At 32.8% G+C, this 55,743-nt stretch overlaps 3 protein-coding genes and 1 non-coding gene across 6 annotated transcripts; 2 read left to right on the top strand and 2 right to left on the bottom strand.

Annotated features, from left to right (window-relative positions):
- The first annotated feature begins 11,055 nt into the window (after window positions 1-11,055).
- On the top strand, window positions 11,056-13,011 carry LOC133673589 (cytochrome P450 78A7-like). The gene is made up of 2 exons (XM_062094464.1): window positions 11,056-12,079; window positions 12,165-13,011. The coding sequence occupies exons 1-2, from the start codon at window positions 11,090-11,092 to the stop codon at window positions 12,777-12,779; spliced, it is 1,605 nt and encodes a 534-aa protein (XP_061950448.1). The 5' UTR covers window positions 11,056-11,089; the 3' UTR covers window positions 12,780-13,011.
- A 13,963-nt stretch (window positions 13,012-26,974) lies between these two features.
- On the bottom strand, window positions 26,975-38,892 carry LOC133672672 (probable RNA-dependent RNA polymerase 5). Of its 3 annotated transcripts, none has more exons than XM_062093157.1 (19): window positions 38,680-38,892; window positions 37,198-37,360; window positions 36,977-37,112; window positions 36,711-36,785; window positions 36,099-36,291; window positions 35,207-35,402; window positions 35,023-35,110; window positions 34,740-34,883; window positions 33,883-33,942; window positions 33,713-33,784; window positions 32,626-32,732; window positions 32,137-32,285; window positions 31,530-31,752; window positions 31,083-31,308; window positions 29,834-29,979; window positions 29,129-29,294; window positions 27,763-27,907; window positions 27,447-27,607; window positions 26,975-27,350 (listed from the first exon to the last, which is right to left on the bottom strand). In XM_062093157.1, exons 2-19 carry the CDS (start codon window positions 37,305-37,307, stop codon window positions 27,114-27,116), a joined length of 2,634 nt encoding a protein of 877 aa, XP_061949141.1. In that variant the 5' UTR covers window positions 37,308-37,360; window positions 38,680-38,892; the 3' UTR covers window positions 26,975-27,113. The 3 variants fall into 3 exon arrangements, with proteins under 3 accessions (XP_061949141.1, XP_061949138.1, XP_061949140.1); XM_062093154.1 differs by lacking the exon at window positions 38,680-38,892 and adding an exon at window positions 37,502-37,972; XM_062093156.1 differs by lacking the exons at window positions 36,711-36,785; window positions 38,680-38,892 and adding an exon at window positions 37,502-37,973.
- Window positions 38,893-44,927: 6,035 nt separating this feature from the next.
- On the top strand, window positions 44,928-45,008 carry TRNAL-AAG (transfer RNA leucine (anticodon AAG)). Its single transcript has one exon. It is a non-coding gene; the product is annotated as a tRNA-Leu (tRNA).
- Window positions 45,009-46,461: 1,453 nt separating this feature from the next.
- LOC133673528 (4-alpha-glucanotransferase, chloroplastic/amyloplastic) lies at window positions 46,462-53,209 on the bottom strand. The gene is made up of 16 exons (XM_062094385.1): window positions 52,766-53,209; window positions 52,619-52,681; window positions 52,308-52,396; window positions 52,150-52,210; window positions 51,483-51,561; window positions 50,196-50,332; window positions 49,949-50,107; window positions 49,772-49,848; window positions 48,896-49,035; window positions 48,793-48,824; window positions 48,633-48,707; window positions 47,812-47,884; window positions 47,605-47,693; window positions 47,290-47,334; window positions 47,044-47,196; window positions 46,462-46,784 (listed from the first exon to the last, which is right to left on the bottom strand). The coding sequence occupies exons 1-16, from the start codon at window positions 53,111-53,113 to the stop codon at window positions 46,680-46,682; spliced, it is 1,725 nt and encodes a 574-aa protein (XP_061950369.1). The 5' UTR covers window positions 53,114-53,209; the 3' UTR covers window positions 46,462-46,679.
- Window positions 53,210-55,743: the final 2,534 nt, after the last annotated feature.

Below are 55,743 nucleotides of genomic sequence, written 5' to 3'. Positions count from 1 at the left end.
CATCAATATCATTACCATCTAGAGGATTATTAGTGTCACTACTAATAACAACACCAATATTGTAAACATTAGTGCTACTACTAGTACCAATACTAATATTGTCAATGTTTTTTAACTTAAAACTCTTTGAATTCTCTGGATTGACATCAATTTGAATTTCGAAATCATCTCTAGCACCATGACTCTCTATATAAGTGTCATAACCCATTTTTAGGTCACTCCCAAATTTTTTTTTCCTTTTTCTTAAAAAAAAAACTGCACGGTGCCGTTTTGAATGGCACAGTATAGCTTCTTCTTCCCTGCGCATGCAGAGGCAGGGAAGAAGAAGATTTTAAATATTTGTTTCCCGCTATTCTTCTCCTCTCTCTCTCTCCACCCCACTTGCCCAAAAATCCCGCATGACCCATACCCACACCTACACAACCATACCCTGCAACTCCCACGCCACCATGCCCTGCACTTGGACAGGGTATGGTGAACCTCTCCCCCGGCTGCCTATAAATACAGGGGAGAGAACAGAACACAGGAGGGGGGATGATTTTTTTGAGAAAGAGAGGAATGAAGGAGGGGGCTAAAAAGAAGAAACCGAAAGATAGCAGAACAGAGGAGGGAGGATTTCGAGTGTAGAGAAGAGAGAAACCGAAACAGAAGGGAACGAGAAAAAGAAGAGGAAGATTTGTTTGAGAGACAGAGGAGAGAAAGCCAAAACAGAAGTGGGGAAGAAAAGAACAGAGACTGGTGGTCTCAGCACAGAGAAGAAGAAGGACCGTTCCTCGCCCCCGGGCACCACCGGCGTGTTTCCTTTCCACCACCATAGCAGCACCGCCATCCCGCCAGCACCAGCGCTGCCAACGCCAGTAGAACCAGAGAGGGAGAAGAGAAACAAGACAGAATAGAGAGGGAAGGAAAAAAGCAGAGACCGCGTGCTTTGCACAGAGGAGGGGAAGAAAAGACAGCTGCGCCACCGCCTGGAATCATTGTCATTTCTCCTCCCAGCCGCTTCCCCAACCACCTTCCACCACCACCAGACCGAAAACAGCACAGAACAGAATAAACACAGGAGAGGGGCAGAGAAAGCAGAAGGCAGTAGGAAGAAGAAGAAGCAGCCACTGGCAGCAACCACCGTCTGCCGTTGCTGCCACCACCGTCACCTCTCTACCGCCAGTTCATCTACCTAAAGTCTTCTGTTGTAGGTAACACCCTCCCCTCATCTCTATTTTTTTCGTTTCTTTACTTGCATGCAGAACGTGCACTGTGCATGTTTCTACAAGCAAGCAAAATAATTAACTAGTTATTGTGTTGCTGTGCATGAGCACAGTAACCAGCTAATTATATTTCATGGGTTGGATCATCAGCCCAGTCCACGCGGCTGGGCTGAGTCCAACCCACAATATATGGGTCGGGTCAGGCCCAGCCCAGAATGGTTGGGTCAAGTCCGGCCTGGTTTTTTTTTTAAAAAAAGAAAATTCAAAAATATACATATATTTTTTTTGGAATTTTACAATTTTCCCGAGTATTTTTTATGTCATTTTGATTAATATCAAGCAGTATTTTTATGTTGCTAAAAAATAAAAAATCCGATATTAAAATATCTGGTTTTCGTCAAAACTTCCAAAATACAAAAAACTTTGAAAAAAGAAAAAATGTTTTTGTGCATACGGCCAAGTGTCTTAAAAGCTAAAAGATTATAGTGTTTTTTTATACACCAAAAAACAATGTTTTAGCATGCATTTTGGCTTTAATGACCAGTTTATTAAAGTCAAGAGAACATTGGCCAAAATTTCAAAAACAACAAAAAAATTTATTTTGATTGTCTTTTAGTATTCGGGGTACGATATTACATGTAATACGTATTTTGAATATTAAATTTATTTATTTTTTCCAAAAGTTAAAACGGTTAGGTTTTACCGTATTAAGATAAAAACTTCCTTATTAAGGAGGGCTTTTCTTGAATCTTAGATAGATAGGACCAACAATTAGAAAACATGACCAAACCTTAGATTTTGATCAGACAAATAAAATAATGCAGCTTACCTTAGGTAGGGCGTATTTGGGGTGCTAATACCTTCCCTTTACGCAACAAGTCTTCGTACCCGATCTCTGAGACTAGTTAGGGTTCCTAGTGACCAGAATACTAGGTGGCGACTCCCATTCTATTTTTTTCCATTGATATAAAGACGAGAATTCCTTGTCTCCCCATATTTTCCAGATACACACACCATTTAGTGTGGAGGGTGATCGCCGCGACGCCGCACACGTGCGACAGAATGGCGACTCCACTGGGGACCTTGTGGACTAAGCTTTGTTTTTGTTTGATCATCGTGTTTTATTGTTTGGTTTTGTGTTATTGGTAATTTTCATTCTCATTTGCTCATATGCTTTAATTTTTGTACATATTTGTTCATGCATTGTATAAAATTATTTCATGCATCATTCACATTTGAGGGGAATTATAACTTTAGGTTAAGTGGGGGACTAGCAGCTTACCTTACGACTTTTAGTCAAGGTTTAAGTTTGTGTAAACCCCAACTCTTCGCTGAGAGCTTAGACTGGTAATAATTGGTGCATCTGCCATCTCATTACCTACTGAGCCCCTAAATTGCCTTCACGAGGGTGATCACTGGGATAGCAAGAGACCCTTTTGAGACCAAGTAGAAAGCCACCCATCATGTAATGGCCCAAACCTATCCTTAGAGTATGAACTCCCTAAAATGCATGAACATATATTTGCATTGTACACATACATTCATTCATTGTAAATAACATACATACATGCATCAGGTTGAAATATAGGTCCCCAAAGAGTCTACAACACCCGACTTTGAGCGAGAAATATGAAATATGAAGAACGCGTTCACCGTGATGCCCATTTTCAAGAAGAGTTGGAGTCTCTGAAGACAAGTGTGACTCGCCTTGCTAGCTTACTCAAGCAAACACTGAGAAATGCCTCTGGTGAAGGTCCTTCTAACCGACCAGTCACCTTTAATCAGACTCCAATAACAGCTCAGCCCGAAGAAAGGATGAGTGAACATGGTCAAGAGCCTCAACATAATCCAGCATTTGTGCAGTCAGCGACACCTGCACCAGCCCCGACAGTCATGGATGCATTTGCTAATGAGTCCCACCAGGCCAAGTCATCTGATAGCCTTGATCAAGAAAAGATAGTGGAACTGGAAACCAGAATCAAAGTCATTGAAGGGGTAGACTTATATGATCCCGTACGGGCAGCGGAGATGTGTCTGGTCCCAAATGTGGTTGTCCCAAAGAAGTTTCATGTTCCTGAGTTCATCAAATATAGTGGAACACAATGCCCCATGACCCATCTCAAGTCCTATTGCAATAAAATGGCAGAAGTAGTACATGATGAAAAACTATTGATGCATTTTTTTCAAGATAGCTTAAGTGGGGCAACATTGAGCTGGTACATGAGATTGGACAACACAAAGATCCGGAGATGGAAAGATCTGGTGGATGCTTTTATCAAGCAGTACAAGTACAACATGGACATTGCTCCCTACAGAACCAGCTTGTCCAATTTAGAGAAAATAGACAAAGAAAGCATAAGGGAATATGCTCAAAGATGGCGAGAGGCAGCTGCTCAAGTCCATCCTCCACTTTTGGACAAGGAGATGGTCACTTTATTTGCCAACACACTTAAAGCACCATATTATGAGCATGTGATGGGTAGTTTGGCCCAGCAATTCACTGACGTTGTGGTAGTGTGTGAACGTATAGAGCAAGGCGTCAAGAGTGGTAGAATTTCTACACCCACCAAGAAAAGAGGCTTCGAAAGGAAAGAGGTCAACCATATTGTAGACGACTATAAGGGTAGGAAAACCTCATCCCAAAACTACCATACTCCATCCCAAGTTGCCGACATAAAAAAACCTTAGCCCCAAAACTTTCAAGCCAAAAGCCAAATTGGAAATTATCAAAGGGTCCAAGAACAACTACCTCCATTACCGCTACCCTTGAATGAGATGTACCAGAAGCTAGTAAGCATCGGGCAGGTAGCTCCCGAACCTCTGACGCCTGTGCAGCCACCTTACCCTAACTGGTACAAGCCAGAACTCACTTGCGAATACCATGCTGGTGTTGCTGGACATAGCATCCATACTTGCAACGCCTTCAAGAGAAAGCTTTTGCAATTAATCAAGGCAGGGTAGATAGCATTGGAAGACGCTCCTAATGTGAACACGAACCCTCTACCTAATCATGCTTGAAGTGGTGGATCAGTAAAGGCACTAGAGGCAGAATGCTCAGAAAGCATCGATGGTCAAGGCAAGGTGCAGAAAAAAAAAAGCAGCCTCAATTTTGAAGAGCTTAAATTTTGACCACAGTTTTTGTCCCTGCTGTCAATGGGACCTCTACAAGAGCTGTTGTGGGTGAGGCTAGCCTAAGAGAAGATTTACCAAATTGAAAGAATGAAGCCGACCCTATTATTTCCTTTTGTTTGATCATGTCTTTTGTTTCAGTCTTGTTGGTAATTTGGCTCATAATGCCACAAGACTTTCTCTGTCAAATGAGTCTTTCTTGTTAAATAAGATCATATGTTTTCCTGTATTCATGATGTACCTTTATTTTTGTTGCCATTTCATGCAAATAACACACTAAGCTCAAACTTCACCCACGAAACCACTGATGTGTTTCCCTTTTTCCCTTCAAAATTATGCATCGATCATACATGTTCACAAGGATTTTTTAGGAATTCAAAGTTTAGTACAAAAACAGAAATCATGTCGGTGTTTGTCCAAAACAAACAGTTCTAGAAATTCAAGTGATTCCTTAGAAAGGTAACCATACTCCTAGAAAACCTAAAAAAAAACCCATGAAGTGACTCAAAAGCTGAGTTTTATTTGAATGAATAATGAGAAATCACTTTGCATACTCACATGAAAACGAGGCTTACCGATCCTTAATGCATGCATTTAAGATGAAGAAATGTCATCTTTGATAATTTTTTCACAAGGCTAAAATATATCATTTGCAGTCCCCTTTTGAGTCTAATACTTTTCTTGAGATAAATAACATTGACTAGGATCACACCCCATACTAGGGGGCAAGTGCGAGAGACATAGCAAAAAAAAAAAACCTCAATGATTAAAAGTGCCCAAGCAACACTGGGGGGGCATAAACTCTCAATCATTAAGCGCCCAAAAAAAGCTTGGAGGTATGAAGAAAAATCCAAAGGATCCAAAAAAATTTGAGCAAAAAAAAATAAAAAAAATGAGATGCTCAACCAAAGGAAGAAAATAAAAACAAAAAGAGAGAACCCAAGCCCAACATTGGGGGGCACGATAGACCCTTTTGGAAAGACAATTCAAAAGATAAAAGGTTAGAAAACAAGCATAAGTGATCCTTAGTCTTAAAATCCCTTAAACACCTTTTGAGCCTGCAAAATATCCCATTTTTCATAACCAATAGCCCAAGCCTATATTACGTGCCTAATCAAGCCCTTTCTGATCAGAGGCAAGCAATCTGGATCGGTAGGCAGTTCTTTCTCATTCAAACCAAGTCATTATTCATGCAAATAAAATGAATGCTTTGAACATCGGTTCTCAATAACCCTCAAATTAAAATTTAAACCTTTTTTGACAAACCAGATGTCACTTTGTATTTTTTCACCAAAAGCAAATAAAAAGTTTTCATCATTTCTGAAAACCTCTCCCTAGGAATTACTTGAATTTCTTCAGAATAAATTTGCTTTGAATCGATATCAAAATGATTTTTGTGTCTGGAATAGTTTTGAAATTCCAAAATTTCTGCATGAAAACAACTCCTTGTCAAACCTTTCTTCACATAGCCTCATCCCCAAACCCGAATTGAATACTTGAGGGCATGATCAAGCTGGGGGGCAATCAAACACTCCTGGTAGGGTTGGCTTCATGATTCCCTTTTTAAGAAAATACCGGGCAAAATTGGCAACCATTAAGATAAAGGGTGGAGGACAAAGAAGTATGAGGATATCAAGCCCTTCCCAGAGGTCAAGATCACAAGAGATGACTCGAGTAAGCAAGAGAGAAAAAGTCGTTGAAGTTTACTGCTAACACTCCAACTTTTGAGAAAAGAAAGACACCATGAAGAAATCGGGACCTATATTTCTCAGGTAAGTATACATGCATATTGATCATAATGCATTATTTTCAACATTGTCAGATTGGTGTTTCATCATCACCTTTTGGGTAGTGCATTTTCTAACCCTACCTCATTTCGCGCCTTTGTGCCCTCACCTCATTTCGAGTGCGCCTTTGAGCCCTCACTTCTTAGGTAGTGCGTTTTCTAACCCTACCTCTTTCTGAGTGCGCCTTTGAGCCACCATCTCTTAGGTAGTGCGTTTTCTAACCCTACCTTCTTTCGAGTGCGCCTTTGAGCCCTCACCAACATTTTTCTAGGTAGGTCACCCATTACAACTCGGCCATTCTCAATGTTTTTATCTGGGTAGATCACCCATTACAATAAGGTCATTCTTCCACTTGGATAAGTCACCCATTACAATGAGACCACTCTTTTCTTTTTCCTTGGGTAGGTCACCCATTACAATAAGACCAACATTTTTTTGGGTAGGTCACCCATTACAATGAGACTATTCCTCTACTTGGATAGGTCACCCATTACAACATGACCACTCTCTTTTTTTTTTTTCCATTTTTAGGTAGGTCACCCATTACAACTCGACCATTCTCTATTTTTTTTTATTTGGGTAGGTCACCCATTACAACACGACCACTCTTCTTGTTTTCCATTTTTAGGTAGGTCACCCATTACAACTCGACCATTCTCCATGTTTTTTATCTGGGTAGGTCACCCATTACAATGAGACCATTCCTCAACTTGGGTAGGTCTCCCATTACAACTCGACCACTCTACCTTTTCCCATTTTGGGTACGTCACCCATTACAACTCGACCACTTTCCATGTTTTTTTATTTTATCTGGGTGGGTTACCCATTACAATAAGACCATTCCTCCACCTGGGTAGGTCACCCATTACAACACGACCACTCTTTCTTTTTTCCATTTCTGGGTAGGTCACCCATTACAATTGGACCAATTCTCTATATTTTTATTTGGGTAGGTCACCCATTACAATGAGATCATTCCTTCACCTAGGTAGGACACTCATTACAATGAGACCACTCTTTCTTTTTCTACTTGGGCAGGTCGCTCATGAAAATAGACCAGGGTAAGTGTGAGTGTGTGGGCGGGTCGCTCATGAAAATAGACCACTATGAGTACTTGGGCAGGTCGCCCATGAAAATAGACTAGTGTGAGCGTGTGTGGACAGGTCGCCCGTGAAAATAGACCAGTATGAGTGTGTGGGCTGGTCGCTCTTAAAAATAGACCAATGTGAGCGTGTGTAGGCAGGTTGCCCAAGATAAATCAGATCATTTTTTTTCCTTTTGTTTTCTTTACAAGCTTACTATGCAAAGTCTTTGCTCCGTAAGCATTGTAAAAAGGGGGGCAACTGTCATAACCCATTTTTGGGTCACTCTCAAATTTTTTTTTCCTTTTTCTTAAAAAAAAAAACTGCACGGTGCCGTTTTGAATGGCACAGTGCAGCTTCTTCTTCCCTGCGCATGCAGAGGCAGGGGAGAAGAAGATTTTAAATCTTTGTTTCCCGCTATTCTTCTCCTCTCTCTCTCTCTCCACTCCACTTGCCCAAAAATCCCGCATGACCCATACCCACACCTACACAACCATACCCTGCAACTCCCACGCCACCATGCCCTGCACTTGGACAGGGTATGGTGAACCTCTCCCTCGGCTGCCTATAAATACAGGGGAGAGAACAGAACACAGGAGGGGGGATGATTTTTTGAGAAAGAGAGGAACGAAGGAGGGGGGCAAAAAGAAGAAACCGAAAGAGAGCAGAACAGAGGAGAGAGGATTTCGAGTGTAGAGACGAGAGAAACCGAAACAGAAGGGAACGAGAAAAGGAAGAGGAAGATTTGTTTGAGAGACAGAGGAGAGAAAGCCAAAACAGAAGTGGGGAAGAAAAGAATAGAGACTGGTGGTCTCAGCACAGAGAAGAAGAAGGATTGTTCCTCACCCCCGGGCACCACCGGCGTGTTTCCTTTCCACCGCCACAGCAGCACCGCCATCCTGCCACCATCAGTGCTGCCAACGCCAGCAGAACCAGAGAGGGAGAAGAGAAACAAGACAGAACAGAGAGGGAAGGAAAAAAGCAGAGACCGCGGGCTCTGCACAGAGGAGGAGAAGAAGAGACCGCAAATGATTTTTTTGTTTTGTGTGAACCTAAATAAGAAATTCAAATTTATAACTTATAAAATTCTTATCAAATATTTAAACATTAAAAACAATATGATAAAAAAACGCATAATCTCAAATGCACTCCAGTTACGCTTACATCCACATGAAGTGCAAGTTACGCTTAGAACTCGGATTGCAAACCTTTGAAATTCTAGACATTCATCCCCATAAGAAACCCACCACTGAGCTGGAGTTTTTTTATCCCTTATTGTCTTGGTAACCTCAATGCCTAACAACCCTTTGTTCAAGTTGTAAGTCAATTTTGCACATTTCAATTGCACCAGACACCATCCTTTCTAAGCATTGATATAATTCAATTTTAATGTTGGCATTAACCTTATAATTATAATTATAATGATAATGAGGATTCAAATAATAAGTTGTTGCATATAAAGATTTGTGGAGTTGAGGTTTCTATCTCGCGTCAACGATATTCAATATAGGTATATAACTACAAAAAATTAATAAGAATATCATTACAATGTAGGCAAAGCTCAATTAAAAGTATCTCTCTAAAGACATTCATATTAGTAGACGATAACATGTGAAATAAACAATTAGCAAGATAAATACCTTTTTTTTACAAAACTAAAATTCACTTGTGTCTTCTCTTTTACTTGATCCATTGCTTCATATATAAAACTTATAGTTGATTTCTCATATGAATCAATTAATCAAAGAACTTTAATTAGAGGATATATCGTCTTAATACATATAGTGATAACATGCCAAAACGTGTTATCCAAAACATAGCTTTGGATTCGTTTTCCCCTCTTCTATTCTTGAAAACCTACATGACCTCCACTGTTTAGAAGTAAACATAGTCATCAGCTACATTTTATAATCATTCAAACATCCTAGAGTCAAGTATGCAGTTGTAAATCGAGTGGGTGCGAGTCTAATCAAATCCTTTTCTTTTGTAAAGTACCTTGGTATGGAAATAAAAATAGTTCTTGAATAAATATACGAGGTGATTCTTTTCCCTTATAAATAGTTACTTGATGGACATCTAGCTTCTTCTAAAAATATTCCAACATCAAGTCGTTACAATGGCCAACATATAGTGTCCAAAACATCCTTTTTGTCTTTTCCATCAACAATTGTCTAGTTGCCTTAAAATTTGCATTATTATTGGTGATTATTTGCACAAAATTTCCTCCTTAATCCTCTTCATAATAGCATCCAGCATCTTAAATACTTTATCAACAATCTTGGATATATTAGAGGTATCAATTGATGATAATACATATATGTATATATGTCCCTTCAGGACTATTAACTAAAAAATTACAAATAAAATGTTTTTTCTTATATGTTCATCCATTAGACATCATCAAACAACTTGTTTTTGTCTATTCGAACTTGTATTGCTTAAGAAAATTCATTGTTTTGTCTACTTTTTAATTCAAATATTTTTCTAATATCATGGTAAGATGGAGGCTAACTCAAGTGCCTAAAGAAACTTGGGTTTTTTACACAATTAAATGGAATCACACTAGTGTAGAAAATCCTTGCATATTGTCAATATGTTTATTCTCTAAGATCCTCTTGGGGCTACTTCTTGAGTTTGATTATTGTAGTTTTTTGCAAGTCTTATTAAGCGGGACAAAATTTTAGGTATAATTTTTATATAGGAAAAACTCTGCTTAAATTTTATTAAAATTCATTTTTTTTACTTTTTAAAATCATTAACTAAATTAAATCCTAGATTAACAAACTAAATAATAAATTCCATTAGAACCCTATTTTGTTAGATTTAGATGCAAAACAATTTATTGCTAGATTTTTTGTGGAATAGTTGCAATGACTACTTGGATTTAATTGATATTACAGTTCAGAACCGCGACATTTAACTATTATCGCAGTTGAGAACCACAACTTTTAATTAATATCATGGTTGATAAATGTTATGATAAAATACAATAAAGAACATAAACAAAATATAACTTGAGGCATGTACAAACCCTGTTCTTAAGGATATTTTCTCAACACAAGGCTATCCTTCAGGATTCAATAAGTTCCTCCTCTAAAACAAGAGTTACAGAAATAACCAGATCAAGATTGAAAGGAAATACTAGCAAGCCTTGCAAACACAGAAAAATAATACTATGGTTTTTTCAGTACACTTTGATTATAAGAGTGTATAGTATATACAGGCTGCTAACATGTAACAGCTTTACATAAAATAAATTAGAAAATTAAAGAGCTATTAAAGAATTAAAAAGTTGTAAATGTTAAAAAAAATTAAAATAAAAGAGTTATTAGGATTTTATAACCGTTACAAAATTAATTCTAAGTATTAAAAAAATTATGGTTTCAATAGACAAGGTTTAAAGAGTATAAGTGTTGCCTCGCATGCAGGAAGTTAAAGGAAATCAAAAGTTTTCCTCTTACTTGGCTTAACTTTATGTGCACGAGCCCACTATCATTTTTTTATTGGCTACTATCCTATATTAAATTTTATTATATAAACACTAAATAAAAATGTTATTTTTTAATGTAAAATAATTTTTATTATTTATAACCAGAAATGCAATATTTAATTAATATTGTTATCAATTATATATCATGTTTCTAACTCGTCTATGATACCAATTAAATATTATGATTCTCAACAATAAAAATAAAAAATATGCCATATTACCATAAACTTGTTTATACTGTGTTAATTCGTTATTTTTTTATGTTAATTTCCTAATTTGTCCAAAGGACCACCACATCCTTCTCCAACACTCGTATATATACCCCCTAGCTTCCTGCTTGGTGTCTAAGAAAACTCTTTTCCTCCATCCTTCAGTTCTTGAACTTTTACTTGCAAAATGGAACTGGATTTGGTAACAAAAGACACAAGCTGGTGGGTATTCACTCTTCCAGCATTTCTAGGTTCCAAAAGTCTTCTAGATGGCTTTATTTTGTTCTCTCTCTCTATGGCCTTCGTGTCTCTTGCTTTTTTTACATGGGCTTTTGCTGCGGGTGGTCTTGCATGGAAAAATGGAAGAAACCAAAAAGGTCACCGCTCCATTCCTGGACCTCGAGGCTTACCAATCTTTGGTAGCCTTTTCACTTTGAGCCGTGGCTTGGCTCACCGCACTCTTGCTTCCATGGCTTGGAGACGAGCCAACACTCAGCTCATGGCATTCAGCCTCGGCTCCACTCCTGTTGTTGTGGCTTCTGACCCTCGTATTGCCCGAGAAATCTTGACCTCTCCCTGCTTTGCTGACCGCCCTATTAAACAGTCGGCTAAAAGTCTCATGTTTAGCCGAGCCATAGGCTTTGCGCCTAGTGGCACTTACTGGAGGCTTCTAAGGAGAATAGCTTCCACTCACTTGTTTTCTCCACGGCGCATTTTAGCCCATGAATCTCTTCGCCAGCTAGAATGTACGACCATGCTGCGTAACATTACGAACGAACAAAGACTCAACGGTTTTGTCACTCTAAGAAAACACCTGCAGTTTGCCTCGTTGAACAACATCATGGGAGGTGTTTTTGGAAAGACATACGACATGTCGCAAGATAGGCAAGAGCTTGAGGAGCTTAGAGACATGGTCAGCGAAGGGTTTGAGCTATTAGGTGCTTTCAACTGGTGTGACTATTTGACATGGCCCAGCTACTTTTACGACCCATTTTGTATACAAAAGCGTTGCTCGAAACTCGTTCCTCGAGTTAGGAAGCTCGTCAAGGACATAATCGAAGAGCATAGACTCGGTGAGCCAGGAAAAGTTGGTGATGATGGTGATTTTGTTGATGTTCTTCTGTCTTTGGAAGGTGAAGAGAAACTTCAAGATGATGATATGGTTGCTGTCTTATGGGTGCGTGTCCTTTACTATGCATCAAGAGCCATTACTAACCGATATTTTTTAAAAGTTTTCTGACTCACGGAGTTTGGTCTTGCAGGAAATGATATTTAGAGGGACAGATACAACTGCTCTGTTAACAGAGTGGGTTATGGCCGAGTTGGTCTTGCACACTGAGGTTCAAGAAAAGCTCCGTAGGGAACTTGACATGGCTGTGAAAGACAGGAGCTTGTCTGAGTTGACCGATTCCGAAGTGTCAAAACTACCTTATTTGCAGGCCGTCGTGAAGGAGGCTCTCAGGGTACACCCACCGGGCCCCCTGTTATCCTGGGCCAGGTTGTGCAGCTCGGACGTCCAGCTCAGCAATGGAATGGTCGTCCCCGCCGACACCACTGCCATGGTCAACATGTGGGCCATCACACATGACCCGCATGTGTGGGAAGACCCGCTGGAGTTCAAGCCAGAGAGGTTCATAGAAGCTGACGTGGATGTCAGAGGTGGTGATCTGAGGCTTGCACCGTTCGGTGCTGGGCGTAGGGTGTGTCCTGGCAAGAACTTAGGGCTAGTCACCGTGACCCTGTGGGTGGCCAAGTTAGTGCACCATTTCAAGTGGGTTCACGATGGTGAGCACCCAGTGGATCTCAGTGAGGTCTTGAAGCTGTCTTGTGAGATGAAGTATCCTCTTCATGCTGTGGCTTTGCAGATGAACAACTAGGTATCTAGGGCATTTCCCGTGTAGGGTTTGCGGACTAATATTATTATAATTAGTCGTATACTGACTATTCTCCTCTACTATATGTTAATGATTATTTCTATCATTATCTCGGCTATGTTTTCTGTTCGGTATTCTGTAACTTTTAAAATGGCGCCAATTTTGTGATATTCTACTAGGAGTCTGAAGTTGTCGCCGTAATCAATGAAATTGGAAGATTGATGTTTGTAGTGTCTCTCCTTTATCTTTCTTCATTCAAATTTCTATATTTTCATATCTTTTTTTTAGTTTTATTTTTTTAAAAAAAAATTGAATTGTTTTGAAGTGGATATGGAGAAATGAATTTTTAAAGATAATAAAATTTATTTTGATATATTTTTAAATATATTATACTTTCAAAAGTAATTTTTAAAACTAGCTGATGTGGGCTTGCGGCATGTAGAAATTATTGAGGAAACATTATAGGAATTTATAGTGTTGAATGTATTAAATATATATTTGTAATTTTTAATTGTTAATATTAAAAAAAATTAATAAAAGAAATTTTAAAAAATTATAATTAAAAAAATCATGTGAGAAATAATTATAATAATCTATAATTTAAAAGAAAAAATTTTAAAAAATAATATAAAGTAAAATTCTTAACTAGTTTAATATTAAAAAAATAAAAATAATTTAAAAAAAAATTATATAAAAAAATAAAAAATAGGAAAATATTATATCAATGCTATTATAAGAAAAATTATAATTATAATTCTCAATAAGTTTAAATATTAAAAAAAATTAATAAAAATAATTTTAAAAACAATCATAATAAATAAAAATCATATAGAAAAATAATGTAACAATTTATAATATTTTTTTTTTTTAAATTACAAAGTTAAATTTTGAACCATCTTAATATTAAAAAATAAATTCAATAACAATAATTTAAAAAAAAAACATGTAAAAAAACATTGTAATAAAACAAAAATTATGTGGAAAAATACTATAATAATCGATAATATTTAAAAACAAAACTATAAAATTAAATTCCCAATCAATTGAATAGTCAAAAATAAAATAAAAAAAATAATTTTAAGATAAAAATAAAAGAAAAAAAAGAAAATACATGCGGGAGAACAGAAAAAATTCAAAAACAAATACAAAAAATAAATAAATTATACAAGGAAGGTTACAGTAAATTCCCTACATGTTTTAGAGAATATTAATAAAATAATAGACATTAAGACAAAAATACACAAACTATTTGATTCGAAGTCCCGAAATGTAACGTGCTAAATTGAAACGTTAAGGCATATTAAATAGTTTTGGTTGTTTGGTTTCGGACCAAAAGGCAATCCAAAAGACACCAACTTATATATATATATATATATATATATATATATATATATATATATATATATATATATATATATATATGCGCTTATTAAATAGAATTTTATACCATTTTTGTTTTCTTATTTTAAAGAATTCCAGTACCTTTAATTTTTATTTTTATTTTTTCTGTATATAGTTAATTATTTGATGTTGTCTATTATAAGATTTCTTTTTATAAAGAATTTTAATATCTTTATTTTTATTCTCATATAGTTAATTATTTTAACTTGTATTTTATTCTTTATAATTAGCCTTGCGTGTTTAGCGTGGTTGTGGTTGCTTTTCAAAGTGTTTTTTACTCAGAAAAGTATATCAATAATTTTTTTTATGTTTTTAAAATTATTTTTGAGATCAGTACATCAAAATTATTTGAAAACATCAAAAATATATTAATTTAAAACAAAAAAAATTCAAATTTTTTTAAAAACGCTTTTCAAACTCAGGGCCAGACACCTAATGTTTTCATGATTTTAATGCCCTTCTTGTTTTATTTTTTTCTTTTGGATTTTAATTACTCTTGTTAGACCCTTTTCAATAATTTTATTTCATTTTTGTTTCTTTTTTGCCTAAGGTAATTATTAATAGCTGCCCCCCCCCACCCCTATAATTAGCTAAAATTCAAAGAATACTTTTTTTATATTCCTTAAGAATACTTTTTTTATTCCTTAAGGATTTTAATTATTAATAATTGGTTAGTTTGAATTTGTTCAACTCTTTTTTATTATCATAATTTTTTATTATTTTAAATTATATTTTTTAGTGTTTTGTTTAGATATGCTATACATTTTAAAATAAAAAAATATTATTATTTTAATATATTTATAAATAACAAATATTTTTAAAAAAACAGCGCTATTCAAATACAATATTCAAATACAAAACGGAATCTAAATAGGGTCACCTGAAACTTGCTAGAATTATAATAATCATCAATAATTGTTTACCTGTATTTCGAATCTGTTCAGCTTTCTGTTTTTGGCATTATAATTCATTATTTAAATAGTGAACAAATCATTATTTTTGAGATCATCTTAAGTGATACACAATTCATATTTAAAATTCTTTTTCTGTTTTCTATATAAATCAATTTATATACATGGATTTATGAAGAAACAACATTGTTTTCAAACAAACAGGGCCTTGTTTTTATCATCTTGATGTCATTTTTGCATGTATGAAGATCATAAAAACAAGTTATTGCGTGGCCTAAGAAATTTCACCATAAAAATTATCATGACAATTGTTTAAAAGGATAAAGAATTGCAATTCATACATGCAATATTTTGTTTAACTAAGTGATTCTTGCAATTTCTTTCCTATGACAATTTGTTTTATATGTCGTATGTTCTTTCAACGTAGCCTGCTAACTTTTCTTGTGAAATGTGTATCAATGATAAAATACAGATTCTAAAATTACAAAAAATACTGAAAAAACCTCAGTATGAGTGTTTTCATTATGAATTGAAGTAATGTTTATCAAGAAGAAATTAATTAATTTTCATGATAAATTATAAACGATTTACTTTTTGTCATTTTTTTTTATGATACGGTGGTATGCTGTGAGTTCATTTGTGATTTCAAGGGTGATTTTAAAGCTGAGTTAGCTAGCATATTGGGTTTTTGGTAAGAGATGGGGGGTTTCTGGTATGTTGGCTGTCTGCTATGGGTTCATCTATGATTTTGGGGGTGATTTAAGGACTGATTTGGCTGATAGCCTGGATTGCTGGGTTGTTTGTTGTCAATTGGTGTTTGATTGGCTATCATTCTCCTGATTTGTTCAATGTGGAAGGATTTGTAGTTAGATACAAATCTTACCTATGATGTACCTGGTTGCGTTGTTGTTCTTGAGAGAGTGCTGGTATGGTGCAATTGGATGGGATTTTGGTTGATTTTGCATGAGATAACAGTGGTTTCTTTGTTGTTTCTCTTTATTTTGGGTAGGTATAAATATATTTTCTCTACGCTGGATTGTTTATTTTAATTATTTCTTTTGGATTTTGTTGGATTCAAGGGATTGCATATGAATTTTATGTTTGAGATTGATTGGGACAGTCATGTTTTTTTTTTATATATATGCTACTTTATAGAATATTTAATAATTTATTCTTTCTCTTGAAGAGTCATGTAGAATTTATATAGTTTCTTTGGCAATAATTGTTTTGTTTCTTGGAACATTTTTTAGGGGTCTGGTCTTGTTTCATTCTTTTTGGTTTTAGATTTTAGGGTGTTAGAATTTCTGTGTTCTGGTTGGGTTCTCGAAGATTGTTGGTGTTATTTTCGATGTTTATCTTTTTTGCAATTTGGTGTTGAGATGTACTTGGACTCCAGTGGTTGTTGCAGTTCTTGGTTAGTCAATGGTCTTTATATTATCTAGGTCAGTTTTCTATATATTTTCATTTTGTGTTGCGTTGCTTTGTTTCTGTTTGGTTCATTTGATTTTTTGAAAAACTTGGAGATCGGTTTTTGTGATTGGAATGCATGATTTTTATTATGAGATTAAACAACTGTTTTGGATTTTCTGGCACTTGCATTAATATGCTTCTTTTTCTTTGTTGCTTGCTTTATCTATCAGGGTTTTGATAGCTTTATGTTTTTTTCAAGGATTTCGATTGTTAATATTCATAGATTTGGAAGTTAGTCAAGTTTACATAACATGAAGCATTAATGTGTGTGATTTCGATAAAGCTAAGGCCACATTAATATGAGTTGATGTATTTGTAAAATCTAAGTAATATAAACACCAGCCAAGTTTAAAATGTGTGGGCTAGGTTTCAAGATTTATTAATCATATTTCAAGCAGTTGATCAATTGTCTCTTATAATTCAAGTGCTCAAGGGGAGCTTGTAAAGACAATCTTACTATAATGTTTGTTTTGTAGTTGAGGTTAAAGTTAAATATAATTTAATTATGCATAAAACCCAACTAAAAAATTAATTTTTCTTGTTTTAGTTTTTTTTAGTGGCTAATTCATTTGAAATGTGATTGTTGCGTGTAAAATACTTTTTAGATTTTTCTTCATTGATTGGTGTAAATATTCTTAATCAACGTGTAGACTTAATTGTACGGATACATGTGAAAGTGTCGTCTCACGCTCCTTGTAATTTGTTTTTAATTTTTTCAAGAATCTTTCGTTACATCATAGATAAACCTAAACACCTTACTTTATAATATGATTAATTTGGTCAGAAAGTAGGTCGGCTGTGCAAGGGGGAATCATCTATAGATAGCCTAATTTACTATTCCTAGAGTTTCTTTGTTTTTTTATTTTAACAGTATTTTAAAAAAATTAAATTTTTTTATTTTTTTACTTTAAATTAATGTTATTTTTGATAATTTTATATCATTTTATCTTAAAATAATTCTTATAAATTAAAAATACATTATTTTAAAATAAAAAATACTTTAAAAAACACTTATCTCAACACTCGTGCAGCTTATCTCAACACTCGTGCAGCTTAATATTCTGTAGTGGATATAAGACAAGGCATTTAAGACGCAACTGGGATGGCTGAATCGAACCAGGTCAAACCACATACCATCCAGCTAGTTAGTGGAGACGGGCAGCTCGTTGAAATCGAACGAGGTTGTTGGCTGGCTCGCTCTCCGAGTAAAAAAAATCTTTCGCTGGACGTCCGCTGTACACATGTCTGTCATAGCGTAGAAGAACCAAAGATTCGTCAACAGTGGCCGTACGATCTCATCAGTACACTGCACATGAAATTATCACTGTTGCTGCGGCGTTATCTGTGCTGAAAATAAACCTAGGTTTAAGGCCTAGAAACTAGAAAGCATGCAAATGCACGGTAGCTGCTAGTATACGACGTCGGCTTACGTCAGGGTTAAGAGGGTGACAGAGACCATCTGAGCTCAGGCACCAAGAAGGAACAAAACCACGTGAAAATAGCAATTATTTGCTGTCTGGTCATGAATGATATCTCTCTCTCTCTCTCATGCATGCTTTCGTGTTGAAATCAAACAAAAAATTTGCATGCAATATCTGTCGGATTTTGCACAGCTTCAGATTGAGAGAAGGAGTAATTGTCGCCCTTGGTAGTAATAGCGACGTTGACACACGTTGTGATTTCGAATCCTGATAATTGTAAACCAGCTAGACAGTGAGTTTGATACAGTTGTATAATTGATTAATTATTTTATATAAAACTATAATTTTATGTTTTTTTATATATATTTTATAAACAAAAATATATATTTTTGTTGAATTTATAAACTAAAAAATTAACTTTAATTAAAATCTTAAAATATATATTATTTATATTAACAAGTGATTCGGAGTAATAAGATATAGTTTTACCATAGATAAATGAAAATATTCTCTAAACAAATTATATGAATATCCTAACATATGTATTTGTGGAGACGAGTATAGGCCTAGAAGAAGGTTTGATTGTGTTAAATCAGAATAATAATTAAAATATTCATAATTTTTAATCTGACTATTGAATTATATCAGAATTTTCCAATACTATTTTTTAAAAAATAATTAAAAATTGCTAATCCAACAGCGAATCTTTAGATTTCAAGACTCTATAATAAATAAATATATAGAACAATATAAGATAAATATTTTAATAACCTTCTTTACTTTCTCTTATGTTTTTTTGAAAGAAAATGTATTATCTTTTTGCAGTTTGTTTCGAAGAATAGATGAAACATTTTCAAATGCCTATTTAGCTGGGTATTATAGGAAAAGAGAAAAACACGAATAAATGGCCAATTTATTTCGCTTTTTGGTATACTTTCGTGCTAGGTGAAATATCTATTTTTCTATAAAGTTAATATAATTTATTGGTTATTTTTTTTTATTAATATAGATATTCGGGCCAGTCTGCGAGTACCTCGATTAATTTTACAGGTTTTGAAGTTAACAACTATAAAAACTTTTAATGACCATCATATTAATAACTACATAACTCAAATTTAAAATTAAATAAAAAAACAAACCTTTTAATTTTAAATTAATAAAATTATTAGTCAATTTATAGTTTTATTTGTAGTTATTTTACGTATGCCTCTTTGAATTAAATAGATTTGTTGTATCTATAAGTGGTGTCCCACAAAACTTGGTAGAAATGTCAGTAGCAGGTTTCTACTTCGAAGTAGAGCATATTCTCAGTAGCAGGTGGGGGGACCAATAATGATCATACTGGAGAAATATGAAATGGTCGAGGATTCCTTTTTAGCAAATTTTACACTACAGAGTTCAAAATGATACAATAGTAGAGGTGATTATTTTTTTTTTCTTAAAAATTTTACCTATAAAAATAACTAAATTAAAATTTTATAAAATATAAAAAATCAAACTGAAATCGATTCCAACCGATCGATTTTGTTTTGGTTCAGTTATTTTATATTAAAAATTGAAACTCAACCGACCAGTTTTGGTTATGTTCGGTTTGGTTCGGTTATTTCATATTAAAAACTAAAAAGTATATTGTTTTTTGAGTTTTTTTAACTTTTTGATGGGCTTGATTTTGGTTTGGTTCGGTTTAGTTTTAATTAAACCTGTTCGGTTGAGATTTTTTAGTTTCAAGTTTATAAAACCAAAACCAAACCGAACTAGATATTTTTTTACAATATTCTAATCATTTTTATATTGTTTAGTTTTTTCAATTTTCTTAGTTTAATCAGTATATTAGTTTTTTTCTCATCCGTAATCCAAATGATACATCTAGCTTTAATCTAACAAATTCCATCTGATGGATGAGAAATTATTTTAAGCTATTTGGTAAAAATATAGAATAAATAGATTGCAAGGAAAGTACAACCACCTAAGATTGAAACATTGTTAATTTTTTTTAAATCAAGTGTTTGTAATTTAAAAGTATAACTCAACTAGTTCAGCTTTATATTTACTTTTTAAATACTATTAATTCTAGATGTTATATATACCATCTAGAAAGTATTAGTATTAGGGTTTGCTAGATGTTATATATACTATCTGAAAAATCAAGTGTTTGAATGCTTAAGATGATAAATTTAAAGATGTTGATTGGAGAAGAATGTTTATGAAAACATCGTGTACTAGGAGGAGGCCTTGGCTGAAGAGCTTATAATAAACTTATTAATTGTTAATGTTTAAGTTACTTGTTTGGAATGTTAATTATATTAAGTTTGTTTTTGAAATATTTTATTTTTGTGTTTAATTATGTAAGTGTCGAATTTAACTTATCATGTGTTAATTTACTTGTTTAGACTATTTACATTAAGTTTATATTTGAAATATCTTAGTTTTATGTTTAATCTTGTGCTTGTTATATAAGTTTGATATTTAAGTTTTAGTTAATTTATATGTGCGGTATTTTTTGGGTTCCATATATAAGCAATTCAGATTTATTGAATTTCTTTTTTTTCCTATATTGCAATTATTTTTTTATTTTAATTTTTTTTGGTAACCGTGGGTGTTCGGGTCAATTTACACGCACATCGAATTATCTTCTAGGGCTCTAAAGTTAATGACCAGATAAGCCTCCAGTGATCCTGAAGTTTGTGGCACTCAACTGATGATTTCTGATAAATAAATTTAGGATCTGACAAATTGAGTTACACCATTTACTTCCGCCTAAAGATGTATAAAAATCGAACAACTTATTGAAGACATGACTAGGATTGTTGCATCATTTGTTTTTGTATTTGGAATTGTATTTATGTATTTTTAAAAGTATGTTTGACTTGAAAATGAATTAAATTATTTTTTATAGTATTTTTAATGATTTTGACGTGTTGATATAAAAAAATTATTTTCAAATGAAAAACAATTTTAAAAAACTCTTTGACAATACCAAACACTTAGTCGATTAAACTTATGGAGATGATACTTTTAAGTGCTTTCAAACCTAAGATTGGATTTTTAAATTCAATTTTTTTAACGAAATTAGAAAGGTTGATATCCTCTCAATATTTGATAACAAAACAAAAATTAAATAAGAACGCGATAATTTCATAGAAAGTAAAATAAAAAAAATCTAAATTTTAATTCTCAACAAATCAAATGTGAAAGGGTGAAATTGAAAAAAAAATCAAATTAAAAAAAATAACTTGAGTCCACTAAGCCATCTTGCTAAATATATGACCTAGTTGTGCAAAAAAAAATAACCACACAGAAAAAAAAAGAATAAAACAACAAAACTAGAGCAAAAATAAAAAAATTTTAAAAACAAAATTATAGTAAATCTAGGTTATCCTATTAAGTCTATGAACTAGTATATGAGATTAAGTTAATCTCATTGAAAGAAAAGGGGAAATAAAATCAAGAGATTTAATTTCTAATTAATTTAATATTAAAAAATAAAATTAAAAAAAAAACTAAAAATTCATTTTTAAAAACATAATTGGCCATCACGACTAGTAAGTTATCATTTTAACAAGAATAAAGTTATCATTTTAACAGGAATATTGAGGACACATGTTAATTCTTTGATCACCACATGTCAATTGACATTGACGACGACGGCAACATGTGTTAACTCTGGTTCGTAAGGCTCGACGACGAGGGATTGGTAGCCAGCCTCTATGGTTAAAGTGATTTTTTTTTAAATAATATATTAATTATTGTCGTCAAATAACTAAATAACATGGCTAAAGACAGGGATGATGGCAACAAATAAAATGGCTAAAATTTAGACTCATTGTCGTCAACCTTCTCTGTTTTTTTTTTTTTAATTTAACGTGAATGACTAGATCATTTTGTATGCACTTTGATTAATTTTATGGGCTATGAAGTTAACGACCATGTAAATCTCAAGTAATTATCATATAAACAACTATAAAGCTCGAACTTTAAAACACAAAGAGAATAAATCTTTTTTGTTTTCTTGTTCATTGGTTCCTTGCTTTATTCACTGATTACATTATATTTACAATTACAAAAACAAAAATGTTGTGAATTTACTTAGCAAACACTATGTAACCAGACACCAAACATTGCAGATTCAATTATTGTTTTGAAATTATTTTATTCCTTTTAAATCTTTCTGCTCTGATCACTTAACTTTTGAAATGTGCTCCAATTTTTTATTAAATAAATAATGGAGAACAAAAAATTAGATTTTTTTATAAAAATAAAGAAAAAATATCATTAAAAAAAGGGGGGAATTACACAAGAAAAATATTTTGTTCCAATCACATTTAAATTATTATTCTTCTTATAAAAAAACCATTGCTAAATAATTAAATAAAAAAAATTGAAGAGTACCTTGATATCTTTATTCTCATATTCTTGACTTGGTTTTTAGTTAATGTTAATAACTCTTTGTAATAAATATTGGTGCATTTAACCTTGATGTATTTTATTAAATATCAATGTATTGACCCGTGCTTCGTAGCGGGTCAATAATAATTATTTCTTTTTAAAATAAAAAAAATATTTTACATTTAAAAAAATATTTTTAGAAAAGATTTAGATTTTACGGTCATGCCAGACCCAAAAGTCTTGGATCAAGCTGCATGACCCAAGGATATTATTATCAATACTGTTACTTTTAAAATCAAATCTATGATTTTTTTTTTCAATAGTAATAATTTTTAAATTTTTTTTAATAATTATATTAAAAATATTCATAATAATGACAATAATAATATTTATAATATTAATAATAATATTAAACTTACCTAACCCAAGTTCTTATAGTTTTTAATCCCTACAAATCAAATTTATAGTTTTACTTTAATAGTAATAATATTGTTTTTTAAATTTAATAATAATAATATTAACAATAATAATAATAATAATAATTATTTTACCCTTCAAATCAAATCTATGTTTTTTTTCAATAGTAATAATATTTTTTTCAAATTAATTAATAATTATATTAATAAAAATAAAAATAATACTATTTATAATATTAATAATAATATTAAACATGATTGACCCAAGTTCTTACAGTTTTTAATTTTACCCTTCAAATAAAATCTATAGTTTTTCTTTAATAGTAATAATATTTTTTAAAAAATTTAATAATAATATTTTTAATTTTTAATTTTTCCTTTCAAATCAAATTTATGGGTTTTTTAAATTTAATAGTAATAATAACAATAATAAAATTAATGTTTTTTAAATTTTACCCTTCAAATTAAATCTATAGTTTTTCTTCAATAGTAATAATATATATTTTTTAAATTTAATAATAATAATAATAAGATTCTTGTTTATTGGGTATGACATCCCTTTCAAGACCTAAGTAGACTAAGTTTGGTTCCCCTGTCCGACCCTATCTCTTGGGGTTCGACCGTGCCACACTTAAATTTCTGGGATCTGGCCGAGCCCGACCCAAGTTTCTTGGTTATGCCATCACCTTCCAGACCCAATTAAAATGGATCAATGTCCCTGTCAGAACCAAGTTACTTGAGTCTGACTCCCTGTAGACCCAAGTTTTTGGGGCTTGGCTCCCATAATAATAATAATAATAAAATATTATTGTTATAATTATATTAAAAATAATAATATTTATAATATTAATAATAATATTAAACTTATATTACTCAAGTTCTTATAGTTTTTAATCCCTTCAAATTAAATTTATGGTTTTTCTTCAATAATAATAATTATTATTATCACACCCGGACATCACAGCGACCGATTAAAAATAAATTTATAGGAAAAAAACAGATATTTGGCATCTTGTTCTTGGAGGAAACGGTCTAATTTAAGGAGTCGTCACCTATTATTATGGTCACTAGGAACCCCAACTGGTCAATATAGATTCTATGGTACGAGACTAATTACTCGAAAAGGAAGATCTTATCACGCCTTAAACATCATACCCAAGGCAGGTTGCATTGTTGGTTTTATCTAAAATTGCTAAGAATTTGTTCTCTATTTTTTTTATTCTTCCTATCATGTTCCTAACTCTAGCGTTAGTGAACAACACTTACGGATATTTTCAACTCTGGTGTTGGTAAATATTATACAAACTCAAAAAATACGATATTTCTGACTCTGATATTAATGAAAAAGTTTGCAAAATTTTGAATATTTAATGAAGAAGAAACAATTTTTCTATGCTTTTTTTTTCTTTTATTTACCCTTTTTTATTATTTGCTCTTTTTAAACAAGAATAAAAAATAAATAAACATTACACAACATATTTGCATTTAACAACAATGATCCATAGATTGAGCACATAACAGAAAAAAATACAAAACACAATGAAGAAAAAAAATAAAACAAATAAATCAACCAATATCCCATAATATTTTTAGAATTTTCTATTAAAAAAAGGAGTTCGCTTGACCAGATATCAAAAAAGAAAGGGAATAAAATACATGAATAAAGCATAAGGTCAAACACATCCTTAGCAAGCATAGTTTGGGCTGGCTGGGCTGGAGGCCCAGTTCCAACCAACTTCTATATATATTGGGTTGAACCCAGCCGGCCTGGACCGGTCATTAACCCAAGCTAATGACTCGGCTGGGCAAAGCATCACGCGTGCGCTGATTCACATGTGTTGCTACAGTGTTCATTGGATTAAAATTCACTTGAAGAAGAGTGCAGTGCGGTTTGAATTAAAATGAAGAATGAAATAAAGCGGGAGGAGATGAAGAAACTTACCTGGTTGCTGAAGGCTATGAAGACAATGGTCAATGTCGGTTCTCGTCTCTGCGTTTTTGTTTGCTAGTGTTTTTCTCTTGGTTTATGTCTCCTTTGCTTCTGGTTTTATATTCTAATGCCTCTGGTTCTTAAGACTTTTCATTTATGTTGTCTTGACTCAAATCTCAATTTTTCTTTATTCATTTCATTTTTTCTTGTGGTGAATTTATGTTGTCAAAAATTGAGTTATGACAATAATAATAATAATTTTTAATTTTATCTTTTTAATCAAATTTATGGTTTCTCTTTAATAGTAATAATATTTTTTTGAAATTTAACAACAACAACAACAATCATATGTGATGTCAAACCCATGCGCGGGTCTATAGACCTAGGTGCGAGAGTCTAACAGACCAGGCCCAAGTTACGTGGCTTAAGCAGACCGGACCCAAGTATCTTGGGTCTGGCACCTCTGCCAAACCCAAGTTTCTGGGGTCCGGCACTCCTAATAATAATAATAATAATAATAATATTTATAATAAAAATATTTATAATATTAATAATAATATTAAACTTATCTGACCCAAGTTTTTATAGTTTTTAATTCCTTCAAATCAAATTTATGGTTTTTCTTTATTCATTTTATTTTTTCTTGTGGTGAATTTATGTTGTCAAAAATTGGGTTATGATAATAATAATAATTTTTAATTTTACCCTTCTAATCAAATTTATGGTTTCTCTTCAATAGTAATAATATTTTTTTCAAATTTAACAACAATAACGACAACAATCATATGTGATGTCAGACTCATGCGCGGATTGGCAAACCCAAGTGCAAGGGTCTAACAGACCAAACTCAAGTTACATAACTCTGGCAAGCTAGACCCAAGTATCTTGGGTCTGGCGCCCCTACCAGACCCAGTTTCTGGGGTCTAGCACTCCTAATAATAATAAAAATAATAATATTTATAATAAAAATAATAATAATTATAATATTAATAATAATATTAAATTTGTCTTACCCAAGTTTTTATAGTTTTTAATTTCTTCAAATCAAATTTATAGCTTTTCTTCAGTAGTAATGATATTTGTTTTCCAAATTTATTAATAATTATATTAATAGTAATAAAAATAATAATATTAAACATGCATGATCCAAGTTTTTATAGTTTTTTAATTTTACCTTTCAAATTAAGTCCATGGTTTCTCTTCAATAGTAATAATTTTTTTTTTCAAATTTAACAACAACAACAACAACCATGTGTGATGTCAGACCCAGACGCACGAGTCTTGTCTACAGACCTAGGTGCGCGGGTCTGACTCCGGTGTCTAGGGTCTGGCAGACATGCCTGACTTGAGTGCCAGATATCTGACAGCCATGTCATTCTCTAATGCTAGACCTGAAAAACTCAAGCGGACCGTTCTATCTTCAACCATTCTCTCAATGTCAAATTGTCTACATCAAATAGTGTCTTATTAAATAATTTAAAGAGAAAATTCCAAAATAAAACTAAGAAATTAAGGGGAAAAGTAGACTTCAATTGTAGCTTACTGTGTGTGTGTGTGCACCTAAAAATCTGATACGTTTTTTTAGCTTTTGATCCAATTTCTAGAAGAACATTTACCAAGGTTTTCTCACTTTTGATCTAGTTTCTAAATGAACATTTGATGAGGTTTTACCATTACAAGTCAAATAAAAGAATTTCACCACATGGTAATGAAAGTTCCTAAACAACAACATGCTTTTATTCTTAATATCATAAGATCCTAAATGTTTATTTATATGGTTTATCGTGGAACCAATTAAGTACGTGAAGTCTACATCATACAAAAATCTAAAAAATAAAAATATATTTTAAACAAATTATCTACATCAAAAATAAACATCAACATGTCAATTATATATAAGCTTCACAACAAAATAAAGGGAAGAAAAAGCTGAAATCAATCGAGTTTAGAGGAATTGGTTACTTTAAAAGAATTTTAATCGATTAGGAGTCATAACCAAGAAGAGTTTGAATGCATAAAGAACGAGAGTCCTCAATATTTAAATAATATTTGTGTAAATTCTAAATAACCTTGAGATCCATGTAAAAAAGTCCCAGTATTCAAATGAAAAAAATTTAATTTATTATTTTTATTGTGTGTTTGTGTGTATTAAAAAAACCCAACATTAAAAGCATTTGCATGCTCGTGATTAGTATTGGGGAAAAAAAACAGATGATGATCTTGATCAACTCATCAAAATGGGGTGATGAAACCCGAGACAAAATTTCACATAATTTACTGATAAGATAAATGATTGAGCACGTGTTCGGCTGTAACATGTCGCATTCCTGTACAATACACTAATCCATTCTATTGCCATGCATCTTTATGCTATATTACTACAACATTATTTCTGGTCTAAACTACAAAATCCCTTTCAGAGCAGATGGTGAACATATCATAGGTCTTTCACCCTGATTCTTCAAAACGTAGAGCGTGCAAAGAGCTAAACCTGCGACTCTCCAGGCAAAGCTGCAATTTCCGACAACTCCTTGGCTCTTGGCATGATTGTAAGTAACCTGATATAGAGCCATGGCCTCCTCAAAGATTTCCTCGTCTCTTCGTTTGCTCAAATTAAATTCCGCAGCTTCATATAAGAACTATATGAGATGATGATAAGTCAGCGAAGATGGATGCAAGAGGCAGCACCGAGACTTTTTCAATAGGGAAGGATTAATAAGAAATAATATGCTGACCTCCTTGTATTTTTTTATGACTTCATTAGCCTTGTCGTTGCTCTCTTCACCAGCCTTTAGAGCGTTGCGCATCTCCTTCCTGTATTGACCGTACAGTTCCTTCCACTTCACAAGGTACAGCTCGTGAACTTCATCGTCAAAGCAAGGGAGTTTCCAAACATCTAACAGATTGAAAAAGCATCAATAGAACTCATTTTAATGATAATATTTGTAAATGCTAAAAAAGAAAAAATCTTCAAATAATTTTCATGCCCTGAGAAATTTAACCACCACATGAGGTTCATAGCTTCAATCTTTAGAATCATAAAACCCTCACCAGTTGATGACAGATCAATGTCTTCATATGCTTTCACTTTATCATAAATTTTTCCCAATATGGAAGTAGATCGATAAGTTTTCTTTTCGTTTTTTCCCATAAAATGTGGGAACAGCTCTGCCTTCAAGCCTTCTGGAACTTCAATCTGTTTAAAAGTAGGAAAGAGTCTTGTTCATTTCAAAATATTAATAAATTACTTCAAATTGAATATCATCAAAGAAACCACCCCAAACTAGATTCCTCAAGAATAATGCAAATTAGAACATCTTTATCCATACACATAATCACCAAGAACATAAACTTTGTGACTTCTACACATCAAATCCCTTCAAATGGCTGAGTATTTGGTAATCTTCATTTTATTTGCTCATTTGAAGAATAGCCATTCTGCATATATTCAGTGCATTTTATTCCTCAACCACCAAAAAAAATTTATAGTATTTTTCTGATTTAGGAAAAGAAATAATCAAATGTGCTAAAATGTGCAGAGTTAAGATTTTTCCATCTCCTTTGAGTACTGCCAAGTGCCAGCCAGTAAGGAAAACCACATCTAGCGATTAGTTTCATTCCAGCAAGGTAGCCCCCCCCTGGTCATGATAACTAAACAGTAGACGAGAAGAGCTTGATATACAGAGGCTAAAAGATCCCGAAAAATTGCAGAGAGCAGATCTCAAACATTGTTCTCAAGTGCAGGCAAGGACTTTGATTTGTCAAGCTATTCCATGAACTTCAAGTGTGTCCTCAAAGTGTGGAAATATATTCAGAAGGATATAAATAATAGCTACCTAGTACAGAGCTAGAATGAAACACATAAATTTGGCACTGGTTAAAAATGAAACTAAGTTAAACTAATTATAAGGAATTGAGCTGTAATTTTATTTGATTACAAGTCACTCACTTTCAAATGTAAATTTCCGTATGTATGTTTCCACTGTATTAACTATCACAAGTATACTTAATTTAACCAAATATCAATGTTTGGTCCAATATTTGTCGAGCTCAAGTGTTCAGATGAAAAAACAAAAGTCTTCAAAAACTCATCAACCATCTTTAATGCCACAACCATTAATGCCATGTGCAGATTCCAGAAAAGGAATATGCAATTGGAACTAAATAATATTTTAAAGCACATGAAATTGGTAAAGCTGATCTTCATATTATATCAAGAAGCAGAAACTTAGAAGTTCAAAATGCTTGCAGATAAGGCATCAGGGAATTCAATCTTCTTTGCCATGTTCACAAAAATATTGGGACAAGTGATCATCTTAAAGTAAATTTAACCCATAATTCATTTCATCCAGTTTAGAAGAAATAAGAAAACTTTAGTTAGTGTACATTTGACAGCCAGTAAGGTTGGAAAACTAACCCTTCTTCCACCTTTCTTTGGAGCATCTAGAGCATCATAGTATATATCAATCAACAGATTGATATTTTCTTTCACACAAGCTATCTCTTCTGTGCAATCATTTCCCAATGTTAGAAGCCGATCCATCATTGCCAGCCAGCTATCCGCTGCCACCCCCACAGTGGAACTGAAAGTAGCCAAAAGCTTTGAAGCATTGAACTTAGTGATGAAGCTACATAACTAAAATAGATTACATGCCTTCATATTTCATACAAGTTTAGATCAAAAGGATCCATACCATAGAAATGACAGTTTTACGCTGGCTGTAAACCTACTCCAACCCTACTCTTTTACCCAGGCTTAGGACCGGGTACTCTAACCTAAGCTAGCATAGTAGATTTTCATCTTTCATACAAGTATGAAAACAAATTTTCAAACCCCAGAGCAAGAAATGTTTGAGACTTGGACCTGTTCAAAAGGGTAAACAACCCATATAACTCAAGAAATAACGTACAATTTCAACATTACATCACTTATGTGATATTCTATCAATAAATAAATTCATATATTGAGATTAGCGGGCAAAAGTGTAGCATCCTAGTTCAAAAAAAAAATTGTTTTTTTCTAATCAACACTAAAAACGAGAGAGACATGTGATGGACAAAAATGAAGCATTGTGGCTGGCTGGTTGCAAAAGATTATCATATTATGCAATCAAGTGTTTACCTTGGCTGAAACCTGTTCCTCAAAAATAGTTTGAAAAGCTCAACCTCCAACTCCTCATCAGAGAATTCACTTGGTTCTCTGTTAGGCACATTTGGGGTTGAAGTAGAAGGTGTCCAAGGTTCCGTTTGTTTAAAGTTTTCCAGAAGCTGAAGAGATAACAGAGTGCAAATGATTAATTTTGGAAACCATACATATTCCACTCAGTTAGGAACAGAACTTAAAAATTTATTTACACAAGACTGAACTTTCAAAGACATACAAACAGTTCTCAGTTGATCACTGGTATGAAATAAAATTCAAGCACATGAAATGACATACACATGAAGGAGTCTCAAAGAGATGCACCATAAGGAGTGAAGGAAAATATACGTAAAGTGGTTCCATCATCAGTAAACACAGTAGCATTAACAAATTAAAAGCAACAGTTTCTAGAGGTTTTATTTGCCAGGTGCCAGTAGGTTATCACTATAAAAGCAGTGATGGTTTGTCACTTTAACAGACACTAGCTATAATTATTCCTCGGAGACACTAGTAAAAAGTTGAAATGAAGCGGAAACAAAATTTTCATTCAAAAAAGCCGTCTATGTCATAGTTGTTTCAATAGAAAATTGAGAGAATAGTCAAGAAACAATGCTCTAAATCTTTTTATCTGTTTGCATATCATTTTAACTTTATACTTAAATAATATTCTAAAAACTTCTTCTACTCATTAACTCATTAAAAAAAAGAAATTTTATTATATTTATATAATAAAAAAACAACATTAATCAAATATGAAAGGGCCAAACAACAAAATAATCCTAGCATATCACATCCTTGTTCTTCATTTGTGAGACAATTGAAACTGAGAAAGCATCTTAGATGAGTTTTCCAAATTTGGTAACTTGAAAAAGAGATCCTATTAATTGCCCCAGTTTCTGCTACTGAATAGGTCCTGAAGGTTTGACGTCACTTGAAAGAGATGAGAGAATAAACTACCAACTCTTTTTTTGAAAGCACTACCTGAAAATGAGATGAATACCCAATGGGGGTGTAAGATGTTCCAGAATAAAGGAATAACTAAACTTACACAAATAAATGGAAATGAGAGAGTGGCTGAGGAACCTGACTTCTAAAAACATCTCCCAAACACACACAAAGCAAATTTTTTTTTTTTGTTTTCCTCCTAAATGGAATAAAATAAATAAGTAAAAGGGATATTCTTCCAATACATTTAGTTTCATCTAGAGATCAAGAAAATAACACTGACCTGAGGATTTCTTGACACAAAAAACATGTCACCATCAAAATCACCACCTGACATCTCATCTGCCAAAGACCGTGGTCCTTTGCATGGGAAAAATATAGCATACTTAGCGTTTCCAACAAAATCTTCCAACTCCCTTACATATGTAGCCTTTAAAATATGTATATCTCCAAAATGTAAACCTGGATTCCGATAGACTAATACCTCCCCTGAAATCTGTCCACAATCTCTGCATGTTTTCCATCAAGAAAGAAAGCATCTCATAATTACATTGATAACTTCAATCCAAAATTGCAATATGGGGGTGTGTGTAGGGGTAAGCTATGCACATACATAATAGCCAGGCATAGAACAAATCTTGTGACTTTCAAATCCGGCTTGTTAAATGCTAATGTGTATGTATATATTTGTCACATTAATAGTAAAGAAACATGCCAATAACAAACGTACAGTATTATGCAAACTTCATCACTCTCCAAGAGTCCAGTTGGATCAGCTGTCCCCATCAAATAATATGATTCAGGCACAGGTATTTTTCCTCCTTTCAGACTCTTCTTTTCTTCCTTCATCAGTATTGACAAACGATGTTGCAAATACGGTTCTTCTAGCGGAATCCCACAGCCAATCATTGTTGCCACAATGTTATCATCCATATCCCCATAATTAAGCGCAACTGATCAGTGCAAAGAAAAACTTTTGTTACAGTTACTTAATAGGAGTTGGTAACATTGAGAATAAAAAATAAATTAACACACAAATATAGATAAATAAATCAATGAATGACCAACTCAACGGAGGAACACCAGAATTGTCATTATAAACCACCTCCTGGGAAGATTAAAACAAGTCGTAAAAGAGTAAAATCCATGAAAATAAAATAAAGATAATAAAGCATAAAAATCCTTCCTGAAATGGTCAGGCAAGGATCCACAAAGAAATAGCAAAACAGAAGAAGTTGATGTATAATCAATGGCATTGCTGACCAGCTTAATCTTCAAAGAAGAAACCAGAATCAGAAGGAAAACCTATAACAAACACTTCTTATCAAGGAAACTACCTCGTAGAGCAGCATTTTTGTTTGAGAGACTGCCATGGGCATCTTCCAGAGCATTATTCAATATTCCCATAAAAAACTCTTCTGGAACACCACCATAGCTAAGAAGTGCAATTAAATTCTTTGAAAGGAACGTTTTCTTTGGTCGAGAGCTGCAAGATGGAAAGTAAGAATGTCACCACATTTTTCTTTCATTGGATAAATCATAGTTAGTGGCAAAAAAGGCAGAGCATTGAGTTCTCTATATCAGTAAGTTTATTTATCAAGATACATCACAAAGCTTCCAAGCCAGTCCAACTTGCTGGCAGCTTCTTTCAAACATAATTGCAAAAAGTCATGTCCAACTACTGAACAGAATATCAAGTTTTGTAAATTACAATAAAAAAATTTGTATTATTATGGTACTTCTGTTGTTCAGTTAGAAACCAAAACATAACATCAACTGAGAGAACATACAAGCAGGAAATAATAAAGAACAAAAATCATAACTACCTGGTTCCAACTATCTCCAATGAATTTTTTGAAAAAGTACTTGATAGTTCTGGATCCGTCTTAACCTTAATCATAGAAGGCCTTACGTGCAGAGTTTGGTGAGTAAGCTATAAAATACATGGAAATAATAATCAGATATCAAATACACAAGCAAGATCAAGAAAGAAATTAGCTAGATAGGAACCAGGTTATCCACAAACTCAGGCCGGGACCATCAATAACCACCAGTTATTGGATTTCAAAACTTTCTTCTTGAAGTAATGTGAATGATTTATTAATATGTCATGTCATAACAGAAAAATCTGGCATAAAAATCCACCAATTTCAATTCAAAGGTCATATCAACCCAAACTACATTGCTGATGCAGATATTGTTGTATGCAATTTAGATCAGAAATGGAGGCAATAGTGGTGAGAAAGGATAATTTTGCGGCAGAAAATTGAAGTAGTTCAAAGCATTCAAAAGGGGAGTGTGAATATAAATTGCATAATATTCAACTTTGCAATCATCATGTTCACAAGGTCATCAGTTTAGCTTCGTACCCCTCCAGCCTCAAAGAAAATTGTTCCATTCTGACAGTGACGGAGCCATATTTGTTAGTTATTCAACCAAACATTTATTGTCCCAAAGTAGATAAATAGATAGTATGTGATTTCATATGATGTACTTTTCTTTTAGAAACTTCTAGTCATTTGGACACTTTCAGTTCACCTGCATATAGATTGTTTGGTTCAATTCCCTCTCCAACCCTAATAATCTTACATCAAAAGCCATTACTTAACTGAAACAAGAGAAATTACAATCACTCCTATGCATCAAACTAAAGATCCAATAATCTTCAAAGTTTTCGAAACCTCATATGATTCAGAGATAGTACATCAACTGTATCAACATGTGAAAATTCTCTAAAATTTTAAAATATAATAATCATTTAACATGCATTAAAATAATGCCCATTCATTTTGAATTTAATAGTTTAGATCTCACGAACATGACAAAACATGATGCAAAAGAACGTGAGAGGACATCAATCCAAAAAATCAACTCATTATTATTTCAATGGAATACAAAATTCCAAAACTATACCTTCTTATTCACAAGGAAAGTTCCCTTGACAGCGCTACCATTATTGAAGAGACGAAACTGGATCAGCAAAGGCTTGAAAAAAGAAATGAAAAGATAATTGATTCCAAGTCCTCAAATAAACAATAGAATTTTAAAACCACAGAAACTAGCAATGACTGAGATGCACATACTGGATCCCCATGGCGACATTCTGGATATTGCTCCATGACTTCATTATGAACATTTAATCTCTAGCAGTGGAGGGGAAAAAAACAAATGAGCCAAAACATGAAAAGTTCTGTTTATCCAAAAACAAAAAAAAAAAAACATCAACATATGGATGGAAGAAAGCAGCAAAGAGGTAAAACATTGCCTCCATAAATTATATACTCAGAAAAGAATCAGTATCAGTTCTAGGGAAAGGAATAAAAAACATATGGGATAAATCATAAGTAAACATAATGCTATAAATCTGAGGAATGAGATTGAGCATACACATCATAAAAGGAAAATAGTGAACAAACATGTTAACATCTAAATTATTTAACTAACCCCCCTCTAGGGAGCTCCTACATGGTAGAAGCAATGAGATAGTTTTTATTCTCGATTATTCGGCGATTACTAATAATAATGTGAAAGTTCCACTGGTTACCCTTGTGTTGGAAGAAGTATTCTTTGACAATGCCATGGATACCAGTGCGTGCATGCAACAAAAGGGTCAGGAAAAGAAAATTTTCAATGACTGGAAACAAGCTTCAATGAAAAATTGTTTGCGGAAAACATAAAGAGAAGATATTCATTTATTTTGACTCACCCATTTTCTTTCTATTTCTTTTCCTAGGAGTTAAAATTTTGATTATCAATGGATCATTGTCAAACTTGAAGTGGGTGGTTACCATACACAAAACAAAATATTAAATTATAAAAGCTAAAGTATGATCATCAAACATCTATGTTCATATTAATTTAGAGAAAATGATAATTGTCCTTCTTTAAATAGAATTTACTTAACATATTGCACAATGAAATCAAGCTCTTAACCACAAACCTCAATATTGGAAGCTCGGAGGCAAGTTCCTTTGAATTGATTCTTTGGGCATTTCAAAGCCAAATCATGCGATATAAACCCAGTTCCATCTGTATGTATAAGAGCTTTCCCATCTGTACCGTAAACAACATTACCATCTTTATCCTGCAACAACAGAAACATAAAAAAGAACAGCAAATTGAATAGACAAACAGGCAATAATCTGTGCATGTCCACACATACCTAGCAAATAACAAGCCATGTTTTGAAAAAAAAAGAAAAAAAATCAATATATAAATCGCACCCGGCATGGTTCATCAGCTATTGGCTTGATATCTACACAGGATAAATCAACTTCCAGATTCATGGTCTTTGACAAAATCAGCGAAAACCTGAGTCTCTTCAAAGAATGTTAATCTCAAATTGCTAACAGAGCATGTTTAAATATGGTTCTCAAATATGAGAGGGGAGATCATAGTGTCACCAACCTAGCCATATAGCTGGACAAACTAGACAAATTGTCCACATGCATAAAAACAGATCTAGCTTGACGGATTGTTTTCCCGCTCAAAATATTATCTTGATTATCAATCGATGCAACAGACTCCATGCGGACAAAAAAACACTTGACAGGAGAAGTGGTTGGGTCTTTCTTTTTTTCTTCTTTGCCTCCATCTTTAAACACTGGTCAACAACGGTTAACAACCAATGTCAGTTAAACAAAATGATTATCCTAGAAGGATTCAAAAACTAACAAAAGATGTTCAGAAGATCATGTACGACACAATATCACCTGCCACAGTACCGTGACACATATAAGTGACAGTTTTTGCCCAAATATCCACTTTTAGCAACTATGATACAAATGGTTGTAATACTTAATTTCATTACAAAACAAGTGAAACTAACCAATTTTGCAATGGATCTGAGAGCATGGATCAAAAACAATCTTTTTTTCTTAAAGATGAGTTTGTATAAGACTCCATTAGCTATCTATTACAGAGGCCCAATGACAAACAGTTCTTGAAATGCACGGTACAGATGATACTGAGATGATGAGCTAATGCCTTATCATTGAAGGGCAGAAACAAGAAAGGAAAAATATTTGACTTGCACTGGTATCTCGTTACACCGAAAGGACTTAGAGTATAACAACATAGGAAAATAAAAGTTCGTTTATAGTGATTTTGACAATTATCTATTTAAATGCATTGTACAAAGTTAATTCTCCCACACAAGGAACAAATATCCTATGGTAGTTATCTTAAACTTACACTTATAAGTGTATAATGTATGTTATTAATATAGAATGTACAGTGTCTCAAAAAGGGTCATCCAAAAGTCAATATTCATCAAACAAGAAGCAATCTATATACTAACCAAAAAAGCGGTAACAACGCAAACCAACATAAATCCCTTCTCTAAGAACCTTGTTGTACTTGGAAAAATAATCATCCAGAGAACTGCTCCCTGAATCTCTATCATCTTTTACCTCCCCAAACTTTACCATCAAGATATTGTCATCTCCCAAGGTCCTTTGCAGGACATTTCTCAGCTTGGATAGGTAAGGTCCCTGAAATAAATTTAATGAATGTGACAATGCTAACCCAAAAATTGTGTCTTCTTTCAGTAAAAACACATCAGTAGTTTCCCTCAGTAATCAATAAGCAACAGTAGGATATCACAATAAATAACATAATTGTTTTCGAACCCTTGGAAAGGAGCATTTCATGTTATCAACATCTGGAATAAAAGAATTGATACAGGTCTAGCTACGAGCGAATTTCATAGAATTGATAACACAAATTAACCATGATAATACAAGCATAAAGTTGAAAGGAAAAAAAGCATCCAAATTCTAAATTTCCAGCATAGAAAAGATTTGATCATGAATCATCAGCAGTTTTTTTTTTTTTTTTTCAGGAGAGTAAAACAATTGATGGTTCTCTTTATCATGCATGCATAAGCATGTGATTAAGGAGAAATTCAAACCTTGAACCTATAACTTCCATCCGGATCCACATGACAGTGATAGATGTGTGTTTTCCCAGAATCCCAATCAAGATACTGCAGTATAGCAACAAATAATGATAATAATAAAAAAAAAACAGTGGATTATAATCAGTTACAATTCTAGATAAGCAATTTACACGTACACATTCACTACATACCCGCGACTCCAGCACGCAAATCATTTAAATTTCAAAATTAAACAAATTAAAGAGCATAAAACCCAGATAGTTTTATAACATATTTACCTTGACACGATCTTCTTCCTTTATATAATCTCTCCTACATCCAAAAGCTTCCCAAATTTTTGACTCAAATGTTCTCATTGGCAAATCCTTATACCCCCTAATTTGATCAGGGGATACCACCTCTTCCAAATTTTTTCTGTAGATATTTTGAGAATATATTAAGCCTTATCAACCAAGCAGCTAGCAAAACACAAGAAACCACAAAGCAAAGCAAAGCTTACCCTCCAAGGTAACTTAAGATAAGAAAAGCTCTTCTAAACTCAAGCTCTCCCAAAGCCACCAAATGTTGACTGCTTGTAGACTCACTTTCTCTCTGTCTCTGTGAATCCATGGTTGATGAACCTTCAAGCTTCAATGGAATTGGAGATTGAGCACCAGAATCACCTATATTATTGCCCCCACGGAAGGAAAAACAAAAAAAATAATCAACCCAGAACCTGAATTGCATATTTGACCTTCACATACAGCAAAGTTTTCTAAACAGTGATGATTAGCATTTCGAAATGAAAAAAAAAGGTGAATTACTTTGAGAATTCATCAGTAAACGGGTGGTTGTAATGGGGCTCCAATTCTGGGGCTGTTGAGGAGATGGGGAGAGGGAGGAGTGTATGTTGGGGGAAGAAGAAGAAGCATTGATATTAGGAGAGAACTGTTTGGCCAAGTGCAGAACGAAACCGTCAAAACTTTTTCTAATCTCTTGACCAGAAATTCTCCAGAGAATATTTAAAGCAACTTCTTCCCCTAACGAAGCCAGTGTCAACCTCGTACTGGTTTCTAGCGGCCTTCGATTCTGCTCCCTACAGATTTTGGCTATCAGTTCCTCCACTGCACAAGGCAATGGCACTATTTTATCATTATTTATCTCTGCCATGGGATTGTTCTCTACTGATCTACTGAAGAAGGGCAGTGGCAGTGCAAAATGCTATTTTGAAATTTTGAGCGAGAGTTGCTGGATTTTCTACTGGGTAAGTGAGCTAAGGTTGTAAAAAAGGTTGTTTCTACACGAAATACACTATAAATTCGGATTATAAAATCAAATTATAAAATTATAAAATCGAACTAATTATATATTAACAATTTTAATCAAGTAATAAATAATAATATAACCTAATTAAAATAAAAATAAAATAAACAATAAAAAAATCCAATATAATATAATTTTTCTTATGCTTCAATTATGACCATCTGACTGCTCTGGTTAATTAGACACAAGCCCATTACACTAATCACAAACTCTACTTCGGTAACCAGAACTAGCATCATCATCCGATTCTGCAAACATGGAAGTCACGATTTTCAATTTTGAAGAAGGCTCAAACTATGACATAGACAAGGAAGCGAATGCAGGGTTTATCAGCAAGCATATCTAACAACATCTTCTCAAATAACCATCTTGCAGGATGTAGTGATGGTGACTTAGAACAAGCATATATAGGAGTATCAAGGTCACTCCTTTTATCTTCTAAGTTTCTAGCATCATGAATGATACTCACAAAATACTTTGGAAAGCGTAAGTGCATATTCATAACAGAAGTAATAAAAATCATGGGCAGAGTTTGCATACCCTTAACTTCATTACTCATGAATTAATCATAGAACATGATTGCAATTTAACATTAATTACTCCAAGAGTCAAGAATGTAATTTTATTCTATATATTTACCAGCTAAAACAGAGGAGTATGCCAATTTAAATAAATATACCAATTCAATCTCTTCACTCTGCAAATAGCTTTTTCACTCAATGATGTGCTCAACAGTTGGGTTCCTGCATTTGAAATCAAGAAATTTCAACGATGAATGACGAAGGAAAAAGATCAGTGAATCCAAAATAACATATCTAGCATTAGAAGTCATAAAAGTAGTTATACAAGCATAACAAAATGTTCCTCTGCTTCATCTAATTTTACACAGAATACTAAACAGTTGACATTATGCATTTCGAATATCGAGCCCTTAATTATCAGATTGCACAAGTTTTGCAAGATGCCTTCCAATCCTCTATTCTTTGTTAAAACAATTTCATACAAATCTGTACTTTAAAGTTTAAACTTTAAACCCACTTTACGGGATGCCTTTCTTGAGTCCATTACCATTAGTTTGTACTGCAAAGTTAGTAACTTGGCAACAGTTTAGGTGCCATTCTGTCTTAAAAAGAATTGAAAAAGATTCATGGATCAATTAATATTCTTGGAATGAAACGAGTTAGGCTAACAGAGAAGGAGAAGCAGACAAGTTTATAACAAGAAGTGTAAGAACACTAACCTGATAAAGAGAGCACAAAAGAAGAATACAAAAAATAAAACATGTGGTTGTTTAAATGATAGCCACTAGAAGTGTATATGTTCGTTAACTTAAAATTTATAAGATTAGTTGAGATACACATAAGTTGGCTCGAATAACTACACAACTACATTAAACTAAAAAACTAAAAAAACAAGAGAAATAACCAAACTAACCAATTATTAATAGTCATCAAAATATAAAAAAACTGGAAAAGCTATTTCATAATTTTAAGAAGACCAATAGAAAGAGTTGTTTATAAAATAAAAGAAATGCAACTGTCTTTAACTAGTTATATTTAAAAAAGAAAGTTAAAATCCTTGAGGAATAAAAAAAGTATTCTCTGAATTTTAGCTAATTACAGCAAAAATTAATAACTTTTTTATTGTTTATTTCACTTTTATTAAAATAATTACCTTAAAAAAAATGAAATAAAATTATTGAAAAGAATAAAAAAAGAGTAATTAAAATCCAATAGAAAAAATTAAAACAAGAAGGGCATTAACATCCTGAAAACATTAAAACCCAGGAAGCATTTAGAAATATGGTTGTACCATGTTTTTAAAAAATTTAAATATTTTTAAAAAAATTAATTTTTTATGTGTTTTGAATCGTTTTTATGTACTAATTTTAAAAATAATTTTTTAAAAATTAAAAAAATATTATTTTAATATATTTTAATACAAAAAATACTTTAAAAAACAACTACAATCAAGTCTTATACTAATAATAATAATAATAATAATAATAATAATAATACTGTTTGTTTTCGATGCGGTCCAAAAGTGTTCTTAAAAAAAATTTGAAAAACAGTTATTAATTAATATCCCCTCGAACAGCCGTGGTATTCTGTAATGGATAAAAGACAACGCATTTAAGACGCAACTGGGATAGTTGAAATCGAAGCAGGTCAAACCACATACGATCCAGCTAGTCAGTGGAGATGAGCACAATATTGATGAGCAGCTCGTTGAAATCGAACCAGGTTGTTGGCTGGCTCGCTCTCCGAGTAAAAAAGATCTTTCGCTGGACGTACACATGTTTGTCAGAGCGTAGAAGAACCAGGGATTCGTCAACAATGGCCGTACGATCTATCAGTACACTCCACATGAAATTATCAGTGTTGCTGCTGCCATTATCTGTGCTGAAAACAACCTAGGTTTAAGGCCTAGAAAGCATATAAATGGACGGTAGCTGCCAGTACACGACGTCGGTTTACGTCAGGGTTAAGAGGGTGACAGAGACCAGCTGAGCTCCGGTACCAGGAAGGAACAAAACCACGTGAAAATAGCAATTATTTGCTGTCTGGTCATGAATGATATCTCTCTCTCTCTCACGCATGCTTTCGTGTTGAAATCGAACAAAAATTTTGCATGCAATATCTGTCGGATTTTGCACAGCTTCAGATTGAGAGAAGGAGTAACTGTCGCCCTTCGTAGTACTAGCGACATTTATACACGTTGTGATTTTGAATCCTGATAATTGTAAACCAGCTAGACAGTTTGATACTGTTATATAATTGTCCAATTATTTTATATAAAACAATAATTTTATGTTTTTTTAGTATGTTTTATGAATAAAAATATATATTTTTATTCACTTTATAGATTATAAAATCTATTATTAATCTTAAGAATTCATTATTCATACTCAAAGGTGTTCTTGAACAGTTAGACATGACTATGTTATAATTAGATAAGAATCTTTTCCAAATAAATTATGTAAATGTTCTAAAAAATGTATTTGTGGTGATAGATATAGATCTAGAAGAAGATTTGATCGCGCTAAATCAAAATAATAATTAAAAAAATTATAGTTCTTAATTGATTATTAGATCATGTTTAAATTTTTATAGAAGTTTTTGAAGATTATTTTTCTTAAAATAATTTAAAATTGCTAATCCAACATGAATAAATGTTCAATTTATTTCACTTTTTGGCATACTTTTGTGCTAGTGAAACGTTTATTTTTCTATAAAGTTAATATAGTTTATTGGTAAATTTATAATTTTATTTCTAGGAGCCTCGGTGGTAGTTAGATTTTCCTTTTTATTATTTTGTGGTTACTTTACAAATGTCTCTTTGAATTAAATAGATTTATTTTTTTATATAATTTGAGGTGTTCGGATCAGTTTATACATACTATAATTAATTCTTGAATTTATTAAACACCCTACAAATCTAATTAATAAATAAAGCACAGTAAAAATAACAAACTTTAAAGTTAAAGATGCAGAAACAATAAATTCTCTACTAAAATCGCTAGAACACGATCCTGGGTGCTCAAATTAAATAGATTTGTTGTATCTATATAAGTGGTGTCCCACTAAACTTGGTAGAAATGTCAGGAGCAGGTTGATGCTACTTTCTACTTTTAAGCTGTTTTATTGGTTGTATGTTAGAAGACAAGTAGACATTGCAATTAAGTAAGCATTATTCTCTAGCCAAAATCCTCTTATCACATTGTAAGTAGGAATGGCGTGAATGACATAATGATAATGCACAATACCATTTATTTGAAAATAAATTAATATTTTTATTATTTTCTTATACTAATACTTTAAACTAGTATATAACACATCTAATTTAAATGGTAGAAACATAAGAACTTCATCACATTCAGATCAAAGGGTTGTTGTAATTATGAGAGGATTGGTCAAATATTTAACAATTCTACGAAAACTGGACTACATCGTCATTCATCTACTCAGTTTCCCCTTGACTCTAGTGAAGAACGTCAAAAATGAAGAAGAATTTCTGAGTCTAGGGCTTCATATCACCGAGGGGCGAAAGGTTTGCGCTAGGAGTTCAAAAGGCAAACATCTAAAATATGAATTGTTTCCTAGCTACAAACATGCTAAGAAGGAAAATAAACTTGAAAAGTTCGACTCTTGTTTGGAAATGTTGGCATCTTCTTGAAGTGCTCGAGCTGAAAGAGATTTAGCTAGAGCAAAGAAATGCTCAATCAAACTACAAGCCCTTTGTCCGATCCATATTAAATTGATGAGTGTATGAATGTGTTGGAGAATCTTGATGATGTGTCTGATGCCTCTTACATCAAATTAAGCTCTTGATAAGTTTAAAGATGCTGATCGGAGAAGAATGTTTATGAAAATGTCGTTTATTAGGAGGAGGTCTTGGCTTAAGAGCTTGGAATAAACTTATTAATTGTTAATGTTTAAGTTACTTGTTTGGAATGTTAATTATATTAAGTTTGTTTTTGAAATATTTTATTTTTATGTTTAATTATCTGTTCGGTATGTAAGTGTGGGATTTAACTTATCATGTGCTTGTTATATAAGTTTGATATTTAAGTTTTAGTTAATTTATAAATGTGCAGTATTTTTAGGTCCCATATATAAGCAATTCAGATTTATTGAATTTTTTTATTTTTTTTCTACATTGCAATTTTTCTTTTTCTTTTTTATAACTATAGGTGTCTGGGTCAGCTTACGCACATCTTAAATAATTTCCAAGGACCGTGAAGTTAACGACCAGGTAAGTCTTTATGGCTCTGAGATTTGTGGCACTCAAACCGGCGATCTCTAGGAAACAAACCTAGAATCTGATCAATTAAGCTGCACCCCTACTTCTACCTAAAGATGTATAAAAATAGAACAACTTATTGAAGACGTGACTAGGATTCTTGCATCATTTGTTTTTGTATTTGTATTTATGTATTTTTAAAAGTATGTTTGACTTGAAAAGGTATTAAATTATTTTTTATAGTATTTTTAATAATTTTAATGTATTGATATAAAAAATATATAAAAAAATATTTTGAAATATTTTAAAGTGAAAAACACTTTTAAAAAATACTTTGAGAATCCAAACACTTAATCAATTAAACTTATGCAGATGATGTGTTTAAGTGGTTTCAAACCTAAGATTGAATTTCTAAATTCAAAATTTCAACAAAATTAGAAAGGTTGGTATCCTTTTCATATTTAATAATGAAGCAAAAATTAAATAAGAACGCGATAATTCCATAAAAAATACAATAAAACAAAAATCTAAATATCAATTCCCAACAAATCAAATATAAAAAAGCGAGATTGAAAATTTTTTTTAAAAAAATGACTTGAATCCACTTGAGCTATCTTTCTAAATATACGATCTAGTTGTGAGATAATGATAACCACGTAGAAAGAAAATTGAATAAAACAACAAAACTCAAATCTCAGACAACCTAATATTGAAGGGCGAAAATAAAAAAAAATCCAATTAAAAAGAAACAACAAAAAAACCCCAATAAACTCGGGTTACCCTGCTAAGCTCGTGAACTAGGATTTGAGATCAAGTTAACCATATTGAAAGGAAAGGAAATAAAATCATGAGATCCAATCCCCAACTAACTCAATGTTAAAGGATGAAATTTAAAAAAAAATTAAAAAGAACAAAAGAAACTAAAGTCAACTTAGGCTAATTTTCGAAACTCGTAACCCAAGTCATAAGGTCGAGACTAGCTCCATAGAAGGCAAACAAAAAAATATCATGAAGTCAAATCCTTTATAAATAAAATGTTGATAGATGAAATTTAAAATAAAATCAATAAAAAATAATAAATAAATAGAAATTAAAAGAATAAGGACCAAATTCGATATAAAAATAAAGATAAATAGATGTTAGGGGATAAAATAAAAAATAAATTAAACAAAAAGATAAAAAATAAATAGTAATTAAAAAAATAAACACCAAATTTAAAATAAAAATTAAAAGAAATCAAATGCCAAGGGACATGATTAAAAACAAATACTCAAAGAAAGAATTTAAAACAAAATAAATAGCAATACAAAAAAAATAAGGATCAAAATTAATATAAAAAAACAAAAGCCAAGGGACAAAATTGAAAAAAAAAATCAATTAACAAAATGATAAAAAATAACAATTAAAAGAATGATGATCAAATTTGATATAAAAATTAAAAAGGATCAAATTTTAAGGGATAAAAAAACTCAAAGAAAGGATTCAAAATAAAATAAATAACAATAAAAAGAGTAAAGACTATATTTGATAAAAAAAACAAATAATAGGATATCTTTTAAACTTTTTAGGGCAACATGATTCCAAAGAAAATAAAAAAAAATACAAGAAAAAAAAACCTATTGGAGCCCAACATCACACCACCATCTACACTCACCCCACCACTTGGAGAGTGTGGCGTGATGCTTTCAAAGTTTTTGTTTTTTGTTTTTATTATTATTATAAGGATATATAAATTAATTTACTGTATAATTTTATATAAAAATACAAAAAACCCTCTATAAGAAGTTAAGAACCTTATAATTTATTACTTACAAAGGCATTAATGTCATTTTAGTATGCAAAAATATAGCAAAATATTCATCTTATCTTCGGTCAGTTTTAAAATACAATTTCACCCTAAATGGTTAATTTTAAAATGTCTAAATAGCCATATTACAAGGATAATTTCATTTTTTTTTACTTTAACGTGAATATTCATATCAGTTTACACGTATCTCAATTAATTTCATAAACCCTAAAATTAATCAACATATATATAAGTCAAGATAGCAAAAACACTATTTCCATCAACAGTGCAATGTGTTGCGAACGTTTTTTTTACCACCGCTTTCTTCTTCTTCCACCTGTCCGAAAAGGAGTGGGATAAAATTATTATAATACCCATATCTAAGGAATGATGAACGAGTTGAGATGGCCGAGTTGGTCTAAGGCGCCAGATTAAGGTTCTGGTCCGAAAGGGCGTGTGTTCAAATCCCACTCTCAACAAATTCAATAGTTTAAGTATAATACTTGCAAGTCTTAGGCCCTTATTTTCAGTTTCCTGATTTATGCTAACCAACACTTGACAACGGCTTTTTTTGTTTTTTTCTTTTAATTTCTGAAACTTTAATAATATAATAAAATGGTCAGTGTAATGGCTTCTCTGTCATCAAATACTACTGCATCAACATACACTGCCTTTCATTAATCTCGCCATCGCCACAAGCTGCTGCAAATAAGAGCTTCTGCTGCACCTGGTGTTGGCCTCAAGTCCCTTGAATCTGCACTTGTTAAGGTCCTCATATATAGATTTTCTATTTTTTTTTCTTGAGAAATATTCAACAATGGACTGTATTGAATTATACGTTTTACAGCAAGATCATGTCACTAATTTTAATAATCATGACCAATTATTGGTATATGCAAATTAAGAATGAAAACTGGTTGAGAAACTTAATATATAGCGTGACTTCCTTTAAACAACTTATGCCATTGAACATCCGATCTTTCATCGGCTAGTTTTATATATTGACTTGAATTTGACCTATTTTATTTTATTTTATTTTAGTTTTGTTGCAAGTCTCAACTTTTTCCCCACGAAAAAATGAGGTTTAGACGACCACTCATATAGTAAAATACCTTTCAGCAATACAAGCAGGTTCTCTTTTCACGGTGGTGGGAACAAAAGGGTTTTTGGCAGTTCTTGCTGGCCAGCTTGATGGGGTAAATTCTAAGCATTTCCTGGTGTCATTTTGTGTGTGTTAGGGCGTGCACGCGAGTGTGTCTGTAGGTTTATGAACGATCTTCTGGGCGTGTAACATATACAAGAAGATTTTGAGTAATTCTGGCTTCTGATGATATCTATAGCTCAGTATTTTCTATAGGATTGTGGCTTCTTGGTGCCGTACTTGGCTGGGAGCTTTTCTCTAATGGCCCTGGCTGTGGGGAGTGTTTCTTCGAGGTAAGATCTTGCTAGACATACAGAATTAATTTCACCATACATGGATAAAGCTGAAACATGTCATCTCAGTTTGGCGGTTGTAGCCATGGCTGGACTTGCTGCCAGAGGGTCTGCAACATGACGAAGTGGGTGGCCAATCTGCTGGCCTTTTCACTTTTCAGATTTGCAACCACCCCAACCAGAAGTATGTTTTGTAGAGATGGATTTATGCAGACTGGGATCCAAATAGAAGCAAACCGCAGCTTAGCAGCAAAGACCAGAAGCAGAATCTTACTAGATGGACGGTAAGTAAGTACTATGAATAACATCTATGCATATACACATTTGGTATACACTGATGCTGGGAGAAAGTAATTCAGGTTTTATTTGCCGGATCTCTCATTAAAAATAAATGAATGAAGCGCTGGTTCTGTGATGCAGAATACTTTTTTAAAATACTTTTCAATTAAAAATACATTAAAATAATATTTTTTATATTTTATTTTTTATATCAACATATTAAAACCATCCAAAAAAATATTATGCAAGCTAATGCAAAAACACACACCAATGCCAGCAATGTCTAAGAACGCAAAAACACACCTTTAACATGGACTGCTGATCTATGATCCAAGTGTAGCTTCTGTCATTCGGGATTAGAATAACTCGTACAGCTAACTGAATCTCTCGTCTACGGCTTATGTGTAGCCTCTAAGAGAGATCTTAGCTTTCTTCATCTACAACCGCCCATATGTTGAGAGTATATCCTTGAGTCGTGTTGCTTCATCCTCCAAGTGATCAAAGCTCATGGAACTAGGTATCCTCCACCTCCAGTTTCCAAACTGTACACAGCAATCGAAAAGTTACTATCAGAAAGAGCCATTTCAATTTATTTCTAGCTATGTCATAGCTAGAAAGTAGTGAAATTCTTAAAGTACTTTCAAAATACTGATTAAGAAGAAGGTTATAAGTTTGTCATCTCAAGTCAAAACTCTTTTGTTTAAAGAAAATGGATATTTGGGAAAACAAATATCCAGGCATATATAACTAGAGCCCCATAGCAGCTAGCCAGTTGTGCAACAATGCATGGTGATCCTATACCTGAGTAGCTGGAATATTCATTCTGGCAGAATTCCCCAATCCAAGAATATCTTGCATAGGTATGACTGCAGTTTGGGCCACTGATGAAAGGGCAGCTTGAATGAGTTCCCATGGGATATCATTTTCTTCATGAATCGAAAGATACTTTTGGACCTGAAACAGCAGGGAAACATAAGTCCTCATTAAATGCATGGGCATGGGACTTCACATGTTAAAAGGGGGATCAAGACTACCAAAAACACTTACATTTGATTTCTCTTCTTGTTTCAAAACATCCCACCAACCTCGAATCTGTTATAAATACACAAACAAAAACCGTTATCAGGCCACACCTTCTAACTTACTAAAGAAATTGTTAAGAGTAAGGAATTAGAATAAACCATATTCTCAGGTTTTTTAGGACTAAAACTAGGATCCCATTTGCAAACCATAAACTATGTCCAGCAGGATATCATAACTAGTATTCTAGAAAAAGCAGTACCTGCTGCTCCATTCACATGGTCTTAAGATGGGGAATGGGGCAGCAGATAAAAATGGCCAAGGGTATAGATGATTTTCTACCGTGTCATTATCATGAGTTCCAGTGTACACAACTTGATTGGGCTCGTGATTATGAGGCAAATGAGGGTTAGCTGCATCACTTCCAAAACCTGGAACCAGGAAAAAGAATAGTGGAAGAACAGCACTACCCATGTAAACTTCAAGGAAATCACTTTGAAACAGCAATTTATTTGGACATATACACTAAAATCAGAAACAGCTCATTACCAAACTGAAGGACAGCCATTCCAGGAGCACCAATGGATTTCCTAAGTTGCACTACATCTTCAGTGATGATTCCCTGTAAAACAACAGTGTAGGAGTTGCAGACAAGTGGATACGTGAACATTATAACTCCTTGCATTTTGAATGCCCAAAATCTTAAAAAGTTGATGACAGTAGCAAAGACCAATCCATCTAAACCTACAATCTTGCTTCAGCAAGAAATGCAGTGTCCTAATGGTATAGAACTGTGAATTAAAAGAACACACCTTAAAAAACAACAATATCATAAAAACCCTTGATAAATGGGGGACATTTTTGCCAGAACAAAATGAATATCCTATGTATGACTTCATTGTTGAACCATGTACAGTGATTGAACATACATGTGCATTCGTTTTTTACTCTTGCAATTATCTTCTATATTACATGCATGTATGAATAGTATAGGATTTTTAGTAACCACCCAAACATCAACGACAATGAAAAGCAAAAAAACAATGATTGGATTAAATCATTGAATCTATGATCAACAGGATATACATCTTGTGCATCCATCACGATGATGAGATGATCAGTACGGAATCAGTGACATTTCTCTGAAAGTCAGTTGTTTATTGATACCACCTTATTGAAAATCAAATAAGGGATCATGTAAATGACCAGTAAAATGCAAAGATTAAACTTCTTTCCAATATTACTGTTAGAAAGTAAAGTGATTCCACTCGATGTTAAAGAGAAACAAAAGTAGGATGATTCCACCATAGCTATCACCTCCTATAACATGATGAAAAGGGAAATGAAAAGTTTCTTAAAATCCTACATACCAGATCTTCTGCTATTATATTGATCTTCCCAACAGCTCTAGAGATTGCATCAAATAGGGATTTTCCAGGTCCTGCCTACTGTCATCAAAATGAAATCTCGGGTTAATAGCAGGAAGCTTCTCGAAATATCACAATTCATTTGAAAATACCGAAAGCTGACCTTCCAGTTTCCGACCATTGCAACTTTTGCTTCTGCAAATGAATGCAATTTAATAGCATGAAAAATGCATCACATCAATTTGTCTAACTGGAGATTGTCTTACCTGAAGGAACAGCCCAAAAGCCTGCAAAACCTCTAAAATGATCTATTCTGAATTCTTCAAACAGATCTTGAGCCCGCCTCATGCGACGTATCCACCATGAATATCCATCTTTCTCCATGGCTTTCCAGTCATATAAAGGACTGCAGGTCAGGCATAAAAATAATCATTAATGTGGCCATTATATTCCATAATATTTTTTGAACAGTTTACGTTTTAGGAATATCATGAAAGCAAGAGAAGAAAGATGCCAAGAAGCATAGAATGTCCTAAATATCTTATTTGCCTAACACTTGAACAGCAAACCACTTCCAGGTAACACTCAACTCCATCAGCTGGAGCACCAATTCAAATTAGTTTCAGATACAAAAGCATAGTTTGTAAGCCAGTAGACATTTTGAAGCTGTAGCTATCATTACAAGTACTCATAGCAAATCCCATGTTGCTGAAGGGAACAATTTCTGGGAACTATCAAATTGCATCCACAGAAATATCATCATTGTCTTGGTTGTATGAGAGAAGAGAGAGTGTAAAGAGTGAAAAATGAGCACAAAAGAGTTCTATTTCGGGCAGCAGGCAGCTATTTTGTAATGATGGGAGATGTGATTGGACTAGAAGAGAGCAATAGCTGATCTTCCATATGAGTCCAAAGATTCTTTCCTTCTTTTTTTTCTTTTTCGGTTTACAAGAGGCTTGAACTCGAGAACTTTTTGGATTTGGGTACATGCACTACCAACTAAACCATGCAGTTGGTGTGAGTCAAAAGGTTCTTTAAACTAAATAAAAACAAGGCTTTTCTGAGTTTATAAAAAGTAATGAAACCAAACATTATTTCTTCAAAATATCAGATGTGCTCATCTTGATGATATCAGTACATACCTGTCCCACAACTGTCCAGTTTCACTGAAGGCATCAGGGGGGACACCACTAACTAGAAGAGGAAAACCATTCCTGTTCTGGGAGACAAATACAGAAGTTAGTAACTGGAATGATAAGGGTTACCAACCTGAACAGGATGGTTCACCATAGTCCTAAATCTGTGGAGAAACTTATTACCAGTAAAAAATGTTTCTTATTTGCCCAAACATCAGCGCTGTGATACCCTACATATATAGGCATGTCACCCATTATACTAATTCCCTTCTCCCGTGCATAGCTGCGAACTTTCTTCCATTGCCTTTGGAACAAGAACTGTTGTGCAATGAATATGTCTATCTGTACAAGTAGAAGCTTCCAGCATCAACTGTGAACAATGTGCCAAATGGATTATAAAAGGTTGGGGGAAAAACTATTTGTATCTTACAAAATCCTTTTTACTCTGGTATACTTCCTCCAAGGCTGCAAGATGGCGATTTTTTAAAGGTTCAGGCCACTCATACCAATTAAGTGTATTTAAGGAATCGTCAATAGCGGCAAAATAAGCTGCATCTTCAAGCCAACCTAGAAAACAGAAAGAGATAAAAATATTTACTTAAAGAAGGGAACGAAAAAAAATAGCAATGTTGTTCTAAAAATGAACTGTCCAGGAAAGAGTCGCTGCAAAATGTAAAAGGCAAAACAAGAGAGATAGTCAATGAAATCAAATTTGCAGTCAGTGCACAGGCCCAAACACAACCTACAGAACAGAAATAGAACTTAGAGCGTTATTCAAAGAAGGAAAGGGAAAGGCATAGTAATATTGTTCTAAGAAAACATTCAGGAAAGAGTAGCTGCAACATGTAAATGGAAAAAAAAAGAGACATGCCCACAGAAATTAAATTTTTTGTCAGTGCACAGGCATGAACACACCCTTGTATGTATCACTAACCTTCACATGACTGTAAGATAAAATTGAACATAAAAGTTTTTCAAGAAAGAAATGATGCAAAATGACTTTGAGCAAAGAAACCCCCCCAACATTATATCCTGCTGTCCCACCAAAAGTCTATGATTCCAGGATAGTATGCTAAATTTTGTCATTGCAAAATAGCCAGAGCATATAATTTCTTCCTCTCTCACATTGATACTTGAGGTAGTTCTTTTTTTTCCCCTCTAAATGTTAGTCTTCCTAAGTTGAATCCTAGCTTGAAGGAATTAGAAAATGTAAAAATTGAAAGCAGTAACTAGCAACAAAAACACGGGCACATAGGATTTTGTATCCTGGGTTATTAACCATTTTCTTAGTCGACAATCAGTAAGCTAAGGGAGTATTATTTTCGGAGCTTAAAATTTCGTAGGTATCTAATCGAGTAGTAACTAAGTTATTTTCCAAACATTAGTGAAGGTAGCTTTGTTGAGTTGTATTGATAAGCTATTTGCAATAACAAGAATATAAGATTAAGATCCAGCATCACACTAATAACTGAAATTCTGATAGCAGCACAAAGTGACATGTTCTGAATAGAAAATATTTCTCCATTTCATTTAAGTCATTGTGCAATTTATTACCTAATTCTTGCTCCTTTTCCATCAAATTTAAAACTAGAACTTCCTGTAAGAAAAAACTAACAAATATATATACATATATGGAAGCGCTTCTATTTAATCAGCAATGAGATTCCATGAGCAGTGAGCACAAATGAATAGTGCTCCGAGACAATGTGATTCTTACTTGAAATGTCCGGGTTTCTCTGAAAATCTTCAAGCTGACTTTTAAGTTCACCGTCGCTTAAAATAAGCCTCTCTGCAGCCTAAGAAAGAACTGATGTAAGATAATCTTGGGCCTAAAAACAAAAAATAAAGGATAAAATTAATAGCACCTACTGCTGTATTTAGAACAGAACTATTATGATGAAACTTCTTAAAAAATTACTTGTCCCTTTTTGTTCAGATTTTTCTCCTCTCTAACTTTAGAGATACCTAATTAGAAAAATGAAGACGCCACGATGTTTTAATCCTAGTAGAGATCTTTGGAATGGGGAATCGCAACCTTTGCGCTTCTTGCTATACTTGCATGTCAATTCAAATTCCAGTTATTACAACCTATTTCAATCAGCAATACAATCTTCTATATCTAAAACATATGCATTAAATAATACCTTCAATTTCAACTCAGACCACAGTATCAGTATCATTTAATTATGTTTTCAACCTCACTCAACCAAGTTTTTTTGCTGCCCCTGATACTTTGGCCAATATCTAACACATCTTGAGGAGTAATGGAGACAGCTAGAAAGTTATTGCTTTTGATATATGCATTTTTTATTTATTTAACTGAATACATCCAGAAGACAATGTGAAACAAAAAACTATCAACGGCAATGTACCGGATAATTTACCTTAGTTATCAACGGATCCTTTAAGTCAGCAACAACAGAGAAGTCCACATGATCAGCATCTCTACACGAATAATGAGAGAGCAATAAATCAGGGAAATATATATAAAATCATAATTAGCTCAGTTTATGACAGACTAGTAAGAAGAAAGATTCATCACGTTGGTCTAGGAAGCTCATCTTCTGTCAATAATCCATCTTTCACAAGCTCTTCAAGTGAAATCAAAAGCGTGTTACCACAGTTTGCATCCTGAAAAACCAATTTTGCAATAGAGATTCATTCACTTAATTAAGCATAACAATCCATTTAGTTTTTCCATTCCACTATATAAAAATCATAAGTAAAATGTCGTATAAAAATTCGTTAAGCTCAATGCATCCAATCAAGTTTAAAAATGATCACGGACTGGTCAATTTCTATTGAATTGAACAGATGACTAATTAAAAATAAATATCAAAGGAAAACTATAACCTGGCCGGAGTAAGGTGATCCTTCTTCATTCGCCTTCCTTCCCGGCGGAACAAGAGGTAAAACCTGTATATTTATTCACACTTTTTTTTAAGCAAGCAAATAATAATAATAAAATATTATTTTTATTCAACTCGATGAATGAAGGACCTGCCAAACAGAGCAACCAGCATCATGAAGCCAATCGATAAACCGAAAAGCCTCGTCACCAAGGTCTCCAATACCGTAGGGTCCTCTAAACGAGGTCGGGTGAAGCAAAATGCCAGCTCTCCTGCGATCACCAGGATCACGTTTAGGAAACCACTCGCCGTAATCTACAGGCAAGTCCTCGCCAACTGCGACTGAAAAGTGAGAAGGAGTGGCGGATAGGGCGACGGATTTGGAAGTGAGATTGAAAGATAGAGGGTTGGATTGGGAGGTGCAGAGAGGGAAAGGAATGGAAGAAGAGTGAGTGAGTTTTGGAGAGAAAAGAAGTGAGAGTGAGTTGAGGACTGCCATTGTTGAAGATATTGGTTTGAACTATAGTTGAGAGAGGATGATAGAACGGTGTGTAGAGTTACTGTAAATGAGAGACAGCAGAAGGCAACTTGTCTATCACTGTTTGTTTCCCGTGATTCATTCATAAAAAAAAAAAATTGTGGTTTTTTAATAGAAAAAAGATAAATCTCTTTTTAATTACATCACACTGTGAAAACTTTTTTCTTTTCCTATATTTTTTAATGTATCTATAAACAAATGTTTTTTTAATAAAGAAGTAGGTTTAAAATTGTTTTTTAGATTATTTTGTTTGAAAAAATACTAAATTAATATTTTTAAAAATATTTATTTATGATTTTAATATATTAATTTTAAAAATATAAAAATATATTTCAAAAATATTTTTAAAAAGAAGGACACTCTATGCTACCAAATATGTACTTATTTCCCTTTGATTAGAGAAAAAGACAAACAGAAACCGAAAACTTCACCGCCAATTCTTTTGTCGGCAGAGTCCAAATGAAACGACAAGTAGAGTTATACTATACGTAAATCAGCATCCAAAAATCATGATCGTGAGGAATCAGGTCTGACTTTCCTTAATCTTTGAAGAAAGAACGGCTTCAGTAAAATTTCTCTGTAGATCCTTTGATGTTTTGCTTCTTTTACACACACACACACACACACACATATATATATATATATATGTGTGTGTGTGTGAGTTCTTATATAGAGCTAAAATCTGATATAATTGTTTATTTTTTAGGAGTAGACCTACAATTCCTATTAGAAAACATGTAATATATTGTTTATCTTTAAATTAAAATAATTTTGTTTAACATATTTAATTAGTTTATTAGCTTTAAATTTCAGGTGATGTTGGAGCAGGAACTATGAATATAATCCAACAAATATTTTTTTGTTTTATCATATTGGGCTGGATTGATAACATTGTTATCATTTATGTCCATTAGTAGTTCATAATTAAATTATCAATTTAATTATATATATGTATATATAGTTGATTGCATTATTAATGGAGCTATAAGTTATATGGAATTCTTATTTAGAAGAAGACTTGTTAGTTGCTTCTCCTGTATGCACGCTAAACAAGAACTTATAAATAACAATAATCTCACTCATTTTTTTTTAGGTTGTCGATTTGTGTTCCTCGAATTATATGATGTGATAGTTTGATTAATAGGCAAGATGATTATAATTAGAAGACACATCATCTCTATTATATAATGTAGTGAGACATATGAAGAGATGAGATTTGTAACGGATATGCAACCTATTATCATTTCAAAGGATCAATATATGAAGTGGTATTAAAGAATAATCATAGTTATTAAACCCCGCCGATCTAGAGGTTGGACCAGTTTGAGTTAGTTAAAAGATCGGTTGATGTAACAACCCGACAAAACCCGATGATCTGGATGACCCGAGTGAACCCAGATGAGATTTTTTTTTTTTAAAATGTGGTTTTTCTCTTATACTTCTCTTTTTTCATTTTTTTAGTTGGTTATTAACACTTTTTTAAGTTCACTATATAAATATTAAAAAATATTTTATTTTTGCAATATAGGATTTGAAGCTTTTAGTATATATATTCTATGTTCTCGAGAAAAAAGTTATTTTTTCAATGTGGGATTTGAAACCCTTTAGTATATATACTCTATGTTCTTAGGAAAAAAATTATTTTTTCAATGTGAGATTTAAAGCCCTTTCGTATATATATTCTATATTCACAAGAAAAAAGTTATGTTTTTTCAATATGGGATAAAAAACTTTTTGGTTTAAATACTTCAACTTAAAAGGATAACATAACATCTTTTTAATGTGAGATTTGAAACCCTTTAATATATAAGAAATATGTTATTTTTTCAATATAAGATTTAAAACCCTTTAGTATATATACTTTATGTTCACAAGAAAAAAAGTTATGTTTTTTTAAATGTGGGATAAAAAAACTTTTTTGATTTAAATACTTCAACTTGAAAGGATAACATAATACCTTTTCAATGTGAGATAAAAAACTTTTTAAAATATTCTTTTAAACTTCATTATTTACAACATGTATAGCTTATATTCACATTGATTTTTTCTTCATTTTTTCATATGAAATATTAAAACTTTAATTTTTTTTAATTTTTTTGAGTTGACCCGTGAAACCCGGGACCTAACCCTTTGGTCGGATCAACCCCTGGGTTGGGTTTGATAACTATGGGTATAACATGTTGTCTCATCACACCAAACACATCACAAGTTCCTCCATGCAAGAACATGGAGTATGAACCACATGCACAATGGATTCAAAATATTGGAAGTATTTGATATCTTGTAGTTAACATGTGACATTAAATGTGTTTTATTTATGAATTTGTATTTATTGAATATTAGTTTGACAATTTATCACATGATAGTCAAAAGGCTATTATCGATCTTTGTGATTTTAAAAATGATGAATTTGCTTATTATTATTATTATTATTAATATGGGATGTTCGAGTTAACTTACACACATCCTAATTAATCTCGTGAATCTTAAAATTAATAACCATGTAAATTTTAAGTGAATTTATAAAAATAGCTGGATGGAGTCGTGGCACTACATTTAAGATGCTTGGAAAGATATCACCTCTAGATGAT

The sequence above is a fragment of the Populus nigra genome, chromosome 14 (genome assembly GCF_951802175.1).
Source record: "Populus nigra chromosome 14, ddPopNigr1.1, whole genome shotgun sequence".
NCBI classification, from domain to species: domain Eukaryota; kingdom Viridiplantae; phylum Streptophyta; class Magnoliopsida; order Malpighiales; family Salicaceae; genus Populus; species Populus nigra.
The sequence above is the reverse complement of the archived record's forward strand: the minus strand, read 5'-3'. Positions and strand labels throughout refer to the sequence as shown.

Excerpts from the sequence above, each read along its gene's own strand:
- LOC133673589 (XM_062094464.1), top strand. The coding sequence starts at position 11,090 with ATGGAACTGGATTTGGTAACAAAAGACACAAGCTGGTGGGTATTCACT. Across the intron at positions 12,080-12,164 it reads ATATGGTTGCTGTCTTATGG|GAAATGATATTTAGAGGGAC; the intron begins GTGCGTGTCCTT and ends TTGGTCTTGCAG.
- LOC133672672 (XM_062093154.1), bottom strand. The coding sequence starts at position 37,847 with ATGGCAGAGATAAATAATGATAAAATAGTGCCATTGCCTTGTGCAGTG. Across the intron at positions 33,785-33,882 it reads AATGTCGCCATGGGGATCCA|CCTTTGCTGATCCAGTTTCG; the intron begins GTATGTGCATCT and ends TCTTTTTTCAAG. Across the intron at positions 31,753-32,136 it reads CAAAAATGCTGCTCTACGAG|TTGCGCTTAATTATGGGGAT; the intron begins GTAGTTTCCTTG and ends TGCACTGATCAG.
- LOC133673528 (XM_062094385.1), bottom strand. The coding sequence starts at position 53,113 with ATGGCAGTCCTCAACTCACTCTCACTTCTTTTCTCTCCAAAACTCACT. Across the intron at positions 52,211-52,307 it reads GATGAGCTTCCTAGACCAAC|AGATGCTGATCATGTGGACT; the intron begins GTGATGAATCTT and ends TTATTCGTGTAG. Across the intron at positions 50,108-50,195 it reads ACCAGAGTAAAAAGGATTTT|ATAGACATATTCATTGCACA; the intron begins GTAAGATACAAA and ends CTACTTGTACAG.